This window comes from Oratosquilla oratoria, chromosome 2, assembly GCF_046742065.1.
Source record: "Oratosquilla oratoria isolate Oo_2021 chromosome 2, ASM4674206v1, whole genome shotgun sequence".
Taxonomy (NCBI): domain Eukaryota; kingdom Metazoa; phylum Arthropoda; class Malacostraca; order Stomatopoda; family Squillidae; genus Oratosquilla; species Oratosquilla oratoria.
The window spans coordinates 51,933,641-52,000,982 of NC_134778.1; the positions used below are offsets into that span (position 1 = coordinate 51,933,641).

The window sequence follows — 67,342 nt, forward strand, 5'->3', positions numbered from 1 at the left end:
TAAATGATAAGAAGAAGAAGAAAACAGCATTGTTGTGTACAATGTCCCTGAAAGCGATTCAAACCTGTTCCAGGAAAGGATTAATTGTGATGGATTGTTATGATAATTTTGAATAGGCCTACATGTAAGGTCCAGGAGGATAAGATGATGAGAGTAAGGCTTGGGAAAAAGGTAGAGGGCTGAGATCGCCCAATATTGGTTGCACTGACTGACTTAGAAGTGAAGAAGAATATATTTAGGAAAATTAAAAAAGAAAAAAACAAACAGAATGGCCTATGATTTAACTAAGAGAGAGAATTAGATGAAGAAATGTTAATGAAGGAAAAAAAAACGATCACGGCCAGAATAGAAATTGACCCAACTATACAATGTACTCGGAATGTAAATGTAAAGAGAAAGTTTAGCATTGTATTTACAAATGTGGTTGTATATACTTATGATAAGATTTTAGAATTAAGGTCATTACTTGATACCTTAAGGGAAGCCAAGTATTACTGCCCTCTCTGAAGTTAAACCAAAGCACTTAAGATATCAAAGAAATCTTGAAGGATACAACATAGAAGAATATGAAATAGAAGAAAGTAATGTTTTAGATAATGAAGGAAGAGGTCTTCTGAAATGTGTGAAAAGTGGCATTAAGTATAACAAAGTGGAACTTGTTTCATGTTTCAGAGAATACTGCTGTCTGGAAATTATGCTTCAGAGAGAAACTCTAACTCTAGTATATCGGAGTCCAAACAGTCAGGAAGAAAATGATCAACTGTTGCTGGATTTAGTGCAAGAGGTAACTAAGATGAAGGCTACATTCAATGTTATGATGGGAGATTTTAATCTGCTACAAATAAATTGGAAATTTTGTACTACCAAAACTGGGATGAATGATTTTGGAACAAAGTATGTGGAGAAGGTGCGTGATTATCTTTTTACCCAACATGTTGAGGAAATAGCAAGAATAAGGAGTGAAAGCGAAGGTAATACACTATATTCATTTTTCACTAATGAAGAATCAAGTGTTGAAGAGGTTGAATTGGAAATCCACTGGGGAGAAGTGATCATGCTGTGATACAAGTTAATTGTAATATGGAGGAGATTGTGACACATGAAAGAAAAAATATGTATTTGTATAAAAAAAAAACAGATTACGAGATGCTGAACAGGGAACTCAACATTGATAGGGTGAAATACCTATCAGAGGCTACCAATATTGAGATGTAGGAAAAATTCAAATAAAAAATGTATACTGCAATAGACAAGAGTGTACCTACAAGAAAGATAGGGGAATTTAAATCAGTCCAGGAAAAGGACGAATAGCAACCTACCGATGAATAAGAAATTATGGTGTAAGATAAAAAGGAAACAGATGTGGATGAGAATGAAATGCTCGAAAAGTAATTTAAATGAATCTACTAGAAACGAGTATCAGGAGACTGAGAAGGAGTATAGAAGACTGAATAATCAAATTAGAAAAGAAACCCGAAATGCTGTGAAGCTAAAAGAAAGGGAGACAGCAAAAAATGTGAAGGATAATCCTAAAATGTTTTGGAAATGTGTGCAAACTAAGACAAAAAGTAAACCAAGGATACCAGATTTATGCAGTGGTACTGCTGAAGACGAAAAAAACCGAAAGTGATCTGGAAAAAAATTAAGTTTTAGCAGAGCAATTTTTGAAGGTATTTGTTATGGAGCCTGAGGATGAGGTACCATACTGTGTGATGAAGAATGTACCAACACTGAATCACCTGGAAATTAATAAGGGAAAAATCAGAAAGATTATTAAAAATCTAAAGAGGCATAAATCCCCAGGACTTTGATGGAATTCACTCTAGGGTTATAAAAGAAGCTATGGAACAATTATTAGTGCCCTTAGAAATACTATATTAGTACTCTTTTAAGTATAAGGAACTACTGTAGTAATTCCTCTCTTTATTTAGTTATTGCATATGTTTATTGTATACGTCTTTATTGTATATGAAATACTCCTTTATTATACATGTAGTACTTAATCTCAATGTATATATTTATTATTAATGTTTTATATAAGTAAGCCTATGTAGTCATTACATTATATAAGTGCCCTATGTACAATTATATAACCGCCTATGTACGTCATTACATGTCGCTAGGCATACGCTCCGAGCGTAAGCGCTGTTGTCAAGTTTATATGCCATAGCATTAAGGTATTTAGTATAACGTTACCCTTAACTGTTTTGCACGCATATTCCTCATTATATGTAATTGTTCTCTTATTTCTGTATGTTTTTATGTATACATCTATATGTTTGTCTGTGTTGTTCTACCTACAGATTCCACCTGGCATCAGAGTACCAGGAAAGTAGGCCAGAGAGGGTACCCATACCCCGAGGCAACGCCTCGAGGGCAGATTCCTACTTACCGTGTTTGCGTGTAGATCTACATAATAAACTCCCGAAATAAAACCAGTGTTTACACTTAACCACACTCCCTCAAGATTGGCTAATAGCACACATTACTCCTATATTTAAAAAGGATTCCAAGTGTAATCCAGGGATTTATAGGGCAGTTAGTTTAACAAGTATAATCTGTAAGATTTTTGAGACAATGATAAGGGAGGAGATAATGACACACATGAGAACCAATGGCTTATTTAGTGAAAAGCAATATGGCTTCATCTCAGGGCGGTCTACGATGCTACAGCTCATAAAGGTTCAGGACAAACGGACTGAAATTATTGATGATGGATATGCAGTGGATGTAGTATACTGTGATTTTATAAAGGCTTTCAATAGAGTTGCACAAAGAAGACTATTAAGTAAATTTAGTAGTTATGGAATTGGGAAGGAGTACTTAGAATGGATTGCAGCATTCCTAACGCAAAGAAGACAAAGTGGGGTGGTAAAGGGGGAAATGTCAAGATGGGACCCAGTGACAAGTGGAGTGCCGCAGGCACCATTGTTGTTTGTCTTATTTATTAATGACCTCCCCGATAGTATAGTAAATGATAGTGAAGTATACCTGTATACAGACGATATAAAATATTTAGATGCATAAGAGATCAAGAAGATTGTAAGAAATTACAGCAGAATGTCCAGGAGGTATATTCATGGAGTGAAAAATGGCTGTTGAGTTTTCATCCAGATAAGTGTGGTTATATGAGAATAGGAAGAACAACTATTGAAGATCGAGGCTACCAAATGGAGAAGCAGCTAAAAAGATTACTTTTGAGAAGGATGTGGGAGTAATGATCAATGATAAATTAAGTTGTGTGGATCACTTGGCAGAGAAAGTAAATAAAGCCAACAAAATAGGGGGAATGGACAAAAGGTCCCCGGACAAAATGTCCTGAAATCTGCACCCCCGAGACAAAACGTCCCCAATATTTAGGACAAAAGGTCCCAACTTTTTTTTTCAACAAATATTGATTTTTATCAACTGTTTATACATTTTGGGTCATAGTTAATTGTGGTTTTATAACAACCCTTAAATTCTGGAGAATCTCTATATATAAACACAAAGTACAATAATATTTGATATTTTATTAAATATCACAATGATGAATCACAGTACATCTCACAAATCATATAAGATGATAAATCACAGTACATATCATATATAATATAATACATATCACATATAATACAGGACATATATAATACAAATAGCCTAGACGTTGGGCTGGCCACCACGCAGGTTGTGACTGATGCCACGCAGGAACTCTGGGATGGTCTTCCTGCCCTCCTTGTAGTTGGTCACCAGGTTATAGAGGCGAACCTGGAGCTCGACGTAGCACCGCTTCGATCGCTTGTTCTGACGGACACCACGGTCATCTTGGAGGAGGACTGCATCAACGGCGGCTGCCTCCGCCTGGAGGCACTCAATGAGCTTCCAGACGGTTGGATTCGCGTGACCAACTAGGCTGGAGAACTTGTTATTCCACAGGCATCTCGAAGTCCACCACGACGCTGGCGGGGTCGCAGCCGTGCTCCTCCAAGACACGAAAGACCTGCTCGTAGCTGGTCTGTGTCTTGCGCTGGAGCAAGGCAAAGGCCAGTGGAAGGTAGCCCTCACCGACGCGACCCTGGATGACGTAGAGCTGGGTGAAGAGTCTAGGAGCGACGGAGAAGGTGCCATCCATGCACCACTCATCAGAGGCGATGAGCTTCTCCAGATGAGCAGGGGAGGCGAAGATGATGACACGCTCATCAGCCTCAGGACCGTTGTCAAAGAGGAGGTTGGAGGCCCAGGTACCTGAGATATCCAACTCCTGCAGAGACTGCGGATCCCGAGGTCGGTTAGCAGACCGGACTCGACGCAGGACACGCTTGCTGGTCTCAGGTCTAGGCATCCGTGCCTTGACCTCGTCGTCCAGGTCGGCGATGGTGAAGCTGAGGATCTGGTTGGGGCGGTCGTTGGTGACAGTAGCCTTCCTCTTCATAGACTGGCGAACAGTTGCCACCTCGCATGCCACACGGTCTGAAAGGTGGTCATGCTCACCATCCAGCCTATGGTCACTCAGGCTCTCAGTGGTCCAAAGGCGAGCGGAACACTTGAGATCACGCCGCACACACCCCCAGATGACTTCACCGGTCTTCTTGGAAACGTTCTTCTTGGTGTACATGAAGCCCTTGAGAAGGATCTTCTGACCACCCTTCTGGGACGTGATGACCTGTAGCTCGTCTGACATGGTTGAGTAGCTCAGTAAAACTGACATGCCTTGTCAGGATATGCCAGGTTTATATACTGAACTTGTCTAGGTGTTGAGCAAATTCTGAGCATTCTGAGCACATCTGAGGTGTGACCTGTGACAATCACTTTGTGAGCAAACTTTGAGCACATCTGAGCAGATCTGAGGTGTGAACCAGGCACAGAGGTGTAAGAGAGGTGTGACAAGCACTTTGTGAGCAAACTTAGAGCACATCTGAGGTGTTAACCAAGCAATGGGGGTGTGAAAGAGGTGTGATAAGCACCTTATGAGTACAATTACAGCACACAATTATGCTTTATTGGACTTATATTGTATGCCTATAAAAAATAAAAAATAAATCAAGTTAAAAACCAAAAATTCACCAAAAAACATATAAAGGAATAAAGTAAAACACATCTGACAAAATTAAAAAAAAAAAAAATTAGGACATTTTGACCACCCACCTAGGCCGTTGGGGACATTTTGTCCCAGGGGTGCAGATTTCAAGACATTTTGTCCGGGGACATTTTGTCCTACATTCACAAAATAGTGGGAGTAATTAGAAGGACCTTTGTTACGTTGGATGCAGTAATATTTAAAGCGATGTTTGTAGCACTGGCAAGACCACATTTGAAGTATGCTAACCAGGTATTGAGTCCTTACCTGGCTAAAAACATAGAGGTGGAGAACGTGCAGCGTAGGGCTACAAGGATGATGTCGGAACTCAAAAGTCTTAATCATGAGGAGAGACGTAAGGAAACTGAACCAACCAACTGCACACAGGAGAGCACGGGGAGACTTAATAGAGACATACAAGATACTGGAAAATATGGTGGGGAATGTAGTCATATTTAAATTTCGAGAAGAAAGCATCTGTAGGGGGAATTCACTGAAACTTTTTAAGACAAGGTCACGGTTGGATATAAGAATTACGCTTTTCCGTGTAGGGTGATAAATAATTGGAATCAGTTGTCTGAGTGGGTGATCACAGCAACATCAGTTAACCAGTCTGAGGTAAGACTTGATAAATTCTGGTTTAATTAAGAATTAAAGTACGATTACAAAGCAATGATAGTCCACCACACGCTGCCACAAGTTGAAAATATTAATCAGGAGTCACAGGCATGAAAGCCTCTTTCAGGAAGTCATCCATGGAAGTCCATGTAAGAAAAAGGCACACGACTCCTCAAATGCCAAAATATTTTAAAATAGATAATTTGAAACTACCATAAAAGTTCTCAAATAACGGCGTTGTATATTTAGAAATATAAATGAAAGACAAAGGACATACACATTCCATTTACACCTATGCGTTCGTATACGTTAGTCTTATAAATTTATTAGAATAAATATACATGACAAGGTGTTAAGTACACCTGAAAGAAAAAAATAATTAGAAGTTTATGTATATGTTTTAATTGTTATCTGGACTTTCAAAAGAAAAATGTAAAAAGTTATTTTAGAGTTCCAGGGAATCAGACACACAGGTGACACACCTGTACGCCTTCAAAACACGAAAGTACGATTGCAAAATACGCAATTTGATTTCAAGCATGTACGGCATCGTAGGTTTTATATTGTTATCAACATTTATATATACAGGTTAGTGTACTTCACACATGTACGTAAATTACTTACAATAGTTCGTTTATTAATATGAGTTACCCACAAGAGCTCCAACTTTACTTCGTTTCCAGTCTTGCAAATACTTACAAATGACTATTCGGGTAGAGGCCAAATACCTCGGCCTGTGACTCCAACTCATAATTAGAGCTGAACCTATGGTCGTGGTGGTTGGTTACATTTAAATTGTTAATTATTTTTAATTCATAATCATATCTGAGCTTCATATAAGTTATAACCCAATCATTGATCAAGGGTGTCCGTCGAAACGCCCATGACTGGTATACCTGGCAAGGCCAAAGTCTTCCTGTAGCCACTGACTGCACAAAGAAGGGAAATGAGCCAAGACAACTATCAGAGCCATTTCTAGCTTTGTGGGGGCCCTAGGCAAGATGCTGTTTGGGGGGCCCTAGGCAAGATGCTGTTTGGGGGGCCCTAGGCAAGTTGCTTTTTTGGGTAAAATTTTACTTTCGACCATTGTAGGAATATAGCAATACAAAATTAAATAGTAATTTTGTAAATTAAAATGTATGAACGAAGTATGCAATTTTGTGTGCGGAAATGAAAATAAAAAAGTTGCTAAAACAGATTTCTTAAGTAACGAAGTCGTGTACGACGAATGGTACGCCATGTTTGTTATGGTAGATGTTGACGTCGGAGAAATGAAAGGACGATAAATTTGTCTAAACTAAACTAACCTAACCTAACTTAACTTAACCTAACCTAACCTAACCTGTGTTTAATAAATCATTACCTGCAAATTAGATATCATCTGGCTGGTCCTCGTCGTCGTGAGAGACGTTGGCAGGCTTTTCAACCACTCTCTCAGCTTTTGTATGGCTATATTCCTCCAATGGTCGAAAGTAAAATTTTACCGGTTAGGTTAGTTTACTTTTGTTTACAAATTTATCGTCCTATCATTTCTCCGACGTCGGAATCTACCATAACAAACATGGCGTACCATTCGTAGTACACGACTTCGTTACTTAGAAATCTGTTTTAGCAACTTTTTTTTATTTTCATTTCCGCACACAAAACTGCATATTACGTTCATACATTTTAATTTACAAAATTACTATTTAATTTTGTATTGCTATATTCCAACAATGGTCGAAAGTAAAATTTTACCCTTTTTTGGGGGCCCTAGCCAAGATGCTGTTTGGGGGGCCCTAGGCAAGATGTAGGTACCCCCACAAATTAAAAAAATAATAATAATAATAACCCTTGAATTATTGTTGCATATGAAAGACAACTTTATTAGAAACAAAATGCTTTTTAAATTTTTTAAATAGCTTGAAAAATAAGGGAGATACAATTTTTTAAATTATTTTTTTAGCCCGCATTTTTGGCTAGACTTTACCATAAAGTATTAGAATTTAGGGTGGTAATTTGTAAAGATTTCGGTAACATTTTTTTTACATTTTTTTAATCATAAAAAATCTAAAATACATCAGATTTAGATGAAACTTACAGGGAATATTACTTTTAGTAACTGCTAGGGCCGATCGTTCGAATATTTTGAATAGGATGAAAGAGTTCGGAGTAGTAATGGAAACAAGACCAAAAAAATGTTATTTTTCACGATTTTTGCCGGACATTAAAATTGAAATGCCTGTATGCAAAAGTATAAAGGAAATTGTTCAATTACTCAATGACCAGCCCTAGGTGTGCCTACTGACTAATCATAGCCAAAATATAAAACAAATTGGTCCACGTATTATGGTGCTGTGCACTTTTAAATGTCGCTACTGGTATACGTACATGTGTACATACATCATTCTGTTTCACCTAAAATGTAGGCAACATGGATACCTATTTACCTGAGAAGTTTCAGCTCTTTACTCTAAATAGTTTAGAAAATGACCTCCAGGTGTCATTTTCTAAACTATTTAGAGTAAAGAGCTGAAACTTCTCAGGTAAATAGGTATCCATGTTGCCTACATTTTAGGTGAAACAGAATGATGTATGTACATATACCAGTAGTGACATTTAAAAGTGCACAGCATCATAATACGTGGACCAATTTGTTTTATATTTTGGCTATGATTAGTCAGTAGGCACACCTAGGGCCAGTCATTGAGTAATTGAACAATTTCCTCTATACTTTTGCATACAGGCATTTCAATTTTAATGTCTGGCAAAAATTGTGAAAAATTACTTTTTTTTTTTTTTTGTCTTGTTTCCATTATTACTCCTAACTCTTTCATGTTATTCAAAATATTCTAATGACAGGCCCTAGAAATTACTAAATGTAATATTTCTTGTAAGTTTCATCTAAATCTGATGTATTTTAGATTTTTTATGATTAAAAAAAAATAAAAAATATATCAAACGGAGATATGGCGACTTGAAATATAAATATATCTGTAACTTGCTTATAGTTTCACCAATTTGACTAATTTTTTCATGGCTTAATTCTTATTATATAATGGATAAGTACAGTAAAAATCATCAACATATTTTAATTATAAGTACTTTAAATAATGAAAAACTAAAGTATAAGTACAACCACTCCTCGTTTAACGACGACAATTGGGACCAGCGCGCTGTCGTTAACCGAATTGGTCGTTAAGCGAAAGTGTATACATATACGTACATGTACTGTATGTACAATGTCCAGCAATACGTGTATCTTTATTTTCGTGTATTTTCCCTCTTTTTATACAGTACATTAAAGCTTTATTTACGGTGGTTAGGATCCTGAAATTACCGTATATGACCAAATCCGCGTATGCTGACATTCCATATTGAATACTGGGGTATTTTTTTAGTTTCGACCATAGGCGCAATATAGCAATATAAAATTAATTATTAATTTTGTAAATTAAAATGTATCAATGTAATATGCAATTTTGTGGGCGGAAATGAAAGTAAAAAATACCATACTACAAGAAAATATGCTAATGAACAAAGTCGGTAGCATAGGATTGGGACGCCATCTTGTCGTCTGCCAACGTCTCTCACGACGACGACAACGAGGACGAGCCGGATGACATTTAATTTGTAGATAATGATTTATCAAACACATGTCAGGTTAGTTTAGTTTAGGTTAGACGAATTTATCATCCTCTTATTTCTTCAACATCAGCATCTATCATAACAAACATGGTGTACTATTCGTCCGACATAACTTCGTTACTTACGAAATTTGTTTTAGCACCTTTTTTTCCGCTCACAAAATTGCATATTACTTTGATACATTATAATTTACAAAATTAATAATTAATTTTCTGTTGCTATATTGCGCCCATGGTCGAAACTAAAAATTTACCAGCTAATATCCACCGTACAAGTTCAATTATAACATACAAATTTCCCTCGGCCAACTTAATTATCGTACACGACGTCGTACCTTAGGGAGATTTACGTTAAACGAATATTAGTCTGTCATAAAGCCCGTCGTAACTCCGCGTCATCGCTAACCGAGTAGGTCGTTAAACGAGGAGTACCTGTATATCACAGTAGTGGCGATGCACAGACGACACCATCATATAATTTGCCTTTTTGCACATTTGTCGGTTTCTTCATATGAAACCTCACTCCTGGGGGTCTTCGGGGTATCTAAATCATTGGAAAGAGGTTTATTTTAACCAGCAGTGGGTGCCTTTGGAAGTGAATCCTCTCTTACTCCACGAACCATCGATAGTAACTTTTACTTCCGGTAAAGTTGGGTCTTCCTTTTCTAATGCTGCATGTACATGTTCCCTTGTTTTTTCCAAGAGTTCCTCATACTTCTTTATGCTGGTCTCTATAATATGATGGCAAAGTTTACTAAACGTCTTGTGATGTATCATTTTCATGTTCATTGCCATGCACATTTTCTGTACTGCAACATCCCCACAGAGTAAGCCAGCCTCCACAACTCTGTTATGTATTTCATAACTTTCATTTCTACCGCCTGGTGAAGTACACCATTTGCTCTTTTCAGAGCACAACTTTCATTCTGCCTGAAATGTCTTCACCATTCCACATTCTCCTATCACTTCAACATACATAACTAATATCTAATTTTCTTGCTGTATTCGAGATGAATAAAGTACTTCATGGTGTAGAACCTGGCTACATATGTTGAGAGAGGTGGAAGTGAGGGCAGTGGTGGAGTGAGAGGTGATGAGGTCTAGGCTAGACGTCTTTGACTGTTTGCCATCTTTAACTTTTTTTTTTTTTTTTTTTTTTTTTTTGTAGATGTTCTTTTTGGTACCCATGATGACTGTACTAATGAGTAATATGTACTAGCTAAGGTAATATATTGCCAGGAGAGCTCATGAGACATGCGTACTTTTTTTTTTCAAAGCTAGTAGGTAACTGACGTCCAGCTGAGCTCTAAGTTGGCAAGAGCTATCTCTCTACCTTCCTCCCTTCCTCTCCACCCTCACACTGGCCGTTGAAGCATTGGGCGAGCGTAAATTCAATCGAATTTCAACGTTATTCGATGCGCCTGAAGGTCCTAAGTGGCACGCCCCCCTCTAGTGTGGGTTGCGCCTTTAACTCTGTCCATTTAACCACTTCCATACGGTGACGCCTACGTAGGCGGCATGAGGAGCAAGTGGGTACTCGATGATGCCGACATCGCCATCTTGATTATATTTATTGTAGTCATACCTACGTAATTTCCATTCTCTCTAAACTGGCTTCATCAATTTTCTATGGTTATAAAAATACATGGGTGAAAGAGAACGAACGATTGAGCACTGACTTTATTTTTTATAATGCGATTATTATGATGCAACATCGCACGTCGGGCAGCTAATGCTGCCAGACGTGCGATGTGCCCCGGAGTGAAGAGGTTAAACCCCCGCCCAAGACATTTAAATTGCGCGCCGCTGGAAAATTATTTGTCGGGATTTATTTCTAAATGGTATACAAACATTTTGAACACAGTTTTGAAAAATGCTATATCTTGACCAAATTCACCCCCCCCCCCCCAGGTGTCGTGTACTCCCTTAAAGCAAATACATTACCAAATGAAGCTGTGACCAAAGGGTCTGGAATGCGCCCTCGGTATTTGTTAATACCTCACATAGTACATATTTTCAAAATGGTGCTGTGGAGTTGGGATTCATGCATTACTTAAAGCTATGCAACTCCTGTACACCCCACAGTCTGATTGGACACCAAAACCAGCCATCAATATCCCTGATGATGACTACAACACAGATGACATGTAGAATTATAGGTATTGTATTACTAAATGCTGTTCAGGTTAGAATAGATGAATTTATCATACAAATTTCCCCCACTATACAATTGGGTTACGTTCCTGAAAACCAGATTGAATAACAAACGACAGACCATTCACACCATGAAACAAAAGTCCTCAGAGTCAAGGACCACCTCGACATGAGAGGCACACAAACACTTGCCGCAGCCACCACAAACAAATCACACCCGCTACACTACATAGCAGAACACCCACACACGCCAAGAAACATTAAAACAACACCCAAAGACCTGTATCACACACAGATACTCTCTTCATTTCCTCCCCAACCACCAAATACCAGCCTCCGGAAACATATTCATAATCATATCACTCACCGCTCCATTAACCTCTTCAGTACGGGCCTTAAATCTCGCAGGCAGCAGCCGCTGCCAGCTGTACGACGTGTCGTAATAATACTCGCATCATAAAATATAGTCACTGCTTATATCGATCGTTCTCTCTTTCACCTATGAATTTTGATAACCATAGAAAATGTGATTAAAGACAGTTTAGAGAGTATGTAAAAACACAGGGGCAACTACAATAAATATAATCAAGACGCCGATATGGCAGCCTCGCGTATCCACTTGCTCCTCATGCCGCCTACGTATGCGGCACCGTATGGAAGGGCTTAACACACTGAAAGATAACACACTGCTGCATGCCAGACCCCCTGATATCCACCCTTCTGAATCCTCTCTCCCATGAAAGGACAGAGTCCACCTGGCCAGACTGGGGTGCGGCCACCACCCAGCGCTTTTAAGCTACCAGAAGAGGCTGGATGACTGCATTGTGAACAGCTGCCCAGGATGTAACACTTCACCCCATACCACACAACACATAATGGAAGACTGCATTATACACAATCATGCACGCCTCCGGAAAACCCAGTTTCGGCTATGGCATTCCTTGGGGAGATGGGACGGCTCAGACAGACAGTCTAGGGAACGACAACAACAACAAACGATCGGATAGCAAACTTAAGTTTAGGGACTTAATGGAGAGAGTAGCCTTGGCCTAGCTTATATTGAGAAATGTATAACACTTTTCCATGCCATCCAAAGATCTAGTGTTATAGATGTGTTATTTTATTTTATTTTTTTTTTTATACAGTGGTTTCCCCAGTAGGCCTATATCCACCAGAAAGAGCAGAAAAAGAAGCTCTGTAGAATGCCACTAGTTACCCGATCCTGCACCGCACAAATCTTTCATGGTTAGTCTTACTAAAATCCTGAGGAAGCCTTCTCCTTGTCATCAAAAGTGGTAGGGCTTGTTGAATCCTGGGCAGCAGAGGAGGATGGAAAAGCACCATAGACTGGAGGGGTGGTGGACAGGAGTCTGGGTCAGCTGATGTAGGGTGGGGGGGGTTGGAGGAGCAGCAGGTTTGAAGAAACTGGAAATGGTGGGTTGCCTTGCCTCTTATTTTTCTTGGCCTCAAATTGTCAAATTGGTTCGAACGGTAATACTCGGGAAATTTGAGAAGGCGAGAGAGAAACACACGTCACACCAACTAAGATGTGTTTATTCGGAATAACACAGGCTAAATTTAGCTTACACAAAAATTAAATTATAAAAATTGTAACTTTCCTGAGTGGGGAGAGAGGCTGAAGTGTCCTGCTCGGCAAGCAGACAGGTCTCTCTTGTCCTTCTACGATGACGAGCGTCGGAAAAGAAGTGCCTCCCAGGTTCTCCATGCCCTTCCTTTGCACATCCGGGAGGGTGAGGGAGAGTGGTTGGTGGCGATCTGCGCGTAGCGGCAGCGGTGACCTCGTGCTTGGGCTTAGTTGGTACCCCTGAAGGCCACGCATGACCTCACGGCCGGTTTAGGTGCGCTCGCTGACCAACTCCAAGCTTTCATCTCGAGCCGAATCACGTGGTCAGCGGGGGACGAAACGTCCGCGCCGACAGCCCTCCAAGCTTCATCACGTGACCCACGTGACACAAATATATCTCTGTAGACCTTGAAGGCTTGTTCCACATCATCAGCAACTGTTCCACTTCATGCTGGGTTTGGGTCCCTTTCCTTTATTTTTTCAATGATTGTATTTAGACCAGAGAATATCTCATGAAGTGTTTTGATGTCAAGGCCTCGCTGGGGTGCATCATCATCATTGCCATGGAGGGCTCGTTCATGTTCCAACTCCATCAGGTCTTCTTTGCAGAGTGGCTTATCATGGGGACTTTAGCAATTCATTCACATCATCTTCATCCACCTCCTTGAAGCCATCCATGTGCGAGAACCTGATGATGTATTTACAAATGGGTGCCACATCACTAAATCCAATGAAGTTGTCAGCTGGCTTGACACATTTGGGCCACAGTTTCTTCCAGCAGCAATTTATTGTTTTTTCTGTCACCTTCCATGCTGTATTGATATTGTCAATGGCCTTCTTGATATTATAATTAGCCCAGAACTGCTTGACTGTGGGCTTGGCTGGGCTGTCAATAATGTTAATCAGCTGACTCATTGTGCAGTGCTGGTGATATGCCAAAATAACAAAGGCATAAAATCCACTTCCACCCATTCCATGCCCACATACTTTACTCCCATTCACCCCCCTCCCTCCCTCTTATCTTGGTTCCTCCTAGATAACGGGTCATCCCTGCATCTCACCCACTGCTCTGGGTCAGAAGCAGTGTCACAAAACACAGCACATCCACAGCAAGGCCACTTCATTAAATCAGAAAAAGAGAAGACGGGGAGAAATCCCTTCAGGTTGCGTAAAATTATTTTTTTCACACATACTCCCTCCCTCCTCCCCACCCACTCCCTTTCATGCATCACAGCATCATCCATACAGAACCATTCTCCTTTCACCCCTATCTTCTGTCTTCTCCTGTCCTTCCTCAACAGACATTCCTCTATGCCAATACCTATTTTACCCCATCCATCTCATCCTTGGTCACCCCCTCATGTTCACACCTCTGCCTTCCACACATCTTTTACTAATTTTCCTTCACTTATTCTTTCCATGTGTTCAACCCATCCCAATACTCTTGCATCAACCCTATCTACCAACTCTCTTTTCCATCCCCGTTCTCCTCCTCACCTCATTTCACACCCTATCCAGCCTAGTAACAGCTGTCATACTTCTCAGGCACCTCATCTCAAACACATTCAAATTCCTCCTCTCTTCCTCTCTATATATGTATGTATGTATATGTATATATTTACACTGACATGACAGAATTGAATAGGCACCAAGAAAAATGCATTTCTGCTCTTATTTAATGCTTAATGTTATTCAAATTTACCTAATATGTTATATATACCTAGATTTATGTTTCAGATTACAAAATTAATCAAGCATGCCACGAACCAAAGGAGCAGTAGACCTATCTTAATTTCAGTGAGGTCATATTGTGGGTCAACATGAAGGTGGACTGAGTCAATGCAAAATGTCTGAAAATCTGTCAATACCCCTTTTTGTTAATAGAGTGATCATACATTTCACCAGAGAGGGCAAGAAGGGCACAAAACCTCATTCAGGTCATCCTAGGCCCTCAGAAAGAACCTGGCAATTGTTGCTTAATCACTTAGATAATATCTACCATCTAGCCATGCTGTATCATGCCTCCATGATTATTTTCACCAGCTCCCCATTTGTCTTCATTGCTATACAGTACTAATCAGGACAGTATTGAACATAATTTTGATTCTAAATGTGACACATTATTTGTGGTGCAAGACATGGGTAAAGCTGAATGTAAACATATTGCTGGTAAACCTTGCATGGCAGAAGGTGTACCGCATGTAATGGCATGGAGAAATCACTGGAAAAGCCAGGGGTGCAAAACAACAATAAACATAATGTATTTGTTACCATCTGACATCAAGTGTTACAGTTATGCAGCTTTCTGCTTGTCTCTGCTGCCCTGACCATCCCCCCCTGCGACACCACTGACACCAATCTACAAAAATGTTGGGTTACTTTTACATAACCTTTCAAATGGCTAATTTCAGCCAATCTAATATGGTAAAGGAGAGACAAGCATCATAACAGGTGGACAATTTTTTTTTTTTTTTTTTTTCAGTTTTATTTAATCTAACAAAATAATGATAATATACATATAGTCTTTTTTCAATGACTTAGCAAATATATTTCCAATAAGCATGGTGTAGTAAGTTGCATATAACCAAGGTTGGGTCCAAGTACAGGTGACTGCAAGTCCAATTACCAGGATATTTTTCAAGAAAAAGTACAAGTACAGTAATTTGGCTAAGTACTTTAGTCCAAGTACTTAGAATAACAGATGAGTGCATTTACCCAATATTATCATCACAAAGCTTGCTAGGATCTATATACAGTACATAACTTTTGGTTAAATATAATGTACTTGTTTGTACTTGAATGTACAGTACTACCTCTCATTAACGGACTAAAAGGGGGGTAACGGTGTCTGTTGATGTGAATAATCCATTGATTTGGAGTGGTTTTTGGGTGGCATAGTGATTGCACACACTAAACAACAGCACCAAAAACACCGAAAACACAGCTAATTAACATCCGTTAATGAGAGGTCTCACTGTACTTAGTATTTATCAAGTAGTTTGGGTCTAAGTACAAGTACATGAAAATCTGTAATTAAGTCCAAGTAAATCTACTTGGACCCAACCCTGCATAAAAAAACAGAATATAAAACAGTGTAATGCATAAACATTGAAACCGGCTGATACTTATCAAGCAAAAATCAGTAACACTTGGGTATCAACTGATGTCTTCAGTACAGTACCAAATCCCCATCAATAGTGAGAAACATATTAGTGCTTTGGTCCTTTCTTGACAGGATGGTCTTATGAATAAGACTACCTTTTATTAAATACATATACCAATAATTTTTCCTCCTTGCAAGAGAGGTAGCCTAAAACTAAGGCATAGAATCCACTTCCACCTATTCCATTCCCACATACTCCACTCCCATTCACCTCTTCCTCCCTCCCTCTTATCTTGGCTCTTCTTGGATGACAGGTCATCCATGCATCTCACCCACTGTCCTGGTTCAATAGCAATGTAGCAAGACACAGCACATCCACTGTAAGGCCACTTCATTTATTCGGTGACACCCCCTCCCCCTCTCAATCCCCTCATGCAGAAAAAGAGAAGACGAGAAATCCCTTCAGGTTGCATCAAAATATCATTTGCACATACTCCCTCACCCCCATCCCCCACCCACTCCCATGCATCACAGCATCCATTTCCAAATGTCTATTTCTCATTACACTTTTTAATCCCTCAAGGTATTTACTTGCTTCTCTCAATTTACATTCTACCTCCACCTCCACTCCTCCCTTTCCTGCCACATTCACACCTGAAAATCTAAAGCTATCCACTTTCTCCAGTCTCTCTCCCTTAATACTCACTTTCAAGTTGCTGCCATATTCCCCTTGTACATCACGTCACCTTACTTTTACCCACATTTATCTTCAACTTCTTTCACACACCTTCTCAAACTCTGTCACTAACTTCCTTAGCCTCCTCTGATCCTGCTACAAGTGCACTGTTGTGAGCAAACAACAATATTCTCATCTCCCCATTTTCTATATTTCCTTTATCTGTCTCTAATCCCTGGCCCATTACCTTTGCATTTACCTCTGGCACCACCCTATCCATGTATAAATTGAACAGCCAAGGTGACATAACACAAAACTCTTGACTGCTCTTAACAGCTTTCCTCCTATCCCATAAATCTGCAATACCTCCCATTGCCTTCCTGTCTACCCTGTCATAAGACTTTTCCAAATCCTTAAAGGCTCCCCAAAAATTCTTACCTTTTCCTAAAGCGTTCTCATACATCTTACCACAAAAATCTGATCCATGCAACCCCTTCCTGTCCTAAACCTACACTCTTCCTCACCAATTACTCCCTCAGTTCCTCCAAATCCTCTCAATCAAAACCCTCCCATAAGCCTTCCTAACTACACACAACAAACTGATTCCTCTGAAACTAGTACACTCAAATGTGTCCCTTTTTTTCCCTTGTAAAATGGAACTATCCAGGCACTTCTCCAGTCCTCAGACACTTTACCTTCTTTTCGACAAACATTAAACCTCACCAGCCAGTCCATCAACACTGTACCTCCATTTTTTAGACATTCCACATGACCCCCCCCCCAACCCAAGTCCCTAACCTTCTCTTGTCATTTTAATAACTGCTCTCACCTCATCTTTCCTTATTTCTCCTCCATTTTCCTTATTCATTGCGGTCATTTTCTTAGTGCTACCCACTGCAACTACCTTTCCCTCCCTATCCCCCTTCATATTTAGCAACTCCCTAAGATTGCCCATCTTCCTCTTACTGCTGTCTCTTCCATTATCATCTCTCCATATGCACCTCTTACCTTTTCTTTTCTACATGATTTGCCTCCTCTTCCTCTCTTAATTTCCTTTCAAAGCATGTTATTAAAAAATTTGTCTTTTGCCTCATTTTACATCTGCTTTCCTCTTTGCCTCCTTTGTACTTTATTTCTCTTTTCTTTGTACCTCTCATATGATTATCTTGTCCTATTTAGTAACCAATCTATGAATTCTTGTTCCTTCTTTGCTTCCTCATCTCACCACTCCCTACCCTTCCTTCTATTTCCTCTCATCCTTGTTTCACACACCATCTTTGCACACCTTGTGACTCCCTCCTTGAACCATCCCTCCTCCATAGTTCTACTCCATCACTTCCCTCCCCTCTCTCAGCTTCTTGTACTCCTCCTTTTCTTTCTCATTTAAGCAGTTTACTCTAAGCACCTCCCTACCCTCTGTCCATTTCCTCTTTCTCTATCCTCCACTCTGAACTTACCCTCCAAAAAATTATCTGATATTCCCACACTCTCTCCCCCCTTAGAATATGTACATCCAAAACTCTTCCTACTCTTCTGGTTACCACGATATAGTCCATTAAAGCCCTGTCTACCACCTTTCCACCATCTTCCTCTCCCATGTATACTTATGTATGACTTTCTTCCTAAACACTGTATTTGCTATCATCACCTCTCTAGACACATCTCCTTTTATTAATATGTTAAAACAGGTGGTGAAGAGCCAATATTAGGTGTTCAATTACAGCTTAAGGTCTTATTCATACCCATTTTAGGGATACAGCTAATTTTACAAGTATATGCTAAAGCACTAAGGTATCTCCAGAATTGCATTTCTAATGAATTTCTATACAGATGACACTTTTATTCCTATGTTGCATATCCTTGAATTCATCAGGGTATTGTAACAAAAGGAGAGTACCTACATGCTCACTCATAATGAAATGCAAATATTTGATATATTAGTTACATTTCTAATTGAAGTAGAAATGATAAGAATTTTACTGTTAGATATAAATCAGGTAAAAAGCCTATACATGGTGTTCAATTACAGCCTAAGCTGTCACTAAATAACCCATTGTATTATAAGATAAACACAAAATCAAATTTTTCTAAAATGAAAACTAGTAAGATTACTATGAAAGTCATTGCTTATGCTGCATGTTGATTTCATTCTTTTAATTCAGGACAAGCTGTGAAATGCTACCAGTGTTCTTCCGATGAAAATCCAAAGGGTAAAGATTTATGTGGTGCTTATGGGGCATTTGATGAAACACTGCACACACCTGTCAACTGCATGGATGACGAGTCATTCACACCAGGAACTTTCTGTGTCAAACGCACCAGGCAGTCACCTCGATTTTTCATTTGTAAGTGTACTTTTTTTTCAGTATTTGTTTTCCTGGAAAATCTTAATTTTGGTTACATTTTAAAGCCTTCAAAAGATTTAAAAGTAGGCTTTGATTGTTCTTGTTCATATTATTTTATTTTTAACTTTGGTTTTAAATTTCAAAAATTTTGATATTGCATCTGATAATCTATATACCCTCATTTAAGGACATACATGTATATCAAAATAATTAAGCTAGATTTTTTTTTTTTTGTGTATTTACATAGTTGTATTTTATGGGACAGGAGCTATGCTCGTTGTGACCCGTTTTCGTATCTCTCCACATCCAATTTATTTTTGAACTTATGTATAGTTCTGGCATTCACTGTTTAGTTTGTTCCAGACATCGTTCACTCTGTGCAGGAAACTGTTCTTTTTCAGGTCTCTTCTGTAACTGTCCTTCTTTAGCTTTTTATCGTGTCCTCTTGTTTCTATCTTGTCCCATTTCAATAGGTCATCTCTATCGAGAACTTCCATCCCTTTCATAATTCTGAAGGTGGTCAACAGGTCGCCTCTTTCCCTTCTCTGCTCCAATGTTGACAGCTGTAATGTCTCCAATCTTTGTTCATATGTCAAATTTGATAGTGTGGGTGCCATCTTTGTCGCCGCTCTTTGGATTCTTTCTAATTTCTTTGTGTTTTTCTTTGTGCTTGGTGCCCACATTGATATTGCATATCCTAGTTTCGGTCTTATCAATGTAGTAATTATTTTCTTAACCATCTCTTCATCCATGTAGTCGAAGGCCACTTTCATTGATCTTAATAAGTTGTAAGTCTGTCCGAATAGTTTACACGTTTGTCAGGTGTCAAGTCACTTGAGATGATTACTCCTAGGTCCCTCTCTGAGTTTACTTTCTTTACTTCTTTGTTTCCAATCGTATATTTTCCCGAAACTGTTTTTGCCTCTTCCAAATTCCATTATGCATTTCTCTTGATATTGAAGTTCATCTCGTATTTCTGGCTCCATTCCCATACTTTATCCAGGTCATCTTGTAGCAATCTGCAATCTTCTTCTGTCTTCACTCTCTTGAGTGATTTGACATTGTTGGCAAAAAGATTAATGTAACAATTTACTCCTTTGTCCATATCATTTATGTAAATGGGAAACATTAAAGGAGCCAAAACAGAGCCTTGTGGGATGCCACTTTTTACATCTTCCCATTTCGAACTTTTGTCTCTTAACCTCTTCAGTACGGGCCAAAATCTCGTGGGCAGCATTAGCTGCCAGATGTACGATGTGTCGTAATAATACTCGCATCATAAAATATAGTCACCACTTATATCGATCGTTCTCTCTTTCACCCGTGAATTTTGATAACCATAGAAAATGTGATGAAGACAGTTTAGAGAGTATGTCATTACGCAGGGGCAACTACAATAAATATAATCAAGACGCCGATATGGCAGCCTCGTGTATCCACTTGCTCCTCATGCCGCCTACGTATGCGGCACCGTAAGAAGTCCTTCACCCATTCCAATAGTTTACCTTGAATTCCTCCTATTTTTTCAACTTTACTTATTAATTTTTTGTGAGGTACCATGTCAAAAGCTTTTTGCAGGTCCAGGAAGGCGCAGTCCATCCATCTCTTTCTTGTACTATATCAATAAGTCTCGAGTAAAAGCAGATTAGATTTGTGGTGCATGATCTTCCACTTCTAAAACCAAATTGTTTGGGGTTTATTATTTTATTTTCTTCCAAGTGTTTGGTCCATCTGTTCCTGATAATCTTTTTGAATATTTTTGCTACTGTGCTTGAGAGGGACACCGGTCTAAAGTTTGCAGGATCTTCCTTGTTTCCTCCTTTGTATATTGGTACTATGTTTGTATCTTTCCAATCTTGCAGTACCTTTCCCTCTTTTTAAAGAGAAGTCTATTATCTTGTGTAGTTTACCTGTCAGTTCGTCTATACACACTTTCAGTATCCAATTTGCAATTTCTTCTTGTCCGTGCAACTTTCTGACATCTAGGCTTTTTATTTGGTCTCTTATTTCCCTGTTATTTTTATTTCCTTCATGATGGGTGAACTTTCTAGTTGTTCGTCCTCCTGGGGTTGTGAGCTCTCAATTGTAAAAACAGACCTGAAATGTCTGATCATAACTTCTACCATCTTTGTGTCGTCTATGTACTCTTTATCTCCTTCACACAATTTTACTATATCGTGCTTATCCTGAGCTTGTCGTTTACATATCTGTAAAAGAGTTTTGGTTGATCCTTACATTTGTCTATGATATCCCTTTCATATTCTCTTTTTCCTTTCCTGCGTATGTTTACATATTCATTTCTAAGTTTTTTATATGTTTTCCTGTCTTTTTTTCCATCTTTTCCAAACTTTATCTCTCCTGGTTTTAGCCTCGCTACATCTTTTGTTAAACCAGGGCGGTGGGCAAGGTGCAGGGATGACCCGTCATCCAGGAGGTGCTCAGATGAGAGGGAGGGTGGGAGGGGTGTGGAATGTATTTAGGGATGAAATGGGTGGGAGTGTTTTTATGCCTTTCCCTTTTTGGCTACCTCCCTTGAAAGGGGGGAAAAGCCTTGGTATATGTATGTATATGTGTGTATTTTTGTTTCTTTTTTTGGTACATATTTGTTAACTCCCTCTTTATAATTCTCTTTAAATATGTTCCATTTGTCATCCATATTTGTTTCCTCTTTAGAGAACTTATCCCAATTTGCATTTAGGAAAAATTTCCTTAGTTCTACAAAGTTCGTTTTGTTGTACATAAATCTTCCTTCTCTATGTTCATTCGGCATTTCTATCTATGTTGTTCTGTTCTTTTAATTCAAACTCTATTAGTATATGTTCGCTTTTTCCAATAGGTGTTTTATACTCCATTCTGTTCACAATATCTGGTTCAGAGGTTAATACTAGGTCTAGTTTTGATGGTTCCTCATTGTTTCTATATCTAGTATTCTCCTTAACCCATTGTGTTAGTGTATTCGATGGTCATATCTAGCAGGGCTGTGGAGTCAGAGTTGGAAGCAATTACGGTGTCGCTGGAGTCAGAGTCGATAAAAATATACTGACTCCAGTTAACCTCTTCACTCCGGGGCACATCGCACGTCTGGCAGCATTAGCTGCCCGACGTGTGATGTTGCGCCATAATAATCGCATTATAAAAAATAAAGTCAGTGCTCAATCGTTCGTTCTCTTTCACCCATGAACTTTGATAACCATAGAAAATATGATGAAGCCAGTTTAGAGAGAATGGAGGTTACGTAGGTACGGCTACAATAAATATAATCAAGATGCCAACGTCAGCATCATCGCATACCCACTTGCTCCTCATGACGCCTACGTAGGCGTCACCGTATGAAGTGGTTAAATTTACACTTTATAAAGCCTTTGTTTAGTCTGTAGAGTTATGCAGTGCACACTCCTTATAAGTATATACATATACCAAGGCTTTTTCCCCCTTACAAGGGAGGTAGCCAAAAAGAAAAAGGCATAAAATCATTCCCACCCATTCCATCCCTAAATACACTCCACTCCCCTCCACCCTCCCTCCCTCCCATCTTAGCACCTCCTGGATGACTGCTCATCCCTGCACCATATCCACTGCCCTGGGTCAGAGGCAGTGTCACAAGTCACAACACATCCACAGCAAGGGCACTTCATTAAATCGGGGACCCCCCTCTCCATCTCCCCATGCATAAAAGGAGAAGACAGGGAGAAATCCCTTCGGGCTGCATCAAATTTTGCTCACATATACTACCTCACCCCCATCCCCCCACCCATTCCACCTCATGCATCACATCATCCATATACAACCATTCTCCATTCACCCCTGTCTTCTGTCCTCTCCCGTCCTTCCTCAACAGACATTCCCCTCTTCCCCAAAACCCCCTTCACCTCATCCATCCACCTCATCCTAGGATGTCCCCTCATGTTCACTCCCTCCACATCTGCCTTCCATACCTCTTTTACCAGTCTTCATTCATTCTTTCCATGTGTCCAAACCATCCTAATACTATTTCATCAACCCTATCTCCCAACTCCCTTTCCACCCCTGTTCTCCTCCTCACCACCTCATTTCTCACTCTATCTAGTCTAGTAACCCCCATCATACTTCTCAGACACCTCATCTCAAACACATTCAAACTCCTTCTCTCTTCCTCTCTTATGTTCCATGTTTCTGCTCCATACAGTGCTGTTGGCACAACTGCTCCTTCATACAGTCTCCTCTTACCATCCATTCCCAAATGTCTATTCCTCAATACACTTTTTAATCCACCAAGGCATTTACTCGCTTCTCTCAATCTACATTCTACCTCCACCTGCACTCCACCTTTTCCTGCCACATTTGCACCCAAGTATCTAAAACTATCCACTTCCTCCAGTCGCTCTCCCTTAATGCTCACTTCCAGTCTGCTGCCACTTTCACCCCTTGTACATATCATCACCTTACTTTTACCCACATTTATCTTCAGCTTTCTTCTTTCACACACTTTCCCATACTCTGTCACCAACTTCCTCAATTCCTCCTCCGATCCTGCCACAAGCGCAGTGTCGTCCGTAAACACCACCTCTCTCACCTCCCACTTTTCTCCATTTCCTTTAACCATCTCCAATCCCTGACCCACCACCCTTGCATTTACCTCTTGCACCACCCCATCCATGTACAAGTTGAACAGCCAGGGCAACATAACGTATCCCTGACGAAGTCTCACTCTCTCCATTTCTTATCCTTACACATGTTCTACTACATACATATACCAAGGCTTTTTCCCCCTTACAAGGGAGGCAGCCAAAAAGGAAAAGGCATAAAATCATTCCCACCCATTCCATCCCTGAATACACTCCACACCCCTCCACCCTCCCTTTTATCTTAGCACCTCCTGGATGACAGGTCATCCCTGCACCTTGTCCACTGCCCTGGGTCAGAAGCAGTGTCGCAAGACACAGCACATCCATAGCAAGGCCGCTTCATTAAATCGGCGACCCCCCCCTCTCCGTCCCCCCATGCATAAAAGGAGAAGACGGGGAGAAATCCCTTCGGGTTGTGTCAAATTTTGTTCACACATACTACTACCTCATCCCCCATCCCCCCCACCCATTCCACCTCATGCATCGCAACATCATCTATAAACAACCATTCTCCATTCACCCCTGTCTTCTGTCCTCTCCCGTCCTTCCTCAGCAGACATTCCCCTCTTCCCCAAACCCCCTTCACCCCATCCATCCACCTCATCCTAGGACGTCCCCTCATGTTCACTCTCTCCACATCTGCCTTCCATACCACTTTTACTAGTCTTTCTTCACTTATTCTTTCCATGTGTCCAAACCATCCTATTAAGTATTTCAGCAGCTTTGACCCATCGTTTTTCGCTCATATTTCCGAAATAACCATTCACATCAGTATGATATATTAGCACAGCCTAATTCACATCCGGCCATAATTTTTGACGTTAGAGTGCATTTACAAGTGTATTTAATTACGGCGTTTACTCTTGATATTAAGTGTGTCGTAGCCGACACCCGTGAAGTAAATCGAACAGGTGAAGTCGTGACGTCATCACAAACTACCTCGTGTATCCCAACTTCACTTGTTCGATTTACTTCACGGGTGTCGGCTACGACACACAATATCAAGAGTAAACACCGTAATTAAATACACTTGTGAATACACTATAACGTCAAAAATTATGGCCGGGTGTGAATTAGGCTGTGCTAATATACCATGCTGATGTGAATGATTATTTCGGAAATATGAGCGAAAAACGATGGGTCAAAGCCGCTGAAATACTTAGTAATACTCTTTCATCAACTCTATCTCCCAACTCCCTTTCCACCCCTGTTCTCCTCCTCACCTCCTCATTTCTCACCCTATCTAGCCTAGTAACCCCCATCATACTTCTCAGACACCTCATCTCAAACACATTCAAGCTCCTTCTTTCTTCCTCTCTTATGTTCCATGTTTCTGCTCCATACAGTGCTGTTGGCACAATCACTCCTTCATACAGTCTCCGCTTACCATCCATTCCCAAATGTCTATTCCTCAATACACTTTTTAATCCAGCAAGGCATTTACTCGCTTCTCTCAATCTACATTCTACCTCCACCTTCACTCCACCTTTTCCTGCCACATTTGGACTCAAGTATCTGAAACTATCCACTTCCTCCAGTCGCTCTCCCTTAATGCTCACTTCCAGTTTACTGCCACTTTCACCCCTTGTACATCTCATCACCTTACTTTTATCCACATTTATCTTCGGCTTTCTTCTATCACACACACTCCCAAACTCTGTCACCAACTTCCTCAATCCCTCCTCCGATCCTGCCACAAGCGCAGTGTCATCCGCAAACAACAGCTGCCTCACCTCCCACTTTTCTCCATTTTCTTTAACCATCTCCAATCCCTGACCCACTACCCTTGCATTTACCTCTCGCACTACCCCATCCATGTACAAGTTGAACAGCCAGGGTGACATAACACATCCTTGACGAAGTCCCACCTTTACCTCGAACCACTCACTCTCTCCATTTCTAATCCTGACACTGTTCCTCACCAATCTCCCTTTGATTTTTGGCTACCTCCCTTGTAAGGGAGAAGAAAGCCTTTGGTATATGTACCATTTTCTCAGCCTCAGGTTCAGTACTCTCTCTCTCTCAAAAAAAAAAAAATTCTTCTTAGTCTCCATTTTTTTTTTTTTTTTTTCCCTCTCCAAGTGTCTTTTCTTTCACTTTTTTTTTTCTCTCTCTCCAAGTGTTTTTTCATTCTCTTTTTTCATCACTTTTTTTTCTTTATATATATATATATATATATATAATTATATGTAATTTTCACTATTTGCCAGCTTTTGATAATACCTCTTCAGCTGTTATTTGAGGCCTTAGTTCGAAGGGTCCTGTCGGGAGGTCCCACAATGTCCAGCTGTATTGCAGTAAATGGTTTCAGTTTCTCCCATTGGTTGGGAGCCCCAGCTACTTGATCCTCGTCCTTCTGATTACCTGGCAAAAAGAGGGCCCACCTTTGCCTCTTGAAGGTCTTATGGACACCTAGGTAGCCCTTGTGGCAAGTAGAGGGGACAACCAGCTGTTCCACAGCTGCCTAAAGCACATTGTCCTTGAAAAAGGTGGACAACACACCACCGCATAGATGAAAGGCGGGTGTCAGTCTCTCCTCTTTCTCATCCATTTGGCAAGCAGTGGGGATGACCATCCGCGGTTTGGCCTCCACCTCCTTACAGACACCTGGGTGGCCCATGTGGCGAGTAGAAGGGACGACCAGCTGTTCTATAGCTACCCAGGGCACATCGTCCTTGGAAAAGGTAGACGGCAACCCCCATTGGCACAGCACATCACTGCAGAGATGAAAGGCGGGTGTCAGCCTCTCCTCGTCTTCCTCCTCGTCCACTTCCTCCAAAAGGGGGGGTCCAACTCCTCGTCCTTTCTCTGGGCTGCAACTAACATGTCAACCTGAAATAGACTTCTGGGGAAGAACTAACAAAACCATTATTGCTCTGAGTAAACAGGGAGGTAATGTCAACTACATCATCAGGCTCTTGTCAGTGTTCTCCTGGGGGCCGGCGACTTGGGATGTGGGTGTTTAGCTACAGGCTTAGATTTCCCTGGCTGCATCTTTCACCAACACAAATCTACTTCATGACCAACCATTCCTTTTACAGTATGAGCACTGTAAATTACCTTTAACCTCTTCAGTACGGGCCTTAAATCTCGCGGGCAGCAGCCGCTGCCAGCCGTACGACGTGTCGTAATAATACTTGCATCATAAAATATAGTCACCGCTTATATCGATCGTTCTCTCTTTCACCCGTGAATTTTGATAACCATAGAAAATGTGATTAAAGACAGTTTAGAGAGTATGCCATTACGCAGGGGCAACTACAATAAATATAATCAAGACGCCGATATGGCAGCCTCGCGTATCCACTTGCTCCTCATGCCGCCTACGTATGCGGCACCGTATGGAAGGGGTTAACTACAGAAGCAAGTTTAGAATTGCCTTTGCCTGGTGAAGGAGGACTGGCCTGTCTCTTGGGCACTGGCATCCCCTTCAACTGGGGTTGGCTGACAAACCCATTGCCTGGGCGAGGCAAATGTGCATCCTTTCGGGCTAACACATACTTGTCTACCTTATCTAGAACAAAAGACAGTTGGGGAGACCTACTTCCACTTGCATTTAACTGCTAACCATATCTCTGCCTCTGTAAGCTGGAGCTTTAGATGATGTAACTCCAAATCTTGTTCTGCCATTTCGGCCCCGTTCAATATAATTACCACCTTGTATTACTATTCAAAATCGAGTTTAACCATCTCAAGTGATCATCCTGGCAAGGTCGCCACTGTTACTTTTTTGAGGTTTGAAATATTTAAAGTATAGCTAATGTAGTTGCTTTAATTTTTCCAGGAACGAAAAAAAAAAAGTTTTGTTTTAAAATTTTATTTACACAAAATAACAATGAAAGCACTAGAATAACTAGAACTCAAATGTGCAAATACGCATGACCAGCCTGCTGGTGATGGAAACTGGTATGATATATTTAAACTTAAATACAATACAAAAATTGGAGTATGTTGCAGCATACTGACAAATGGTAATCTGTGTTACAAGTTGTAATAAATTAATCTGATCACATTTCAAAGAGAAAAGTAAAATGATAAGAAAAGAAATATAACCAAAAATATAAACTGGTAATGTACCCACATACGCTGCCTTCACGGTGTCCCTTTGACCTGAGGGCAGGGTACGGAAACACCTGCTGTGATCTGACATGTTGAGTTTCTGGGTGTGACATTTGTATACACAGCTGACAGATAAAGGGGGGTGTTAACCCCTTCCATACGGTGCCGCACACGTAGGCGTCATGAGGAGCAAGTGGATTCGCGACGCTGCCATATCGGCGTCTTGATTATATTTATTGTAGTCGCCCCTGTGTTTTTACATTCTCCCAAATGCGCCCTGAATCCCATTCTCTGTGGTTTTCAAAATTCGCGGGTGAAAGAGAGAACGATCGATATAAGCGGCGACTATATTTTATGATAAGAATATTATTACGTGACGTCATACGGCTGGCATTGGCTGCTGCCCGCGAGATTTAAGTCCCGTACTGAAGTGGTTAACCTCTTCACTCCGGGCCAAAATCTCGCAGGCAGCATTATCTGCCAGACGTGCGATGTTGCGTCATAATACTCGCATTATAAAAGATAAAGTAACCCCTGTAATTCTTGTTCTCTTTCACCCGTGAATTTTGATAACCATAGAAAATATGATGAAGCTAATTTACAGAGTATGGGGGTCACGCAGGTACAACTACAATAAATATAATCAAGACGCCGATATGGCAGCCTCGCGTACCCACTTGCTCCTCATGACGCCTACGTAGGCGTCACCGTATGGAAGGGGTTAAGCTACATGCTGGTAGACAACTAACAACCAACACGAGAAAGAAAAGAAAAAAGAAAAACATGGACATTGGCTATGTGACAGTATATATATTGTATATGTGTGTGTGTATATACGATATATATAAAACGAAGAAGGGAGAGGGCAGGTGATAGGTGTGATTGGGGAATGGTTGTGAATAGAAGATAATTTGATGCAACCCATAGGAATTTTTTTTTGTCCTCTGTATTTACTCAACATTGGATGAGGTGGTATGGTTACTTTGTAAATGAAATAGTGAAAGTAAACCAGCTTTGTCTATTGGCCCTTACTGTGGAGGTCTATATTTTTTCTACGTTGCATCTGGCTCAGACAGTAGGTGGGGTTCAGGGATGGCCCTGCATGCACAAAGAGCTAAGAGATTTTGAATCACTTTAGTGCGACTCAAATTCTCGTGCCCAGGATCATGTGTCATATGTAATTTGCATCACACTACTTGCATTATAAAATATAAAATTACTGCTGTATTACTTGTTCTCTTTTACTCTGAGTAATAATATAGAAAACATGGTTAAACCAGTTCACAGAATCTGAGGATAACTCCTGCACAACTACAAAAAATATAATCAAGACGCCGATGTCAGCATCCTCGTGTACTCTATTGCGCCTCCTGACGCATACGTAGGTGTCATCGTACCGAAGTGCCCTTCCATACGGTGCCGCATACGTAGGCGGCATGAGGAGCAAGTGGATACGCGAGGCTGCCATATCGGCGTCTTGATTATATTTATTGTAGTTGCCCCTGCATAATGACATACTCTCTAAACTGTCTTCATCACATTTTCTATGGTTATCAAAATTCACAGGTGAAAGAGAGAATGATTGATATAAGCGGTGACTATATTTTATGATGTGAGTATTATTACGACACATCGTACGTCTGGCAGCGGCTGCTGCCCGCGAGATTTTGGCCCGTACTGAAGAGGTTAAAAGGAAAACAAATGGGTGTGGGATGGGTAGAAGGTGGTAGCATTTATTAGCTAGTTTCTTCTCTCATAAGGGGGAAGAAACTTTTTGGTATGTCAATAGTGTTGTATTTGTAAGTTTTTGTATTAACAATTTTTCTTATTTGTAGGGGATGGCCGTTGGCGGACAGTTATCCGGCGTTGCACTGCTGTGTCAGAAAATGGTGTGACAAATGCCTGCAACTGGGGTGTGGATGAGAATGGTGTTTACTGGGAAGATTGCTACTGTACCTCTAATGGATGCAATGGAGCCACGTCAGTTGTTTTGAGCTCGGCTACTATTGCTTGGAGTGTTGTAGTTGGTATTGGTTTGTCTAAACTTGTGTTTTGAGTGAGGTGCTGTTGCAATCATGTTAATGAACAGTGGTCAAGGGTATTATACACACATACACATCATATATGAGCTCTGAGCTCTTTTACATGGGGAAATATCTGTCGATCACGAGCCCAACATGTGATCCAAGACCATGGTGAAGCACACACACCCAGATGATGAGAAACCTCTTTGAATCCCTGATGAGTTCAAGACTGGAATGTGTGTCAGTGATATGGTCCCCACACAGAGTGAAGGATATAAGCATGATTGAGAGAATACAAAGGGCAGCAACCAAACTGGTTCCTAGCTTGGCAGCTAAACCATATGAGGAAAGACTAAAAGCACTGTGTCTGCAAACCTTGAAAGATTGTAGAGGGAGAGGTGATATGATTACAGTATTCAGGTCACTAGAGGGGTAGATTGCATTGAGAGAAGAGATCTCTTGATTAAGGATGAGGGGACTTTAATAGGAAATAGGAACAAATTAAGAAAGACCACATGTCTAAAAGATGTTAAGAGGCATAAACACTTGGAATAGCTTAGAAAGTAGTAAAGCACAAGCATAAACCATATATGAATTCAAATCTAAATATGGTAATTGGAAATCAAGGATATAGATGGAGTAGGAACTGTACATGAATATGAGGCTAGATGCGAAAAAATTGGAGAGTAGTTGCTCCTTTCCTCTATACTACAATTAGGTAAATACATACATACACGTGTATATATGTATGTATGTGTGTGTGTGTGTATATATATATCCATTTCTCTCCCACCCACCACCCTTTTGCTCAAGGCCCCCTTCACCTAGTCCATCCATCTCATTCTTGATTTTTACCTCTTAAGTTCACTCCATTCTTCCATGCCTTCCATATTCTATTTCTAATTTTTCCACTCTCATTCTTTCCATGTGTCAAAACCATCCCAGTATTCTTCCATCAGCTCTGTCAACTTCCTTCCCACCCTGTTTTCCTTGCCTCCATACCTCTTTTCCTTACCACCATATCCTAGTAACTCCCATACTTCTTCAACACTGCTTGGTGGTGCAGTAGTAGTTTTCACAACAGCTACTAAAGCAGTCCAAGTTCAAATCCTGCCCAGGACTAAAATAATTTCAGTATCACAGTGTGAGCCATTACTCCAACTCTTGTGAGCAGGGAGTTGTGGGTGTGAGTACATGTAAGGTCACAGTATTACCTATAGATTGGTCATACATGAGCTCTTAGCTCTCAATTGGGGGGGGTTATAGCTGTCAATCATGATTCCAACATGTGATCCAAGACCATGGTGAATCACATATAAACTTCTTTCTGCTTCCCTGAAATTCCAAATCTCCATCCCATACAGTGTCATGTATATAATTACACCTTCATATAATCTTTTTGCATATGTTCCCAAATATCTATTTCGTATGACACTTCATTTGCCCAAGAAAACTTGTTCCCCTCACTGCACTTTACATCCACTCCTCCATTCTCTGTGTGATGCCTAAATACCTAAGACTATCCTTTTCCTCTAACAATTCTCCTTTTAAACTTAACTTCAACTTACTGCCGCCTTCTTCCCTTGTGCAATTCATAACATTGCTTTTTAGTTGCTTCCTCTGATCACATACCATCTCATACCCCATTACTGTCTTTTTTCCACATACTCTAACCATCTCCAATCCTCTGCCCACCCTTGCATTTACATACCATACCATACTACCCATGTACAGCCACCAACAAAAGCAGTGTTCCTTGCCAGATGGGGCTTGGAGAGCTCATGCATGTCTTGTCTTGAAAGGTGGCAAAAATTTGATTGTGAACCTCATCTAGCCATACACATGAAGATCACCCAGTTGCCACCTTTCAAGGCAAGAAGGGCATGATCTGACTGAACAGTCTGGAGAGGCGACACCGCTTTTATTGGATGTACATGTTGAACATCCATGATAACATAACACAACCCTGCCACAGGCCCAACTTCACTGTAAACCATTCATTCACCATTTCTAACCCTAACATAGCTCTACTACCCATGTAAAAACTTTTGACTACCCTTAATGTTTTTCCCCTGTTCCATATGTCTACAAAACCTCCTATATACCCTGTTGTATGCAATCTGCAATCCATAAAGGCCCCAAAAATTCTTTATTTTTGCCAAAAACTTTTCCAAATCTGCCTTACCACCCTTTTTTTTTTTTTTTTTTTTTTTTTTTTTTTTATATTATATCCATGCACTCTCTACCTTTCCAAAACCCACAGGGCTCCTCACCAATTAATCCCTCTATTACTCTCCAAACCCTCTCAGTTGACATCCATATGCCTTTCCAACTATACAGAACAAACTGATTACTCTAAAACTACTGCATTCATATTTCACCTTTCCTTTGTTAAGTAAAACTATACAAGCACGCCAGTCCTCCAGCACACAGGAGGCTTCCTGAGGCAACCTCACTAGCCAATCCACTATAACCATTCCTCCCGTTTTCAGACATTCCATATGACACCTGTCCAACCGAGGTGCCTTACCAGGTTTCATCAGTGTCAGTGCACCTTGTACCTCTTCTTTTCCCATAATCCTGTCATTTTCATAGTTTCTCCAACTGCTAGTCTGTCCCTCCCTAACCTCCTCCACATTCAACAACTCTCTAAAATACTCTATCCGTCATCCTCTTGCCATCTGCACTTCCTTTAACATTTATCCGTTTGCACCTTTTAAGTTTTCCTCTCTACCTAACTCGCCCCTCACTCTCTTCACTTCCTTCCAAAACATCTTTTTGTTTGTTGAATTTTTTCTGTCATAATCTTACCCCATGTTACATTTTTCCTCTTTTCTTCCCTCACCTTATGTTTTACTTCTTTTTCCAATACCTCTCATATACTTCCGTAGTTCTTCTTTGTAACCAATCCCTATATGCTCATTTCTTCTTTTCTACTGTCTTCACCATTCATTTCCCTACCTTCTATTCCCTCTCATCCTCCTCATTCCACATGCCATCTTTGCACACTGTCATCTTAAAACTTACCCATTGATTTACTCCTACTCACCTCTCTCCCACACATCTCCCATACTTCTCTCAACTTCTGGTGTTCTTTCTCCTTTTCTTTCTCATTCAGTTTGTTAACTCAACACCTCTTTTCCTCCACTTTCAATTTCCCTTCTACCAAATACTGATCTGACACCCCCACTCTCCCCCCTGAAAGTATGAATGCCCAGACCTCTTCTTATCCTTCCTTTTGATACCACATAGTCCATTAATGACAGATCACCAGTACTTCTATCACCCCTCCAGAAGTTCCAACATAGAAGAGGACTTCTAATCAAACTATAAACACCCCAGACTCACTAGCTCATTATGAGATAAGATAATGCACAATAAGTCTGGGATTGCCAACAAGGATGGAAGCACTAGCAAACGACTGTCAAAAACAACTGACCAAATTTCTTTGGGCTGTCAGTCTCCAGCAAAGGAAATCTTGGGCATGTTTATTCAGATATGGATTTTATTGAAATTAGAATGACTTCTTTGTTGTGGGGGTCCATCATTTTTTATAGATTGACCTTCCATGAATAGAATTTACAGTATAACATAAATTAATGTGGGATGAGTGTTTGAAATGGGCAAATTTTTTAAATTTTCTATATAGTCACTATAGAGTATTTCAGTGATTTGTGTGATTACTGTAAGAATTATGTACCTTTTTTCAACATATTGTGATTTACCAAACCGTCCATATACATGTGTATACATTATATGTGTGTATATATATATACATATACACATACCTTATTTTCTTAGGATTTGATAGAATATTTTTCATATATTTTGATAAGAAACAAGAAATGAACTTTACTCGGTAAAGCTCATTTTCTTTGGTTTAATGAATGTTTTAGAAACATAAACTTGCTTTTGAAGTAATAAAGTAATACAAACACTTTGGCATTTATTATTTACGTGGTAGGGGAGGAAAGAATTCTGCCACAATGTTTCCCATGCAAGTTGTAAAAGGCGACTAAGTGGGACAGAGTGATAGGACTAGGTATCCTGTTCTATTAAAATTATACTACAAGAAATCAGCATGGGTCTGGGAGATTTCTAACCAGAACCCTAGAATTTGAGCCATTAAAAGAACATGGTTTAGTACAGGGAAGGAGGTTGTCAGTATGTTTGTGAGGAGGAAGATGGATGTGTTAGCCTTAAGTGAAATTTAGTTAACCTCTTCAATGTTAGTCAAATCCTTGCAAACAGCATTAGATGCCTAATATTGATGCATCACACCACTAATGTTTTAAATTATAAAGTCACTGCTGTATTACTCATTCTCTTTCACTGAGTAATAATAAACACAGAAAACATGATCAAATAAGTTCAGAATTCGGTGGTAACTTGCCCACAACTGCAAAATATAAGATGACAGCATCCTCATATACCCATTTGTGCCTCATGACTCCTGTAGTAGGGTGGCAATGAGAACCACCTTACAATGGTAAAATAATGTATTAAGTCCCCATCTTGGGTATTGGCTGCATGTTATTGTGGCAAAGTAGCATGCAGTTGATACTTTAGGGTCTATATGGGGTGCCCCTATGGACCAGAGCCACACATCATTTTGTCTGTGATAGAGGACTGTTCACAGAGAAATGATGACACTTATTATACTGCAACAGTCCCTCCATTATGGTACCCCCCAACCCCTTGTTGCTGTCCTGTACCATTTCTCTGAATATTCATTTCCTATTTTTGCCTACCCTGTGGTGGGGGATAGAATACTGCCACCAAGTATTTCCACTTGAATCATAAGAGGTGAGAAAAATGGGACGGTGATTAGGACTAGGCATTCTTCTCCCTGTAGCCTCACAGGGGACATTCCTAAAATAAGTAAAGGCATAAGAGGGTCTAGGAGTTTTCCAGCCAGTACCCTAAGGTTTGGGTCTTGATGTGCCTGGATGTAGTACAGATGAGAGTAAAACAGAAGAGATAGGCAGTATGTTTGTGAAAAGAAAGATGGATGTGTTGGCTTTGAGTGAATCTAAGTTGAGAGGGAGGGGCAAGTGTGAATTTGGGAATGTAGTTGGGAGGTTCTCAGGAGTGAAGAGAGGGAGAGAAGGGGTGGCTATACTAGAAAGTGAAGAGATAGGTAAGTGTGTAGTGGAGTGGAAGGAGCTTTATTCAAGGTTAATGTGGATGAAGGTGAAACTGGGAAAGGAGACATGGGTTTTTGAAAGTGCATATGGGCCTGGTAGTGAGAAGAGTGTAGAAGAGAGGGAGGCTTTTTGGATAGATTTAAATGAGCGCATAGAGGGATTAGGGAGAAGCCTCAATGTAGTAATATTGGGAGACCTTAGTGCTAGGGTAGGAAATGAACCAATAGATGGAGTGGTTGTGAAATGTGGAGTTCCAGGAAAGAATTATAGTGGAGAGTTGATGGTGGAGATGTGTCTACAAAGAGAGTTGATAATAGCAAATACAGTGTTTAGGAAGAAAGTCAAGCATAAGTACACATGGGAGAGGGTGGTAGAGCATTAATGGACTATGTAGTGGTAGATATGAGTATAGATAGACTTTATTTGGCAATGAATCAATGTACATGAAGTGCAAATAATGACAAGAACACATAGTTCGGAATAATAATTGCAAATTGCCGAGGATAACACAAAAAGCATGTACACTTATTTCCATTGTGGTCCTCATCAGATTGTTATTCTACACTAAGTCACACAGACAACATACGTAGGGGGTTAAGGGGACCAGAGACAATCATGAGTAATACCAGTCAGTACACATATGACACATATACATTGTTATAGTTTTGCTAATATTACTAAAATGTTTGTACACATAGGATATTGAGACCAACAATTGAGCATCATCACAAAAAGGAACATTGCATTAAGCAAAGGAACAACAAAATAATGTTAAATTGTAACAAAACAGTACGACTGAGTACTATATCAGAGTAGTACCATTAATGATATACTGCATTATTCTACAGCTGTATCAACATGTATGAGTGAGTACTATATCAGAGTAGTACCATTAATGATATACCGTATTTTACGGCTTGGAAGACGCACCCTAATACAGGTAGTCGTCGACTTACGACCTATGCGACTTACGACTGATCGACTTTACGACCACGAGATGGTGCAATAATATCTAACATTTAATAGAGTAATAGAATTGCAATGTTATGCCTGGCAGTGCAGTACATTACTCCGCATGCCGCGAGATGCGAGTACGATAGTTTTGGCAGGCTGTCTGCAGCGTCAGCATCCCAGCCAGCTAAATATTCTTTCATTTTGTTTGAAGTAAAATGTTTCCTAATTTTGCATTGCATTTTGTATTTTTATATGTTTTGCAATTAATCAAATATAACAAACTTTTTATGCCTGAGCTAGTTTGTTGTTGATAACAATATGTACAGTACGTAAACGAAAAGAATGTGTTTTGTTGAAATAAAAAAAAATCCTAATTTTGCCTTACATTTTGTATTTTTATGTTTTGCAATTAATAAAATGTAACAGTATTTTTTATGCCTAGTCTGTTGTCGATGACAAAATGTTCGGTACAGCATTTTGTATTTTTATGTTTTGTGATTAATAAAATGTAACAGTAAACTTTGTTTATGCCTAGTCTGTTGTCGATAACAATATTTTCGGTACAGTACGTAAACGAAAAGAATGTGTTTTGAAATAATTTTTTCCTAATTTTGCTTTACAATGATTTTAATGTAACCAACAAAAAAGTATTTGTAGGTCAAAGATGACAGGACTTTATTCAGTATGCGTAGGCCTAGGCTACGTTTCCTAACGAAAATGATAAAAAAGTTAATGTAGCTCAAAGATAATAAGATTCTATTCAGTATGCATACGTTTCCTAAAGAAAGTCTGATGGTAAAATAATACAAAGGTTAACAAATACAGTATTAAATATCATAGGTCAAAGATGATAGGATTTTATTCAATATGCTTAGGCCTAGGCTATGTTTCCCAAAGAAAATCAGATGAAATTATAGAAAGGTTAAAAATACTATACAACATAGTTCAAAGATGCTAAGATTATTTCAGTATGCTAAATATAATATAAAATATATATATATAAAGGGCAATATATACTGTATATATATATAGACCGACTTGCGTCCAGATCGACTTACGACCTGTCTGTCGGAACCGAACTCGGTCGTAAGTCAACGACTACCTGTATTTGAAAGAAATTTCTAGGAAAAAAAAAAAGTCATTCTCATGCAAGAACACATTCACCATATACCCAACCACTGAACACAAAAACATAAGAAGTAAGGACGACACGTATTGGACGTATTGTTTACATTACGAAATCACTTGTCCGATTTTGTTTGTATGGCGATGATACTGGTTGGTGATTAGTAAATATATTATACATTTTTCATTGTCCAAGGGTGGTTTTATTTTCATAAAAATAAGTTAAGATTTCTAAACGTATCTTTCTGCTGCTCTTTTACAGTGTTCTTCGGCATATTGTACAACTTGTAGCTTGTATGCAATAGTATAACTAAACCATTTTGATGAACTAGCCATGGGTGATAATTTCCAGGACAAAAAATCTTATGACACGCGTGATAGCCTGGTGGTAACTGATAAAGGCACCTGGTATTTGCGTGCGTTCGTGTGTATGTGTGTGTGTGTGTTGCTATGAGACTAGGGAACGGCCCGTTTTCTCCACACGCCGAGTAGGCTCCAGGAAGGATTATGGTATTGGAAATACTTGTAACAGCTAAGTACTGAGTTTACATAATATAAAAGGTTGAATTAAATAGTACTTAAGCTAACATCATAGTGTAATGACTCAACATACAAATCCAGGTCGCTATCGGTCAAGTGTCCAAGCTTACATGAGCCTGGGTGTTGCCATGCAATACAACATTCGTCTTGGAAGACACATTAGCATTTTTTAGGGAAAAAAAGTGTGTCTTGTAAGCCGTAAAATACGGTACTATAATATTCTACAGCTGTATCAACATGTTATAGTGAATGCTACACTGCAGCTAGGGTCACCTATTAATTAAATCTAACATTTTACCTGAATCTCAGGACGAAGTGGGCAATTAGTATGAGCACTAGGGAGTAGTACATTATAACCTGAAGTACCAGAGGTAGGGTACAGGAGACCAGTACTCATATGAGTAAAACAACAAGGAGAACGAGGAAAAAGGTCAGATCATAACTGTTCTCGGACCCCACCTGAGACATATACCATATTATGACTAGCAAAACAAAGGTGGAAACCAATTTGTAACATCAATCATTGTTATACTGAACTAAACATCTGAAGGACAAAAAAAAAGGGGGGAGGTCAGAACAGTTATGAGTGAATCCTGATTTGGATGGTATTACTCATGGAATCAGGTATCCCTCACTAAGCTAGTAGTACATAAAATCAAGGCTGTTCTCTGTCCATAGCTGAGACATATAGCAACCCTTGACTTTTTTCTTGAAGGTAACCTAGCTATTTGACTTCTTAATGGACACAGGTAGTGAGTTCCATAGTTGAACACCTGTGAAGTGAAAGCTGTTTTTGGTGAAGGGACCTGCATGAGGTACAATAAGAGACTCTTGACTGTTCCGGGTTCGGTTCTCAGCCAATAATGTAAAATTACAGCTCACATATGAGGGAGCAGAATTATGAACGACATTTTAAACCTGGTTTAGTTTCAGCTGCTGGACACGATATTTTACAGGTAACATTCCCACCTTGCTAAATTCTTCTATACCAATATGACTACGTTGAGGTAAATTTAGTATGAATCTAATTATCTTATTTTGTGCAACCTGTAGCCGAGACTGGTTTTTTCTGCTCAGACTACTGTACCAAGAGCTACAAGCGTAATCAAAGTGATGAATAATAGGAAGAGTTAAGAATGTACATGTTCTAAAGGGAGAGAGTGGGGGAATATCAGATAATTTTTGGTGGAAGGTAAGTTGAGAGTGGAGGATAGATGTAAAAAGAGGAAAAGGACAAAAGGTAGGGAGGCGCTTAGAGTGAACTGCTTAAATGAGAAAGAAAAAGAGAAGGAGTACAAGAAGCTGAGAGAGGAGTGAAGGATAGAGTAGAACTAGGAGTGGAGGAGGAATGGGGATAGTTCAAGGAGGGAGTCACAAGGTGTGCAAAGATGGTGTGTGGAACAAGGAAGACGGGAGGAAATAGAAGCAAAGAAGGTTGTAGAAGAGAAGAAGCGAGCTTTCACAGATTGGTTACAAATTAGGATGAGGGAATCGTATGAGAAGTACAAAGAAAAGAGAAGAGAAGTAAAGCATAAGATAAAGGAGGCAAAGATGTGAAATGGGGTAAGAGTATGACAGAAAACTTTGAAAGTAATAAAAAGATGTTTTGGAAAGAAATTAAGGAAGGAAGAGGAGGTGAATCAAATAGAGAAGAAAAGGTAAAAGGTGCAGATGGAGAGATAATAATGGAAGAGAAGGCAGTAAGAGGAAGATGGGCAGAGTACTTTAGGGAGTTGCTGAATGCGAAGGAGGATAGGGAGGAAAAGGTATTTGCAGTGGGAAGTGCTAAGAAAATGACCGTGATGAGTGAGGAAAATGGAGGACAAATAAGGAAGGATGAAGTGAAGGCAGTTGTTGAAGATGATGAGAACAGGTAATGCACCTGGTGTGGATGGATGTCATGCAGAATATTTGAAAAAAGGAAGTACAGTGATGGTGGACTGGCTGGTGAGGTTATTTAATGATTGTGTAAGAGAGGGTAGAGTGTCGGAGGACTGGAGGAGTGCTTGTATAGTTCCACTTTACAAGGGAAAAGGGGATAAGTGCGAGAGTAGTAGTTTCAGAGGGATTAGCTTGTTAAGTGTAGTTGGGCAGATATGTGAGAAAGCTATGGGAAAAGGTTTTTATGGATCTGGAAAAGGTTTATGACAGGGTAGACAGGAAGGCACTGTGGGAGGTATTGCAGATATGTGGGATAGGAGGAAAGCTTTTAGGAGCTGTCAAGAGTTTTTACGAGAGTAGTAGAGCGTGTGTCAGGATTAGAAATGGAGAGAGTGAGTGGTTCGAGGTAAAGGTTGGACTTTGCCAGGAATGTGTTATATCACCCTGGCTCTTCAATTTATACATGGATGGGGTGGTGCAAGAGGTAAATGCAAGGGTAGTGGGTCAGGGATTGGAGATGGTTAGGGAAAATGGAGAAAAGTAGGAGGTAAGCCAGCTGTTGTTTGTGGACAACACTGCGCTTGTAGCAGGGTCAGAGGAGGGATTGAGGAAGTTAGTGACAGAGTTTGGGAAAGTGTGTGAAAGAAGGAAGTTGAAGATAAATGTGGGTAAAAGTAAGGTAATGAGATGTACAAGGGGTGAAAGTGGAAGCAGACTGGAAGTGAGTATTAAGGGAGAGAGACTGGAGGAAGTGAATAATTTTAGATACTTGGGTACGAATGTGGCAGGAAAGGGTGGAATGGAGGTAGAATGTAGATTGAGAGAAGCGAGTAAATGCCTTGGTGGATTAAAAAGTGAAATGAGAAATTTACATTTGGGAATGGGTGCCAAGAGGAGATTGTATGAAGGAGTGATTATGCCGACAGCACTGTATGGGGCAGAAACATGGAACATATGAGAGGAGTTTGTGTTTGAGATGAGGTGTCTGAGAAGTATGATAGGGGTTACTAGGCAGGATAGAGTGAGAAATGAGGAGGAGAACAGGGGTGGAGAGGGAGTTGGGAGATAGGGTTGATGAAAGAGTATTGGGATGGTTTGGACACATGGAAAGAATGAGTGAAGAAAGACTAGTAAAAGAGGTGGAAGGAGTAAACATGAGGGGGCGACCTAGGATGAGATGGATGGATGGAGTAAAAGGGGCTTTGGGGAAGTGGGGAATGTCTGTTGAGGAAGGACAGAAGACAGGTGAATGGAGAATGATTTTATTAGGATGATGTGATACATGAGGTGGAGTGGGTGAGGGAGTATGTGTGAGAAAAAATTTGACGCAGCCCGAAGGGATTTCTCCCCATCTTCTCCCTCTCTGCACGAGGGGATGGAGAGGGGGGTCGCCGATTTAATGAAGCGGCCTTGCTGTGGATGTGCTGTGTCTTGCGACACTGCTTCTGACCCAGAGCTGTGGACAAAATGCAGGGGTGACCTGTCATCCAGGAGGTGCCAAGATAAGAGGGAAGGGAGTGGAGTGTGATAGGGATGGAATGGGTGGGAGTGGTTTTTATGCCTTTGTATTTTGGCTACCTTCCTTGTAAGGGGGAAAAAAGCCTTTGGTATATGTAAGTCACAATTCGGTAAATTTACATAAAATACAGAGTGTGTTCACACCTTGAAGGTATGACAGAAACTGACACCAAGCTTTGTTTTGGGGGCAAAACTCATATTTGGGCTTGTGGGCCAAATGCTTGGTTAAACATACTTGTACACAAATACAAAATACACAGTGACAATAGTAAAGACTAACAATATGCCCTCTTGTTTTGATATAAATGGAAAACTATATACAGAGCACATTGCTTGGCCACCACCACTCAGTGACCCCATTGAGTAAACAGGGAAAATGAATGATTGAAGCATAAGAAAACAGAAAAGGATGACCTCCTCACACACCATATTGTACATACAAAAGTGTGGGGGGAAAATGTGTACATGAAATCACCTTATACAAGAAAGCACACATAACACACATATATCAATACAAAAGAATATAAGAACAGATAGATATGTACATATAAGTACTGGAGCTAGTATTAAACTAGAGATAATGAATGCCGGACATCTGGGACACACTTAATAAACATTACAGAATACAGATCAAGACATTACACTTAATAGCTTAAGTATCACAAAATACAGATCAAGAAAATCATGGATAACATCATAAGCAATGCACACCTACAGATATATAGGCATTGGACCCCTTGAATGGAGATAATTGTGAGGGGTAGATACAGAATGAATAGTTTGTACAGTGGGCCTTGGGGGAGGCCGGATGAATGCAGGGATAGGCACTCTTGTTACTTTAAGCCTATCATTGTGCAATACATCACTCATTCCCTGGGAAGGATCAAAGACCCTGAACTTGTCAGTATGCAACTTTTCAGCCAAAAATGGACCTGTAAATCTACAATTAGATTGGTGGTCAGGCATGCTTTTATATACATGATCACCAATACTTATGTTAACAGGCATACCTTGCTATGCTGGTGTTTTAATATTTTGGACTTGCGAGTCATGAATTTTTTCTCTCATAGAATCATATATCCTATGTAATGTGTGACATTGGAGTTGACTATAATCATCAAAATTGTAGAGGGGACAAGACCGTCTAACACATGTGGGAGCCTTTTTGCAACTCTGTAGATTACTTAATGAGGCATCTTACCTGTGGAAACAATTGTACTATTAATGCAAGCACTGATATGAGAAAGCCAATCCTCCCAAGATTGTATAAGGGTGGCTAATGAAAGAATACTAATAATGTAAAATATTGTATTAATCACTCAAATAAGCACTACAACAAAAGTGTGCATATGCTTGAAGGCATAAACAAAAACTGACGCCAAGCTTAGGCAGGAAAACTCTCGAATGAACGAGCAGAACATTTGGTTCTTATGACATGCTTATTCATAAATACAAACAAAATACACAATTATAATAACATACAACAACTTTAACACTTTTATGTAAGGGTAAAATGCATATCTCCTGATTTAACAAAATACTCATACACACAATATTCACAATTATATGGTGCTTACACATACACCACAACATTGCTCTGCCACCACCACTCAGTGACCCCGCTTGAGCAAATGAGAAGAAATGACCAGGCAAGACAAAAGCAGAATATACATAATATATTCCACACACGCAATAGCGTGATGACAAAAGTGTGGAAAAGAATTATTACAATAGCACACCCAAATACAAAAACACACATAATTACATGACATATAAGGACTATATATAGGAATATATGCACAAAACAGTACAAGAAAAATAAGTACTGCATACAATTATAAGAAATGTACACAAACATAAGGAATACACAAAAGAATTGGCATCAGTTAACATGAGACAAAATACAGCAATTGCTGGATGTCTGGGACATGACACAAAAGTTGCACATAATACAAATCAGTGCATTCAGTGGATAAACAGGTTATACACATACAAACAATACACTTAATAGAGACACAAGATAGAAAGTGCAGGTCATGACAAGCATGAACAATAACATAAGCAATGCACATATACAATTATGTAGACACAGGACCCCTTGAACAGAGGTTATAATTGTGAGGGGTAGATACAGAAGACAGTTTGTGCAGGGAGCCTTGGTGGAGGTTGAGTAAATGCAGGGATAGGCACTCTTGTCACCTTAAGTCTATCAACATGCACCACTTCACTCAGTCCCTGGGAAGGATCAAAGACCCTGAATTTATTTGGATGCAACTTCCCAGTAACTAAAAGGGGACCTGTAAATTTACAATTAAGTTTTGATTGGCGGTCAGGCATGCTCTTATAAACATGATCACCAATACTGATGTTAACAGGCTTAGCCCAGATATGCTGGTGTTTCAGCATCTTTGCTATGTTGATCTCTTACAGAACTATAAATATTATGCAATGTTTGATATTGGAGTTGACTATAGTCCTCAATATTGTAGAGGAGAGGAGCAGGACTATCAAGCACATCATAAGGGAGTCATTTTTCCACTCTATAGATAACATATAGTGCATCTTGCCTGTAGAGACATTAAGGGTGCTGTTAATACCAGCACTGATATGTGGAAGCCAATCCTCCCAAGATTCATGAAGGCTACTAGCAGTGTGCCTGAATATATCCAAAATCTTCCTATTCCTCCTCTCCACAAGACCATAGGACACAGGGTGGTAAGCAGTCATGAATGTTTGCATGATGCTGTAACACAAATGCTTGCTAAAACCTCATTCCTAAATTCCTACCCATTGTCACTAGGGAGCACCGAAGGAATAGTGTATGGGCAAAAAAATAAGAAACTAAAGTATGGGCTACTACTGGAGCAGACTTGCCATGTAAGGGAGCCAATATTACAAAACAAAGTGGTCCACACACAGAACCTTGAGTACTACAAGGCAATTGTAAAAGGTCTAGCCATAGTCTGAAAAGGGCGAAAAGGAGTAGGGTACTTTAAGATGGGAGCAGTGTGCATAGAACCTTTGCTCTAGGCACAAGAGCTACACTGGGCTACATGAGAGGTAATGTCCAGTTGCATTTTTGGTCAATAATAATTCTTACGTGCCATAGCCAGTGTTTTGTCACGACCTGGGTGACCAGCCTGAGGGGCATCATGAGCAAGGGACAACAAAAGGAACTAGGGACTCGGGGATCACTAGCTGTGCTACATCCTGCTCAAACATTTCCACATTATGAATGAGAACCTTGTCCTGCAAGGAAAATTGGAACAGGAGAACAGGTAAATCTGGTAAGGTGGTATCATCACCAGACTCCAAAGCATATAACAGCAGACCAAACAGGGTCCTCACGCTGAGCTTTAGCAAGATCCTTCAGAGAGTTGTCAATTACTGTAACAGCAGCAACAGGGATATTACATGAAAGTGCATCAGCAACATTGTTTGCACATCCCGAAATATGCTTAAGGGTTGGGTTAAATTCCTCAATAGTGAGAAACCATCTGGCTAGGTGGCCTGAAATATTTTTGCCCCTGAAAAGCTGAGTGACAGCAGTGTGGTCAGTGTAGACTGTAACAAGATATCCAAAAACTATATCACAAAAATACTTTAAAGCCCACACTATTGCCAGGGTCTCCAAATGAATAACAGAGTAACGAGACTCTGGCTTGTTAAGAATGTGACTAGCATATGCAAGAACATGGGGTTTACATCCGTTACTTACTGCATAATTACAGCTCCAATACCTGTACCAGAAGCATCTGTACAAATAGTGAAGGGAATGCCAACACAGGTGCTTCAGTAAGTGCAAGCTTCAAGGAATCAAAACTTTCCTGGTTAACATCATGCCACTGAAAGGAAGTGTCCTAGAGATGTGTTAGAGGGGAAGCAATTGAAGCAAAATTCCTAATAAATGCACGATAGTACCCTGCCAGCCCAAGGAAGGAATGTTCATGCTAAACTGACTTAGGTGTAGGGAAGTCCCTAATTACCTTGACCTTATCATCAGTAGTATAAATACCACGTTTGTCTACAACGTGACCTAGGTATTGGATGCTAGACTTAAGAAAAGAACACTTTGGCAAATTGAGTTTCAATCCAGCATCAGCAAACTGTTGCAAGACTATGGACAACTTAGTAAAGTGGCTCTCCACATCCTTAGAAACTAAGATTAAATCATCATGGTAAACAAAAAGTCCGTTGCCTACTAGGCCATGAAAAATGGAGTTGATCAAGTGCTGGTAAGTCGAGAGCATTCCGCAACCCCATGGGGCAACGAAGCCATTCATAATGTAGAGAAGGCCGTGACCTTACAAGACTTCTCCAAGGTGTATCTCCCAAAAACTCGCTTACAAGTCTAGGGTGGTGAACACTGTATTACCAGTGCCAATGGACTGGAGAAGGTCACTTAATACAGGCAAAGGGTAATGGTCAAGAGAGCAAGGGTAATGGTCAAGAGAGGATTCCGCAACCCCATGGGGCAACAAAGCCATTCATAATGTCCATTGGGAGTAGAGAAGGCCGTGACCTTACAAGACTTCTCCTCCAAGGGATATCTGCCAAAAACCCACTTACAGGTCTAAGGTGGTGAACACTGTATTACCAGTGCCAATAGACTGGAGAAGGTCACTTAATACAGGCAAAGGGTAATGGTCTGGAATAGTGACCTCATCAACTTGCCTATAATCAATAACAGGGCAAAAAAGATCCATCCTTCTTTGGCACCAGGAGGAATGGTGAGTTCCACTTTGAGTGAGGTTCTTGTACAATGCCTTCATGTAAATTCATGTAACATGTTGTCAACCAAGGACTGTGCTCTAAGCCAACGAGAGTGAGGTAACCTGTAAGAGGGGACATAAACAGGACGAGCACCTGGTTGAAGATCAATTCTATGAACCACATGATCTGTAGATCCTAACAGATCACCAGGCAAAGCCAAAGCCTGACGTTCACTAACAGTTCAGTGAGATGAGGCGTCTCATCAGGAAAATCTAACTCACCCACAAACGTTGCAAATTTGGAGACCAAGTGAGCCGTGTCGCTTGTGGAGACTGTAGCACAGAAGCTGCAATGATAGAGAAAAACAAGACACGAAAAGAAACTTAAAAGGAGTTACAGAAGAGATCTGAAAAAGAATAGTTTCCTACACAATGATAGATATCTGGAATAAATTGAATGAGGAAACAGCGAGTGCAAAAACTATACAAAAATTTAAGATCAAACTGGATGCTGAAAGATACAAAAGTAGGTCACTATGAGCATAGCTCTCTTCCCGTAAAAATACAACTAAATAGATGAATCCTGGAAGGCATCAACGTCAACTACTTCAAAAGACCCTAAGTGACTGCCAGGAGAGTGATAGGAGCACCTGTGACATTGGTTACCATAGCTGTGGTAACATGATCCTCGCAAATAGTGGAGAGAGTCCCTTCCAAAGCAAGGCGACGATCACAGAGTCAGGCCAAGATAAAACATCAGACCCAATTGGAGCACCTGAAATGTGCACTGAAACTCAAACTGCACTTGAAGTTCCAACACAATGCTCTCCAACAACAACAGTAGCACAAGAAAGGAGAGTTACAGCGAGGAGGTCCTTTCAAAGGCAACTGTATGACCTCATAATGCACAGGAGGGGAGTCACAAATGGAAACTGGCCTATCTGTTGCAGGAATAACAAAATTACAGAAAGTCACTACAAGGCGACTAGGAGATATATCAATGCCATGTGTTGTAAGAGCATCAATGCCCAAGTGGCAATCACACATAAGAGCAATACCAGATACAACAAAAGTGACATGGAAAACTAGTACGTGAGGAAAACCTTAAGGGAATGCGAACAGACCCAAGAATAGGTAAGGGGGAACATTGTACAGAATGCAAACTATTACAAAAAGGAGATAAGGGGAGATTGTACAAATCCCAGAGAGCATAAGCTTTTCTACTTATTAGACTACATTCTTCACCCAGTAACTACAGTGACTGAAATAGGTGTATTCTCTGTAAGAAATTGGAAGGTAACTGAAAAGACTCGGCAGCCACCAAGGGGGTGATCTGTGACCTAACATTACTGGTCAAACCTTTAGGTTGTGAAACAGGCACCTGTGAAAATAGGATGGAGATTGTCTAGGTTGATGAGAACACTGATCAGTCGAGTGTTTACAATGACCATGGATATGACAGTAGCTAAGCTTATCCTGTGGCTCTACTGTAGAGAGGTCATGTGTCACAGAAGAAACATCCAATACATTCCTACAGACAGGGGCCTTTACTTGTGTACATGATGCTTATGATAAAAACAAAAATCACTTGATTGACCTGACTTGTTACAATAGGTGCATGTGAGTACAGGAGGGGTAAAAGTAGAGGAAGGGGAGCTGTGAATAGGAACTGAGGACTGAGGTGGAGAACTAGGAATGGCATGTTGCTGAGCATTGCTACTACACAAGGAACCAGAAGGCATTTCCCTAAGTATACATGAAAGCCTTGTTGCAAAATATAGTAGGGTCTCCTCTATCTTATAGCTAAGAGAAGATGCAGCTCTCCTCTCAAAAGGCGCTAAGAAAATTATGTATAAAAGAAACTCAAAAATAAGGCGGAACCTATCTAAAGTGATAGTGCCATGATCAACCCACTCTGAATGGGAGAATCTAAGGCTTCAACTACAATTTTGCTGGCCTGGGCCTGAGCACGCCTATAGTCAAGAGTGCCCAATCTGGATGTAAGAACATCAGCCAGCTTAAAACACCATTGAAAGGAATTGCCTACAGGGGTATCAGAAAAAAATCAAGGAAATTAGACCTAAATAGATCATAATTGCAACCCAAAGACTTGTGGTTGAGACGCGAAGCAGATACCAATTCAGAAGCTAATGAATTAGGCACAAGCTGCAACCTCACGAAATAAATTTTCTCAGATCCCATTGAAATATTAGTATTTATGATACAATCTTCGTACTGGCAAATAAAATCACTAGCTTTATATTGGGGATCATCAGAAAATTTAAGAACATAAGGATCCTATTGTAATAATGTGAAAGTATGAGTCATTGTGGCAGATGGATTTGGGGAATGAAGAAAGGACAGTACCTTCTGTTTAGACATATTAAAAAAGGGATAAGATATACTTCGTATTAACATCAAAGTCAAAACAGAGAAAATACAGTTAATAATGGCGAATTCAGTGATACACAAAGCAAAAGTTTTTAATACTATTCACAATTAAGGCACATAAATAATGTATGAATCACAATTTCAACATTCACGATGAAAGAATTATAGGAAATAAAATTTCTAATAAAGAAAACGTGACCAACATGAACTGACGTCACGAAGGAAACAAACATGGCCACCAAGGCAACACGCATGGCCAGAAATGTAATTATATTAATTCACTCTAACCAGAATACAATATAGCACTGCATGCAGAAACAGTTAAAAAAAAAAAAGTATAAGCCAGAATACAATGAAAAACACTAAAAAGGGCTAGTCACTAGAGAAAGCGAACGCAATTCACTGTTCGATAGGATTGCGCAGAGAATCCTATCCCATCGGGGCTCCAGATTTACAGTCGACACACTTAGGAACGAGAGGCGATCCAGTGACGAACGGAGATTGCTATGATATAAAGCTCAGAGCCGATGCAACGTTAAAATGAAAACCACGTCCAAAGAAAACTGTTCCTGTGCTTATGTACGCAAAACTTTGTTTCAAGTCACTGGTATGAATTGTTCCAATGGCACTGAATAAAATCACCAGAATGACCTGGTTGCAAAAGAAAGGGAGAAAAAAGGGGAGGGAAAACAAACACACGATCTCACAAAACCGGCTAGCCAGAGTTCTCGAATGTTCAAAATTCAACGTAGCGTTCCAAAATAAGAAATCACGAAAGAAACATTCATAATATTGTTTTACGCTGCCACCACATGTACGAGGGTGGCTAATGAAAGAATACTAACAATGTAAACTATTGTATTAATCACTTAAATAAGCACTACAACAAGAGCGTACGTACGTTTGAAGGCCTACACGAAAACTGACTGACGCCAAGCTTAGCGGGAAAATTCTCGAATGAACGAACAGAACATTTACCTAGTTGTATCTTACGGGAAGGGGAGCTAAGCTCGTGGTGTCGCATCTTTGTATCTCTCCATATCCAGTTTGCTCTTAAATTCTTGTATTGTTTTTGCACACAGTTTTTTCATCTAATTTGTTCCATACATCCACCACTCTGTGGGGAAAACTTCTTTTGGTGGAGGGGAGTGGAATATATAGGAAATGGAATGGGTGGGAGTGGTTTCTATGCCTTTTTCTTTTTGGCTACCCCCTGTGTAGGGGAAAAAAGCCTTTGATATATGTATATATATGGAAGGGTTTGGATCCACACTTTGGAGGCGATGCGAGTAGTGTATTAAGTATTGGAGGCTATGTGAGTAGCGTATTAAGTATTGGAGGCGATGTGAGTAGCAGAGCAAGTAAAAGGCTGCTTTGTTCTACAGATTTACTGTAGTAAATCATAGCCCATTTCCTCTTTCTCCACTCTCAATTTACCTTCCACCAGGAAATGATCTGATATTCCCCCACTCTCTCCCCTTAGAACATGTGCATCCTTAACTCTTCCTACCATACTACTGGTCACCACTATATAGTCCATTAACACTCTATCTGCCACCCTTCCATACACCACCCTCTCCTATGTGTATTTATGCTTGACTTTCTTCCTAAACACTGTATTTGCTACCATCAACTCTCTTTCAAGACACATCTCCACCAACAATTCTCCACTACGATTTTTACCTGGAACTCCATACTTCCCAATCACTCCGTCTATTGGTTCATTTCCTACCCTAGCATTAAGGTCTCCCAACACAACTACATTGACATTTCTCCCTAATCCCTCTATGCACTCATTTATATCTACCCAAAAAGCCTTTCCTCTACGCTCTTCTCACTACCAGGCCCATATGTACTTACAAAAACCACATCTTCCTTTCCAGCTTCCCCTTCATCCACATCAACCTTGATGAAACCTCCTTCCACTCCACTACATGCTTACTGATCTCTTCACTTACTAGTATAGCCACCCCTTCTCTCCCTCGTCCCCTCTTCACTCCTGAGAACCTCCCAGCTACACTTCCAAACTCACACTCACCCTTACCTCTCAACTTAGTTTCACTCAAAGCCAACACATCCATCTTTCTTCTCACAAACATACTGCCTATCTCTTCCCTTTTACTCTCATCTGTACCACATCCACGCACATTAAAAGACCCAAACCTTAGGGTACAGGTTGGAAAACTCCCAGACCCTCTTTTGCCTTTACTTATTTTAGGAATGTCCCCTTTGGGGCTACAGGTAGCAGGACTCCTAATCCCATCCCCCATCCCATTTATTGTCGCCTCTTATGGACTCAAGTGGAAAAACTTGGTGGTAGCATTCTCTTCCCCCACCACAGGGTAGGCAAAAATAGGAAATGAACATTCAGAGAAATGGTACAGGACAGTAACAAGGGGTTGGGGGACAGCATAACAGAGGGACAGTCGTAGTATAAAAGTGTCATCATTTCTCTTTGAACAGAGTTTTCCTCTATCACAGACAAAATGATGTGTGGCTCTGATCTGTAGGGGAGCCCCTTATAGACCCTAAAGTATCAACTGCATGCTACTTTGCCACAATAACATGCAGCCAATACCCCAGACATAGTGCAAGAAAGGAATGGATGGGCTGATTGTGCCTTCCTGGACTTACAAAAAGCTTTTGACAAAGTACCACACAAAAAATTATTTTAAAAACTGGAACATATAGGAGGGATACAAGGGAACCTACTAAAATGGATGGAGGACTTCCTGATTGGTAGAAAGATGAGAGTAGTGCTCAGAGAAAAATATTCAGGTTGGAAAGAGGTGATCAGTGGAGTACCGCAAGGATCTGTATTGGCTCCAATAATGTTTGCTATTTATGTGAATGACATGGATGATGATAAGAAATGTTACATGAGCTTCTTTGCAGACGATGCCAAACTGTTAACGAAAGTAAAAACTGAAAAGGGTTGCGAATCACTGCTAGAAGACCTGAATAAGGTATGGAACTGGAGTCAGAAATGGGAAGTGGACTTCAATATTAACAAGTGTAGCATAACGGAGTTTGGAAAAAGTAAAAATAGAATATCAGGACAATATAAAATTGGAACCATGGAGGTAAAGAAGGAGAGATCCAAAAAAAAATATTTGGGTGTAATTATCTCTAACAACTTGTCCTATGATAAACAGATAAACAAAATTGTTGGAGAATCCTACAACTTGCTATGATCAATAGTGGCATTTACATATTTGGACGAAGAAATTATTAAAAAAATATTGGTCACACTGATAAGGCCTAGACTAGAGTATGTGGTGACATTGTGGTCACTGAGTACCAAAAAGAATATAAAGAAAATAGAAAGAATCCAGAGAGCAGCCACAAAAATGGCACCTGCACTTGCAAATTTGTCATATTAGGAGAGATTGGCTAAACTGGAGTTACCAACTCTGGAGCAAAGAAGAGAGAGAGGTGACCTACTGACCATCTACAGAATCATGAAGGGCACAGAAATACTCAATAGAGAGGACTTGTTAAACTGGGACAAGAGAGACACAAGAGGACATGGAAAGAAAAAAAAAAAAAGCTACAGAAGAGATCTGAAGAAAAACTACTTTCCACATAGAGTGGTGGACACTTGGAACTGGACAAAAAATAGTGTGTGCAAAAACCATTCATGAGTTTAAGAGCAAACTAGACACTGTGAGATACAACAGCGGGACACCACGAGCGTAGCTCCCCTTCCCGCAAAATACAACTAGATCAATAAAACTAGGTAAATATGGTAAATTTCTAAGCCCTTGTATCATTTTGGTCATTCTCCTCTGTACTGACTCTAGTAAATTATTATCCATTCTATTGTGTGGGGATGGGTCTAATTACCTCCAGATAGTTTAATGATTACCTCTGCACTTTTACTTGTAACTATCCTTGTAATAAGTCCTAATGCCCTGTTAGCCCTATTCCTGGCACTAATGCATGATTTCCTGGATTTAATACCTGGACTTACTAATACTCCTAAGTCCTTTTCATCTCCCACTTCCCTCCATGCTCTATTTTCAGTCCCTTGCCCATCACCCTTGCATTTACCTTCTGTATCACCATGTCCATCTACACATTGAACAGCCATGGTGACATAACATAACCTGGAGCCCTACCTTCACTTCAAACTCTTAGCATTCCCAACTTAAGACAAGCTCTACTATTCATGTAAATGCTTTTGACAGCCCTTAACAGCTTTCCCCCATCCCATATATCTACAATACCTCCAGCAAACTACTAGAATGTACAATTTACTCTACACCCTGCAACAATTAGCTACCGTCACTTACCTTCTCAAATTCCAATGAATCTCCACCAAATCCTGGGCAACAAAACACTAATACCTCTATTATTTCTCCAAAACTGAAAAAACAAACAAAACAAAAACAGTACAGTACTAATTAATTATATAACATACATATACCTTACAAGGGAGGTAGCCAAAGTCAAAGGTATAAATCCACTCCTGCCCCTTTCATCCCCACATACTCCATTCATCTCCCCTCGCTCCTTCTTTTCTTGGCTCCTGGATAAAGAGTCATCCCTGCATCTCGCCCACTATTGCTTTAAGTTTCATTAAGTGACCCATGGCCCAGTGGTTATCAACAGGCTTTGGATCCTTCCACAAATCTCTATGAGAAGAAACTTCAGACTGATGTGTGTTGTATTGGTGTGGGAATGCTTCTATGTTACCAGCTGAAAGTGGTAGAAGTAGAGCAGTTGCCAGATGTCAACTCTCCATGTGTGAAAAAAAAAAATGCAAGAAACAGTTTAAGTTGAGAGAGAGAGAGCTTGGGTTCAATCTGGAGATCAAATAACAGCCCCTCAGGGCACCTTTTGATGGACATGAGGAGATCAACAGGTCTTGAAAAATCAGCAGCTTTGTTGTCCATCTTGCAGGACTACCACATGCAGGGACCTATCACTGGTCCCCTTTTACTCAAAACACCCCTCACCATATCCATAAATCTCATTCTCAGTCTTCATCTGAAGTTCACTCTATCCACCTCTGGGTTCCACAATAATTTTGCTGGTCTTTCTTCACTTGTTCTTCCTGTGCACCTAACCCATTCCAGTATTCTTTAGTCAGTTCCACTTTACCAATTGTAAATATCCAAGATTAGCTAAGCCAACATGTGAAACTCATATATAACAGCTGAATTTTAATTTTGCATGCCAATTAACATATCAGGTAGCATTTCCCTGTTTTTGTGCACCACATTTCTACAGTGCATGGGAAAAAAAATTATTTTGTCAGAAAAACAAAATCTGGGAATTAAGTTTCTTCGGCAGTCTATAAATACTTAATTCAAAACCCTTTTTTTCTATTTAACTAGTTAAATTTTAGTAGGTTCCCTTGTATCCTTCCTATATGTTCCAGTTTTTTCAATAATTTTTTGTGTGGTACTTTGTGAAAAGCTTTTAGTAAGTCCAGGAAGGCACAATCAGCTCATCCATTCCTTTCTTGCACTATGTCTATTAGTCTTGAGTAGAAACATATTAGAATTGTGATACATGATCTTCCTTGTGTGAACCCAAATTGTCTTGGGTTTATTATATTACTGTCTTCCAGGTGTTTCACCCGTCTATTTTTGATGGTTTTCTCACAAATTTTGGCTATAATGCTTGTTAGTGAGACTGGCCTGTAGTTGGTTGGTTCTTGTTTTCTCCTTTATATATTGGTACAATGTTAACATTTTTCCAGTCTTTTGGTATTTTTCCTTCTTTGAGTGAGCAACTTATTATGTTATGTATTATGTCCATTAGTTCTTCTTTGCATTCTTTTAGAATCTAATTTGCAATTCCATCCGGGCCATGTGACTTCCTGAAGTCAAGATTTGATAGATGTTCCATTATTTCTTTGTGTTATTTTTATCTCGCTCATGGGGGGAGATCGCCTTTCATTTCTGTAAGGATTCATGTTTGTGTTTCATTTACTACTTAGAGTTGATCCTAAGTTATATGTGTTCTGATTCTCTTTCATAATACTTGACTGTTTATATTTTGTTACTGCCCACTGGCGCCTGGCATAGAGATACCTGTTCTTATGATTTTGAGCCATGCTGGGCCCATGTAAACATGGTGAAGATTAAAGCTAAGAAACAAACTGCCTTGTTTGGGAATTACACCGCCATAACAGTGGCGACAAGGACAAAAATTGGATAATGAGTGCTATGGTTAAATGGACATTGAGATTACGCGACTGTAAGTATGTCTACAACGCATTTATTAGCCTCAGATTAGGCACCGGCCTTTGCATCGGCAGTAATTCTTAGTGTTTGCACAAAAAGATGTCTAAGGATAGACATATTGACAGATTTGAGCCAGATAGGATTTCACTACACTTATGGCTGAGTCTTTTGGAAGCTCACTTCCAATATACAGGAATAACTGGCAACAGTGAAGAAGATTTAGTGAAGAAGAAAAACTTATTATTAGTGTCTGTTGGAAGTGTTGTGTATGCAGAGTTGGGAAGGATCTGTGCTCCTGATCTCCCTCATACAAAATCATTTAGTGATTTAGTGAAAGCGTTAAAGCAGTACTATATAGTCACTCCATCCTACCATACAAGTCTTGTGGCATTTCAACAAAGGAAAAAATGGCCAGGTGAAAGTTTGAATAATCTATATGCAGAATTAAAGGCTCTGGCCAAAGACTGTAATTTCGCTGATCAGTTTGACAACCGTGTACGAGATCAGTTATTCATGGCGGTGGACAATGAATCTTATTTCCCCAATCTAGTGGCAGAAAATTTCAAATTACAAACTTTGACTTCCCAGGAAACTTTTGATAGAATATTAAATATGGAACAGGCATTTGTGGGTGAAAATAACAGTATAAGAGCTGTATCAGAGAGTCAAAATTTACACAAGAAAAAAGGAAGTAGACATGACCCTAAGACCTCTAGTTATTATCAATCAGGTAATAGTAAGCCTAAGCTCACATGCAAACACTGTGGTTTTCCCCATGCAAGTGAAAAATGCAGGTTTCAAGATAGACATTGCAACATGTGTGGAAAAAGGGACATTTGAAAGCAGTCTGCAGATTTAAAGATTCAACATTTGAAAAGAAAAGTAAGGGAAAAGGAATTGCAGCTGTAAACAGACTGGAAGATTCTTCAGATTCAGACAGTGCAGATAACAATTTGTTTGTTGTTAAATCAGATGTTTTTTCTGTTAAATCTGAGTTAGTCAACTTCAAGATTAACGACAATTTAATACCATTTGAGATTGATACAGGTGCTTGTGTTTCCACATTATCAGAAAATTGGGTACATTCATTAAAACTCTCCATGTCACCTAGTAATAAAGTGTTGCGTGCTTATGGTCACATAGCCATTGATGTTTTAGGAAAAGTGGATGTTACAGTATTATATAATAATTATGTCTTGGAACATACCTTTTGTGTTGTAGTAGCTTCTGGTAATATTAATTTATGTGGTAAAGATTTACAGAAGAAAGTAGGAATTTCTCTTGCAGGTATTCCTGATGCTTCTAGAGTGTCTAGAGTAAATAATATTGTGAATGCTAGTACCTTATTAGATGAGTACACAGTTGATTTAACAAAACCCATAACTAGTGTTAAGGCAGCAATACATCTTAAACCTGAAGCTGTACCTAAGTGTTACAAAACTCGTACAGTATCATTCCATTTTAGAAAGTTAGTGGAAGACGAGTTGGACAACCTAGTTAAGGAGGGTATCATTTCCCCTGTAGAATTCAGTGAATGGGCAGCCCCGATAGTACCAGTTTTAAAACAAGACCAGAAATCTGTATGCATATGTGCAGACTTTAAATACCTCAATCAGTTTTTGCTAGTAGATCAGTATCCATTACCAAAGGTGGATGAACTTTTGTCTGTAGTTGGAAAGGGACAACTCTTTTCCAAGCTGGACTTAAAAAATGCTTATCCGCAAATGGCAGTAGATGGCTCAGAGATACTTAGTGATTAACACTCCAAAAGGTCTATTTAAATACAACAGATTACCTTTTGGGCTTGCTTCCTCTCCTGCTATTTTTCAGCGCTTCATGGTTCAGTTAATGAGTAAAATTCCAGGAGTAGCAGTATTTTTGGATGACATTCTTGTAACTGGTTCCACTGAACAGGAACATGATGAAAGACTTTTAAAAGTACTAAGCATACTTCAAGAGAACAATGTCAAGGTTAATAAAAGTAAATCTGTACTTAAAGCTGATTCAATTGAATATCTAGGATATGATGTGAGTGGGAAGGGTATAAAACCTTCTGAATGTAAAATAAGAGCAATTGCCCAAGCCCCAGCTCCTACCTCGGTGGCAGAAGTAAAGTCATTTGTTGGCTTAGTAACTTATTATTGTAGGTTTGTTCCACAATTTGCTACAATTCTTGCTCCTTTGTATGATCTACAGAAAAATGCAACCTTTAAGTGGACTAAGGTAGAAGAAAATTCTTTTTGGACTATTAAGAAAGAATTGTGTAACTCAAGAGTTTTGTCAAATTTTGATGGCTGTTCTCCCCTTATCTTAGAGGTTGATGTATCCCCAGTTGGAGTTGGATGTGTTTTAAAACAAGTTGTGAATAAGGAAGAAAAGACTGTGTATTTTGGTAGTAAGAAGTTATCTTCCACTGAAAAGAATTACTCTCAGCTGGATCGAGAGGCTCTTGCGGTGGTTTATGGAGTAGTTAAGTTGAAATATTTCTTACTAGGAAGAGAATTTGTTGTAAAAACTGATCACAAACCATTGTTAGGTTTATTTGGTAAACAGAAACAAATTCCAATTCATGCCAATGCCAGATTGCAGCGTTGGGCTCTATTGTTATCACAGTTTAACTTTGATCTGGTGTTCAGAGCAGGCAGAGAAAATCATATTGCAGATGCTTTAAGTAGATTACCCATAGTACATTCGGACAATGAATCTAGTGTACCTGTTGAATATGTCAATTTAATCAAGGTAATGGCATATAGCAATATTGTTTTGGACAAAGTCAAACTGTATACCAAAAAGGACCCAGTTCTTAAGCATGTTGTAAATAAACTTAAATTTGGTTGGCAAAATAAACCTAATGTTTCAGAGTACTCCAAGATCAAAAATTATCTTAGCCTTCATGATGAAATTGTGTTGTTCAGAAATAGTGGTAATTCCGTCGGAATTAAGGAAAGTAGTGTTGGATCATTTGCATTTAGGTCATAATGGAGTAAATGCGATGAAAGCTGAAGCAAGAAAATGGGTATGGTGGCCTAAGCTGGATCAAGATCTGTTGAAAGTTACCAAAAGTTGTTCTATTTGTTCTATTTCTAATCACCAGCAGCCCCAATCTCAGTCTCTTGCTTGGCCAGATTCGGGTATACCATGGTCAAGATTACACATTGACTATGCAGGACCTATAGATGGACAATATTTTTTAGTAATTGTTGATTCTTTTTCCAAATTCATGGATGTGCATGTTACTGAAACCATTTCTTCAAAAGCTACTATTAAGTTGTTGCAAAGAACATTTGCAAATTTTGGCTTACCTGACCAAATAGTGTCAGATAATGCTGCAAATTTTTGTTTGGCAGAAATGGAGGAATTTTTGTCTAAGAATGGTGTTAAACATGAGACGCCAGCACCATACAATCCTTCCTCAAATGGGTTAGCAGAACGTGCAGTGAGAACCTTTAAAAGTGGATTGCGTAAATTTGAAAGTGGGGATATTCATCTTAGAATATGTAGATTTTTATATAATCAGAAAAGAACTGTTAGTGCTCCCACAGGAAAAACACCATCAGAGATGTTAATGGGTAGAACTTTTAAGGGACCTTTGCACTCCCTTCAAAAGGAAAAGAAGAGGAGAAGTAAGATTGTGGAAGAGGTTGTTGGTGTATCCAAATATAAGTTAAAGGATGCTGTGTTTGTAAGAAATTATGGAAAGGGAGAGAAATGGTTGCCAGGAAAAGTAATTGAAGAGTGTGTACACAATTATAAGATTCAATTAACAGATCATGGAAATGTATTTTGGAGAAGGCATGCTGATCAGATTATGCCAAGATATGTAACCACTGTGGCTCAAGATGTTAAGAAGCCTATAACTCCTGTAGTAATGGATAATAGTTCTATTGATGAGTCTTGCCATTCTGATGCTCATAACAAACCTTCATGTGATATTCCTAACACTGATGTTAATTTTCCTGATGACCCGGCTAAAGACAATGTTTACATTAACAATTCTCTGGTAAAATCTCCTATCAGGGAACCTGAGAATAGAACCAAATCTGGTAGACTTATAAAGCCTCTGGATCGCCTTGATTTGTAGTGTTGTATTGTGTGGCACCCTAATTGGTTATGTCATATAATATATATATATATATATATATATATATATATATATATATATATATATATATATATATATATATATATATATATATATATATAAAAAGGGATGTAAGGATTCATGTTTGTGTTTCATTTACTATTTAGAGTTGATCCTAAGTTATATGTGTTCTGATTCTCTTTCATAATACTTGACTGTATATATTTTGTTACTGCCCACTGACGCCTGGCATAGAGATACCTGTACTTATGATTTTGAGCCATGCCGGGCCCATGTAAACATGAAGATTAAAGCTAAGAAACAAACTGCCTTGTTTGGGAATTACACCGCCATAACAATTTCCTTCGTCCCAGTAGTGTGCTTTCTCTCTAGTGAAAACAGATTTCAAATGATTATTCATGATTTCAGCCATTTCTAATTCTTCTCTGTATTCTATATTTCCTTGGCATAGTTTTACCATTTCCTGTTTGTTTTTAAGTTTACCATTCACGTATTGATAGAATAGCTTGGGTTGCTCTTTGCATTTATCTATAATGTCCTTTTCATGGTTCCTTTTTTCCTCTCTTCACACTTTAACATACTCATTTCTATAGTTTATATATACTTGCCATTTTCCAGGATTTTATCCTTTCTCCATCTTTTCCAAGTTCTGTCCCTTCTATCTTTTGCCTCACTGCATCTTTTGTTGAACCAGCATTTAATGTACACTCTCTCTAGCTTCTGTTTTGGTATGTGCCTATTCACCCCTTCATTGTAAGTATCCATGTAAAATTTTTCCCAATTTGCATTCTGGAAGAATTTCTTTAGTTTTGCAAAGTCCGTTTTGTTGTACATCAATCTTCTTTTCCAATGCTTTTCATTTCTCTCCATGTATATTTCTTCCTTTAGTTTAGTCTCAATGAGTATATGGTCACTCTTTCCAATTGTCTTGTATTGGATTTTATCCACAATTTCAGGTTCTGATGTAAATATCTAATCTAGTTTCAACGGCTCCTCATTATTTCTGTATCTGGGGTTTTCACTGTCCCACTGAGTCATTGTATATTCCATGGTGATGTCCAAAATATGTGAATATACAAAGGAAAGAAAAAAGAAATTATGAAAAAGATATTATAGACAAAGGCAAGGATCAACCTAAACTCTTGTACATATATATAAATGAAAAACTAAAGGATAAACACAAAATAGTGAAACTGCGTGGAGATAAAGAATATATAGATGACACAGAGATGGCAGAGGCAGAAGTTATGATCAGACATTTCAAGTCTGTTTCTACAAACGAGAGCTCACAAATTTGGGAAAATGGAAATCAAGAAAGATCACCCATAATGAAAGAAATAAAGGTAACACAGAAAGAAATAAGAGACCAAATAAAAAACTTAGATGTCAGGAAATCGCATGGACCGGATGGAATTGCAAACTGGATACTGAAAGAGTGTATAGACGAACTGACAGATAAACTATACAAGATAATAGACTTCTCACTCAAAGAAGAAAAGGTGCCGCTAGATTGGAAAGATGCAAACATAGTACCAATATATAAAGGAGGAAATAGGGAAGATCCTACAAACTTCAGACTGGTATCCCTTACAAGCACAGTAGCAAAAATATGCAAAAAAGTGATCAGAAACAAATGGACCAAACACTTGGAAGAAAATGAAATAGTAAACCCAAAACAATTTGGCTTTAGAAGTGGAAGATCATGTACTACAAACCTAATCTGCTTTTACTCAAGATTGAGATAATACAAGAGAGATGGCTGGGCAGACTGTGCCTTCTTGGATTTGCAGAAGGCATTCAACAAAGTACCACATAGAAAATTAATAAGAAAAATTGAAATAATAGGAGGAATTCAAGGTAAGCTGCTGAAATGGATGAAGGATTTCTTAACTGGGAGAAAAATTCGAACTGGGAAGATGTGAAAAGTGGCATCCCGCAAGGCTCTGTATTGTTACATAAACTTCTTTGCTGACAATGCCAAATTACTAAAGAAAGTAAAAACAGAAGAAGATTGCAGATCGCTGCAAGAAGACCTAAACAAAATATGGGAATGGAGTCAGATGCCAGATGAACTTGAACATTAAGAAATGTAGCATAATGGAATTTGGAAAAAGCAAAAACAGAATATCTAGTCAATATAGAATTGGAAACAAAGAAGACAAAAAAGTTGATTCAGAAAGGGACCTGGGAGTAATCATCTCAAGTGACTTGACACCTGATAAACATGTCAATAAATTATTTGGAGAGACTTGTAACTTAAGATCAATGCAAGTGGCCTTCGATTACACAGATGAGATGGTAAAAAAATAGTTGTTACACTGGTAAGACCTAAAGTAGAATATGCTGCATCTTTGTGGGCACCTAGCACAAAGAAGAAGATAAGAAATTAGAAAGAATCCAAAGAGCAGCGACAAAAATGGCACCTACACTGTCAAATTTGACATACAAACAAAGATTGGAGAAATTACATCTGTCAACTCTGGAACAGAGAGGAGAAAGAGATGATTTGTTGACCATTTACAGAATTATGAAAGAGTTGGAAATTCTTGATAGACAAAAGAGAAACAAGAAGACACAAAAAGAAACTAAAGAAAGACAGCTATAGAAGAGACCGGGAAAAAAATAGCTTCCCACATAGACTGACTGATGTCTGGAACAAACTAAACAGAGAAACAGTGAATGCCAGAACTATACACGATTTTAAGAATAAACTGGATGTGGAGAGATAAGAAAATGGGTCACTACCAGCATAGCTCTTGTCCCATAAAATACAACTCGGTAAATACACACACAAATATTAAACCTTGAAGTTAACATGTCACATGGCCCCGACAGAGTTGCAAACTGGATACTGAAGGAATGTATTGATGAACAGAAAAATATACAAAATAATTAAATGCTCACTCAAAGGAAAACTACCAGGAGACTGGAAAAATGCCAATATAGTGCCGATATATAAAGGGGGAAATAATACCCAACAAATTATAGACTGGTGTCCATAACGAGAGAATCATCAAGGATAGATGGACAAAATATTTGGAGGAGAATAATATACTGAACCAGAGGTAATTTGGATTCAGACAAGTAAGATCATGTACCACTAATTTAATTAGTTTCTATTCAAGATTGATAGATATATTGCAAGAAAGGGATGGCTGGGCAGACTCTGCCTTCCTGGACTTACAAAAGGCATTTGATAAGGTATCACACAGAAAATTGCTATATAAACCGGAAAAAATAGGAGGCAAACATGGAAAACTATTGAATTGGATGGAAGACTTCCTACATGGAAGAAAAATGAGTGGTGCTCAGAGACAAATATTCAAAATAGGAAGAAATGAGTAGTGGCATCCCACAGGGGTCAGTACTAGCTCCAATAATGTTTGCTATATATGTAAATGATATGGACGAAGATATTGAAAGTTACAGGAAATGCTTTGTAGATGACACAAAATAGACTGTGACTCATTACAGAGTGATCTGAACAAAGTCTCAGAGTGGAGCAAGAGATGGGAGGTAGAATTCAACATCAAGAATTGCATTATAATTGAATTTGGAAAAAGCAAGAAAAGAATATCAGGACAGTATAAAATTGATGGAAAAGAAGTAAAGAAAGTAAATTCTGAAAGGGACCTTGGAGTAATCATCACCAAAGACATGTCGCCAGATAATCATATAAATAAAAGTTGGAGAAACATACAATTTGTTGAGATCAATAAAGGTGGCCTTTAAATACCTGGATAAGGAAATGATTACGAAAATATTACAATGATAAGGCCAAAACTGGAATATGCAGTGCTGATATGGTGTCCAGTACAAAAAAGTATATAAGAAAATTAGAAAGAATACAAAGAGCAATGACAAAGATGGCCCCAACACTTTCAAATCTGACATATGAACAAAGATTGGCCAAACTGGTATTGCCAACCCTGGAACAAAGAGAATGAGGGGGCCTACTAACCATCTACAGAATTATGAAAGGTAAAGAATGCCTTGATAGAGAGGACTTATGAAAGTGGGACAAAGGAAAAACAAGAGGGCATGCAATGAAACTCAAAAAGGATAACTACAGAAGAGACCTGAAAAAGAACAGCTTCCCTCACACAGTGATAGATATATGGAACAAATTGGATGAAAAAAGAGTGTGTGCAAACACAATACAAGAATTTAAGAACTTGATATTGCGAGATACAAAAACAGGTCACCATGAGCATAGCTCCCCTTCCCATATAATACAACTACCGGTAAGTAAATACACACACACTGGACACCGAAGTGAAAGGAAGTGCGGCGATTGAGCGCATATCTAGTGGTTTTGTCACTGACATGAAGGAAACTAGTTGTTGTGCGGGATGGGTAGGCTATGTTTCTCGTGTGACCGATAAAGGAAATCCAGTTCTTAAAAAAGTATAGTTTGGCAAAATGGAGAAAGAAAAAGAATAATAATAAATGAACAAACGAGGAGAGGACTGGATATAAGCAAAGTGGAAAGTCCAAGAGGTGTCATCCCCAAAAGAACTTGTTTGATGGATAATACTCCAAGGATAAACCAAAGGTGGGACAACAGTTTTTCAGGGTTTCAAAGAAACCCAGGTGAAATAGGTAAAAGCTTATATATAGATAGAAGTTATAGTAATGCATTAAGAAATCGCGAAGTAAACAACTTAATGGAAGAAATCATAGATTTAAAATTGGACTACTGAGCTGTACTTAGGGAATTTATTACTTTGCATAAGAGCAATGAGCAAACGATTAGAGAATTAAGTGACCTACATACATATACCAAAGGCTCTTTTCCCCCTTACACGGGGGTGGGTGAGGGTGGGGAGCCCAAAAGAAAAAGGCATAGAAACCACTCCCACCCGTACCATCCCCTACATATTCCAATCCCCTCCACCCTTCTCCCTCCCTCTCATCTTGGCACCTCCTGGATGTTTGCTGATTAAGTGACCTAAAGAGCAAAATTGAAATCCTCAAAAGAGAAAATGAATAAAAAATGAGGAAAAAAAAATAATAATGAAGAACTGAAAAAGGAGGTCAAAGAGCAATTACAAGTAGTGACCGGAAAGGTGGAAGAGTCAATCAAAGAAACAGACCTCATTGAAATAAAAAATCAATGGAAACAAGAACAGGAAAATAAAAAAATATCTTTTAGAGAAATAGTACAAAAGCAGATGGAGGAAACTACAAAAGAAACAGTAATGAAAGTTATTAAAGAAAAGGAAAATTGGGTGAGCGATACAGTTGACAAAGGTAAGTGCATTGTGGTCCATGGTATCCAGGAAAAACATGTGTATAAATACCAGAGAGAAAAGGAGAAGGAAATAGCTAAGGAAATTTTGATTGAAATACAGGATGAAGGGCAAACTTTTGACAAGGAAGTTGACAAGATCGATAGAATAGGGAAATATTCAAAAGAAAAACAACATAGACCTCTGAAAATAAAACTAAGAACTCAAATGATAGCCGAGGAGGTATTATTGAAAGCAGTTAAATTGGCAAATAGCGAGAAATTTAAACATATATGGATAAAAAAAGAAATGAGTGACGAGAAAAAGGAGAAAAACAAAGCTCTCAGAACTGAAGCCAATGATAGAAATGAGAAGAGAACAGAGACTGAAAAAACGAGTTCTTTTGAACAGTGCTGGACTTCAGACTGAAAAAATGGTACATCAAAAAAATGGAAACTTAAACCCAAAAAGAAAAGAAAATATGAAACTAAAAGTGACATACACAAATTTCGATGGCATGATCTCTGGAATTAATTAACTAAATGACTATCTAGAAACAGAGAAACCTGACATTATGGGAATTGTAGAGACAAAACTGAAAGGACCTCTATCAACAAGTAGAGTGGGACAAGGTCTATACAACCACTGGGCAAAAAATAGAACAGACAAGCAGGGAGAAGGTGTCATGATATTGACCAAAAAGGGTCTGAATGTGACAAAGATTAATGAAGGCAAAGGCAATGTAGAATTAATCATGATCAAAATTGTAAAAAAAAATGAAACGCAGAAAATTTGTAGCAGTGTATGTACCACCAAAAACACAGGCTTGGTCTGATAGCGATCATTCTACATTACTGGAAGACACAATGAATGTGCTAAATGAGTTACTGAAACTGGGTGGTAACATAGTAATCATGGGTAATTTTAATGCAAAGGATATAATCTGGGAAGCAATGATAGTATAAGGGGGAGATGAACTTTGGAGCAACATTCTACTGGATATGACCATCAAATACACCTTGATACAATGGGTTATGGAAAATACTAGATATAGAAACAATGAGGAACCATCGAAACTAGACTTAATATTAACTTCTGAACCAGATATTGTGAACAAAATGGAGTACAAAACATCAATTGGAAAGAGTGACCATATACTAATACAGTTTGAATTAAAAGAACAAAACAATGTAGGTAGGAATGATAAACATAAAGAAGGAAGATTAATGTACAACAAAACGGATTTTGTAAAACTAAGAAAAAAATTCCAAAACACAAACTGGGATAAATTCTCCAAAGAGGAAACAAAGATGGAAGACAAATGGAACATATTCAAAGAAAAGTACAAGGAAGGAATTGATAAATATGTACCAAATAAGAAACAAAAAGAGATTTATATAAAGTGTTGGTATAACAAAAGGTGTAGTGAGGCTAAAGACAGAAGAGACAAAGCCTGGAAAAAAGACAAAAAACTTCCAAATGGCAAAAATATATAAAACTTAGGAACGAATATGTGAATATACACAGGAAAGAAAAAAATTATGAAAAAGATATTACAGACAAATGCAAGGATCAACCTAAACTCTTTTACAGATATATAAATGAAAAACGAAAGGATAAACATGAAACAGTAAAACTGTATGAAGGAGATAAAGAATATATAGATGACACAGAAATGGCAGAAGTTATGATCAGACATTTCAGGTCTGTTTTTACAACTGAGAGCTCATAAATTTGGGAAGATCCCCCAAAATGAAAGAAATAAAGGTAACACAAAAAGAAATAAGAGACCAAATAAAAAACCTAGATGTCAGGAAATCACATGGACCAGATGAAATTGCAAATTGGATACTGAAAGAGTGTATAGACAAAATGACAGACAAATTATACAAGATAATAGACTTCTCACTCAAAGAAGGAATGGTACTGCAAGATTGGAAAGATGCAAACATGGTACCAATATATAAAGGAGGAAACAAAGAGGATCCTACAAACTTCAAACCGGTATCCCTTACAATCACAGTAGCAAAAATATGCAAAAAAGTCACCAGAAACAAATGGACCAAACACTTGGAAGAAAATAAAACAGTAAACCCAAAACAATTTGGCTTTAGAAGTGGAAGATCGTGTACCACAAACTTAATATGCTACTCGAGATTAATTGAGATAATACAAGAAAGAGATAGCTGGGCAGATTGCACCTTCTTGGACTTGCAGAAGGCATTTGACAAAGTACCACATAGAAAATCAATAAGAAAAATTTAAATGATAGGAGGAATACAAGGTAAGCTACTGGAATGGATGAAGGATTTCTTAACTGGGAGAAAAATGAGTGGTACAGATGGACAGACTGCGCCTTCTTGGATTTGCAGAAAGCTTTTGACAAGGTACCACACAAAAAACTAATAAGCAAAATTGAAAAAATAGGAGGAATTCAAGGCAAACTGTTGGAATGGATAAAGGACTTCTTAACTGGGAGAAAAATGAGTGGTACTTAGAGACAAAAATTTGAACAGGGAAGATATGAAGAGTGGCATCCCGCAAGGCTTTGTATTGGCTCCTTTAATGTTTGCCATATATGTAAATGATATGGATGAGGGAGTAAATTGTTAAATGAACTTATTTGCTGACGATGCCAAATTACTCAAGAGAGTAAGAACTGAAGAAGATTGCAGATCGCTACAAGAAGACCTGGACAAAATATGGGAATGGAGTCAGAGATGTGAGATGAACTTCAACATTAAGAAATGTAGCATAATGGAATTTGGAAAAAGCAAAAAGAGAATATCGGGTCAATATAAAATTGAAAACAAGTCAAAAAAGTTGATTCAGAAAAGGACTTGGGAGTGATCATCTCAAGTGACTTGACACCTGATAAACATGTCAACAAATTATTTGGAGAGACTTTTAACTTGTTAAGATCAATGAAAGTGGCCTTTGACTACATGGATGAAGAAATGGTAAAGAAAACAGTGGTTACACTAATAAGACCTAAACTAGAATATGCTGCAACACTATGGGCACCTAACACAAAAAAGAACATAGGAAAATGAAAAAAATTCAAAGAGCAGCGACAAAAATGGCACCTACACTATCAAATTTGACATACGAACAAAGATTGGAGAAATTACATCTATCAACACTGGAACAGAGAAGAGAAAGCGGTGATTTGTTGACCATTTACAGAATTATGAAAGGGATGGAAATTCTCAATAGAGACGATTTATTAAAATGGGACAGAAGAGAAACAATGTAATGGTGGCATAGAATATTCTTTGTGTGTCGTACATACGTATTTGTAATATTGTTTATTATTATATATTTTATACATTATTGTGAGAACCAAGTGTTCATTTAAGCGTATATGTTTTTCCTGCCACGTCTGAGCTTCTTGGCGTCACTTGGCGTCGGAGTCAGTCTTGGTTCGGCTTACAAAGCGACCGCACACTTGTCTTGGTAGTGCTTTATCCCATTGAGAAATATAGAATTTTACATAGTTATTTGGTTTATTTAGCCACACCCAGTACATATGTTGGCAGCGGTGGGATACGAACCCACACCTCCGAAGAGACCGGTGACGATACTGCCTTACCAGCTTTACCGGTACCTCTGTCCCAATTTTCCTTGCAGGACAAGGTTCTCATTCGTAATGTGGAAGTGTTTGAGCAGGATGTGGCACAGCTAGTGATCCCTG

General features: G+C 39.1%; 2 protein-coding genes across 2 annotated transcripts; both read left to right on the forward strand.

The window, feature by feature from the left end:
* The first annotated feature begins 6,136 nt into the window (after positions 1 to 6,136).
* LOC143038672 (UPAR/Ly6 domain-containing protein crok) lies at positions 6,137 to 36,470 on the forward strand. The gene is made up of 3 exons (XM_076208207.1): positions 6,137 to 6,262; positions 18,981 to 19,163; positions 29,662 to 36,470. The coding sequence occupies exons 1-3, from the start codon at positions 6,214 to 6,216 to the stop codon at positions 29,880 to 29,882; spliced, it is 453 nt and encodes a 150-aa protein (XP_076064322.1). The 5' UTR covers positions 6,137 to 6,213; the 3' UTR covers positions 29,883 to 36,470.
* A 17,944-nt stretch (positions 36,471 to 54,414) lies between these two features.
* On the forward strand, positions 54,415 to 56,075 carry LOC143035931 (uncharacterized). Its single transcript, XM_076203154.1, has 2 exons — positions 54,415 to 55,045; positions 55,162 to 56,075. Exons 1-2 carry the CDS (start codon positions 54,415 to 54,417, stop codon positions 56,073 to 56,075), a joined length of 1,545 nt encoding a protein of 514 aa, XP_076059269.1.
* The last annotated feature ends 11,267 nt before the right edge of the window (positions 56,076 to 67,342 follow it).

Coding starts and splice junctions, on each gene's coding strand:
- LOC143038672 (XM_076208207.1), top strand. CDS start 6,214: ATGTACGGCATCGTAGGTTTTATATTGTTATCAACATTTATATATACA. Junction 6,263..18,980: donor ATCAACATTTATATATACAG/GTTAGTGTACTT, acceptor CTTTTAATTCAG/GACAAGCTGTGAAATGCTAC. Junction 19,164..29,661: donor GTCACCTCGATTTTTCATTT/GTAAGTGTACTT, acceptor TCTTATTTGTAG/GGGATGGCCGTTGGCGGACA.
- LOC143035931 (XM_076203154.1), top strand. CDS start 54,415: ATGTCTAAGGATAGACATATTGACAGATTTGAGCCAGATAGGATTTCA. Junction 55,046..55,161: donor CTCTAGTTATTATCAATCAG/GTAATAGTAAGC, acceptor ATTTGAAAGCAG/TCTGCAGATTTAAAGATTCA.